Source organism: Lepisma saccharinum, chromosome 15, assembly GCF_977018435.1.
Source record: "Lepisma saccharinum chromosome 15, izLepSacc3.1, whole genome shotgun sequence".
Taxonomy (NCBI): Eukaryota; Metazoa; Arthropoda; class Insecta; order Zygentoma; family Lepismatidae; genus Lepisma; species Lepisma saccharinum.
Window position 1 is genome coordinate 59,540,240 of NC_139243.1, and position 72,089 is coordinate 59,612,328.

Consider the following 72,089-nt stretch of genomic DNA (forward strand, 5'->3'; position numbering starts at 1 on the left):
GAGGCATAGTTGAAATCTGCTTGGGTATAATTTTTTGAAGCCTGTACCTCATCACAGCATAGCTCTGTCAGAGGATAGGGATATTGAGTATAAAATCTGTAATCAATAAGTCAGTAATCAATTCTAACAAGTTTAATTTTTAATAGGATCTTCTCATCAGTGTAACAAATTTCCTGTCTTGTTTCACATGCAGTTCCAAATCCCTGCCCCATCAGTGCTGTAGAAATATGAGCCAGGCTCGGGTCTGTATGTAAGAAGAGGCAAGACATTTGTTTGAAATCTGCTTGGGTATAATTTTCTGAAGCCTGTACCTAATCACAGCACAGCTCTGTCAGAGATAAGGACATTGAGTATAAAATCTGTAATCAATATTGTCAGTAATCAATTCTAATAAGTTTAATTCTCTTCTCATCAGTGTAACAAATTTCCTGTCTTGTTTCACATGCAAATCCCTGCTTATTACTGCTGCAGCCAGGCTTGGGTCTGTATGCAGGGAGAGGCAAGATATTTGTTTGAAATCTGCTTGGGTATAATTTTCTGAAGCCTGTACCCATCGCAGCATAGCTCTGTCAAAAATAGGGACATTGAATAATAATTAATAATTATTCTTGTCAGTAATCAATTCTAACAAGTTTAATTTTTAATAGGTTCTTCTTATCAGTGTAACAAATTTCCTGTTTCATGCAGTTCCAAATGCCCATCAGTGCTGTAGAAATATCAGCCAGGCTCGGGGGGGTCTGTATGCAGGAACAGGCATAGTTGAAATCTGCTTGGGTATAATTTTCTGAAGCCTATACCCATCACAGCACAGCTGTGTCAGAGATAGGGACATTGAATAATATCTGTAATCAATAATTAATAATTATTCTTGTCAATAATCAATTCTAACAAATTTAATTTTTAATACGCTCTTCTCCTGTCTTGTTTCACAAGCAATTCCAAATCCCTGCCCATCAATGCTGTAGAAATATCTTCCAGGCTTGGATCTGTGTGTAAGAACAGGCAAGATATCTGCTTGGGCATAATTTTTTGAAGCTTGTACCCATCACAACATAGCTCTGTCAGAAATAGGGACATTGAGTATATATTATTACTACACCTGCCCCATCTAACATGTTGCTGTATTTCTTCAATACATTAATCATAATCAATAAAATATTCAGAACAAACCTCTATAAGATATGACAACCTGCAATAATTTGGATGTATGAGATGTTTTATTTTCTGTATTTTTCAGGCTCTTTTATTACAATCTTGTTTCTCTCTCCAACATTGCCATCACTATAATTCCACATGTTCTATGCTAACAACTTCAAACCTGAAAACATATCTGTAATCAATAATTAATAATTATTCTTGTCAATAATCAATTCTATTATTTAATTTTTAATAGGTTCTTCACATCAATGTCCTGTCTTGTTTCACATGCAATTCCAAATCCCTGCCCATCAGTGCTGCAACCAATTTGTAATTGAAATCTGCTTGGGTATAATTTTTTGAAACCTGTACCTCATCACAACATAGCTCTGTCAGAAATAGGGGCATTGAATATAAAATTATTACTGCACTATATTTTAAAACCTGCCCCATCTAACATTGCTGTGTTTCTTCATAATCAATAAAATATTCAGAACAAACCTCTATAAGATATGACAACCTGCAACAATCTGGATGTATGAGATGTTTTATTTTCTGTATTTTTCAGGCTCTCTTGTTACAATCTTGTTTCTCTCTTCAACATTGCCTTCACTATAATAATATCTGCCACATGTTCTATGTTAACAACTTCATAATCGATGCAAAAAAAAATAAACCTGAAAACATATCTGTAATCTAATCAATTCTAACATTTAATTTTCAATAGGCTCTTCTCCTGTCTTGTTTTACATACAGTTCCATCTCTGCTCATCAGTGCTGTAGAAATATCAGCCAGGCTCGGGGTCTGTGTGTAGGAACAGGCAAGATATTTGTTTGAAATCTGCTTGGGTATAATTTTCTGAAGCCTGTACCTAATCACAGAATCACAGCATAGCTCTGTCAGAGATAAGAACATTGAGTAATATCTGTAATCAACAATTAATAATTATTCTTGTCAGTAATCAATTCTAACAAATTTAATTTTTAATAAGCTCTTCCTGTCTTATTTTACATACAATTCCAAATGCCCATCAGAGCTGTAGAAATATCAGCCAGGCTCGGGTCTGTGTGCAGGAAGAGGCAAGATATTTGTTTGAAATCAGCTTGGGTATAATTTTTTGAAGCCTGTACCTCATCACAGCATTGCTCTATCAGAGGATAGGGACATTGTATTATTACTGCAAAACCTGCCCCATCTAACATGTTGCTGTGCTTCTTCATAAATCAATAAAATATTCAGAACAAACCTCTATAAAATATGACAACCTGCAACAATCTGGATGTATGAGATGTTTTCTTGAATTTCATGTTTCTGTATTTTTCAGGCTCTCTTGTTACAATCTTGTTTCTCTCTGAAACATTGCCATCACTATTCAAACCTGAAAACATATTTGTAATCAATAATAATTATTCTTGTCAGTAATCAATTCTAATAAAATAAATTTCCTGTCTTGTTTCACATGCACATGTTCCAAATCCCTACTGATCAGTGCTGCAGCCAGGCTCGGGTCTGTATGTAGGAAGAGGCAAGCTATTTGTTTGAAATCTGCTTGGGTTTAATTTTTTGAAGCCTGTACTTCATCACAGCATTGCTCTGTCAGAAATAAGGACATTGAATAATCAACAATTAATAATTATTCTTGTCAGTAATCAATTCTAACAAATTTAATTCTTCTCATCAGTGTAACAAATTTCCTGTCTTATGCAATTCCAAATCCCTGCCCATCAGTGCTCAGCCAGGCTCGGGTCTATATGTAAGAAGAGGCAAAATATCTGCTTGGGTATAATTTTCTGAAACCTGTACCTCATCACAGCACAGCTCTGTCAGAAATAGGGACATCTGTCTTGTTTTATATGCAATTCCAAATCCCTGCCCATCCGTGCTGTAGAAATATCAGAGCTATGCTGTGATGCTGTTATTAAGTACAGGCTTCAAAAATTATACCCAAGCAAATATCTTACCTGTTCCTGCATACAGACCAGAGCCTGGCTGATCAGAAATAGGGACATTGTATTATTACTGCAAAAACCTGTCCCATCTAACATGTTGCTGTGTTTCAATCTGGATGTATGAAATGTTTTATTGTTCTGTATTTTTCAGGCTCTCTTGTTACAATCTTGTTTCTCTCTGCAACATTGCCCTGCCACATGTTCTATGATTATATGCTCTAACAACTTCATATGAAAACATATCTATAATCAAGTAATCAATTCTAACAAATTTAATTCTTAATAGGCTCTTCTCATGCAAACCCAATTTTTAAAAATTGCATGTTGAATTTTTACATATGTTATGTCTGGAAATGCAAGTGATACTGCTTACAACCAGTCTATATATTGCTTGTACAAATTTAAACATGACTACTGTACTTATATGTTTTCAAGAAACATAAGATTTTGTATCTCCGAAACGTTTCAACGTTGTTTTCGCAGCGAGAATTGATTACTGACAAGAATAATTATTAATTGTTGATTATTCAATGTCCTTATTTCTGACAGAGCAATGCTGTGATGAGGTACAGGCTTCAAAAAATTAAACACAAGCAGATTTCAAACAAATATCTTGCCTCTTCCTACATACAGACCCGAGCCTGGCTGCAGCACTGATCAGTAGGGATTTGGAACATGTGCATGTGAAACAAGACAGGAAATTTGTTTTATTAGAATTGATTACTGACAAGAATAATTATTATTGATTACAAATATGTTTTCAGGTTTGAATAGTGATGGCAATGTTTCAGAGAGAAACAAGATTGTAACAAGAGAGCCTGAAAAATACAGAAACATGAAATTCAAGAAAACATCTCATACATCCAGATTGTTGCAGGTTGTCATATTTTATAGAGGTTTGTTCTGAATATTTTATTGATTTATGAAGAAGCACAGCAACATGTTAGATGGGGCAGGTTTTGCAGTAATAATACAATGTCCCTATCCTCTGATAGAGCAATGCTGTGATGAGGTACAGGCTTCAAAAAATTATACCCAAGCTGATTTCAAACAAATATCTTGCCTCTTCCTGCACACAGACCCGAGCCTGGCTGATATTTCTACAGCTCTGATGGGCATTTGGAATTGTATGTAAAATAAGACAGGAAGAGCTTATTAAAAATTAAATTTGTTAGAATTGATTACTGACAAGAATAATTATTAATTGTTGATTACAGATATTACTCAATGTTCTTATCTCTGACAGAGCTATGCTGTGATTCTGTGATTAGGTACAGGCTTCAGAAAATTATACCCAAGCAGATTTCAAACAAATATCTTGCCTGTTCCTACACACAGACCCCGAGCCTGGCTGATATTTCTACAGCACTGATGAGCAGAGATGGAACTGTATGTAAAACAAGACAGGAGAAGAGCCTATTGAAAATTAAATGTTAGAATTGATTAGATTACAGATATGTTTTCAGGTTTATTTTTTTTGCATCGATTATGAAGTTGTTAACATAGAACATGTGGCAGATATTATTATAGTGAAGGCAATGTTGAAGAGAGAAACAAGATTGTAACAAGAGAGCCTGAAAAATACAGAAAATAAAACATCTCATACATCCAGATTGTTGCAGGTTGTCATATCTTATAGAGGTTTGTTCTGAATATTTTATTGATTATGAAGAAACACAGCAATGTTAGATGGGGCAGGTTTTAAAATATAGTGCAGTAATAATTTTATATTCAATGCCCCTATTTCTGACAGAGCTATGTTGTGATGAGGTACAGGTTTCAAAAAATTATACCCAAGCAGATTTCAATTACAAATTGGTTGCAGCACTGATGGGCAGGGATTTGGAATTGCATGTGAAACAAGACAGGACATTGATGTGAAGAACCTATTAAAAATTAAATAATAGAATTGATTATTGACAAGAATAATTATTAATTATTGATTACAGATATGTTTTCAGGTTTGAAGTTGTTAGCATAGAACATGTGGAATTATAGTGATGGCAATGTTGGAGAGAGAAACAAGATTGTAATAAAAGAGCCTGAAAAATACAGAAAATAAAACATCTCATACATCCAAATTATTGCAGGTTGTCATATCTTATAGAGGTTTGTTCTGAATATTTTATTGATTATGATTAATGTATTGAAGAAATACAGCAACATGTTAGATGGGGCAGGTGTAGTAATAATATATACTCAATGTCCCTATTTCTGACAGAGCTATGTTGTGATGGGTACAAGCTTCAAAAAATTATGCCCAAGCAGATATCTTGCCTGTTCTTACACACAGATCCAAGCCTGGAAGATATTTCTACAGCATTGATGGGCAGGGATTTGGAATTGCTTGTGAAACAAGACAGGAGAAGAGCGTATTAAAAATTAAATTTGTTAGAATTGATTATTGACAAGAATAATTATTAATTATTGATTACAGATATTATTCAATGTCCCTATCTCTGACAGAGCTGTGCTGTGATGGGTATAGGCTTCAGAAAATTATACCCAAGCAGATTTCAACTATGCCTGTTCCTGCATACAGACCCCCCCGAGCCTGGCTGATATTTCTACAGCACTGATGGGCATTTGGAACTGCATGAAACAGGAAATTTGTTACACTGATAAGAAGAACCTATTAAAAATTAAACTTGTTAGAATTGATTACTGACAAGAATAATTATTAATTATTATTCAATGTCCCTATTTTTGACAGAGCTATGCTGTGATGGGTACAGGCTTCAGAAAATTATACCCAAGCAGATTTCAAACAAATATCTTGCCTCTTCCTGCATACAGACCCAAGCCTGGCTGCAGCAGTAATAAGCAGGGATTTGCATGTGAAACAAGACAGGAAATTTGTTACACTGATGAGAAGAGAATTAAACTTACTAGAATTGATTACTGACAATATTGATTACAGATTTTATACTCAATGTCCTTATCTCTGACAGAGCTGTGCTGTGATTAGGTACAGGCTTCAGAAAATAATACCCAAGCAGATTTCAAACAAATGTCTTGCCTCTTCTTACATACAGACCCGAGCCTGGCTCATATTTCTACAGCACTGATGGGGCAGGGATTTGGAACTGCATGTGAAACAAGACAGGAAATTTGTTACACTGATGAGAAGATCCTATTAAAAATTAAACTTGTTAGAATTGATTACTGACTTATTGATTACAGATTTTATACTCAATATCCCTATCCTCTGACAGAGCTATGCTGTGATGAGGTACAGGCTTCAAAAAATTATACCCAAGCAGATTTCAACTATGCCTCTTCCTACATACAGACCTGAGCCTGGCTACAGCACTGCTATGCAGGGATTTGGAACTGCATAAGACAGGAAATGTGTTACACTGATGAGAAGAGCCTATTGAAAATTAAACTTGTTAGAAATAATTACTGAATTATTAATTACAGATATTACTCATTGTCCCTATCTCTGACAGAGCTGTGCTGTGATTAGGTACAGGCTTCAAAACAGATTTCAAACAAATATCTTGCCTCTTCTTGCATACAGACCCGAGCCTGGCTGATATTTCTACAGCACTGATGGGGCAGGGGTTTGGAACTGCATAAAACAGGAAATGTTTTACACTGATGAGAAGAGAATTAAATTACACTTGCAGCAAATATTTATTTACCTTGATTGCTGTCTCTGCTGAAATAATCAGGGCTGCCTGCTGCTTGTTGATTCCCAACTGCCAGATTCCTGTGCCTGAAATCACACTGAGAGGCTGGACAAAACTCTCCCACAGTTGCATATGTCATGTAAATTATTCTGCCCCAGTGCCTGAACAATACAATCATAAGTGCAATCTCTAAATTTTTGCCTTATAAAATACAAGATAAGCTCATTCAAATATATATAGTTGGAATTTGATACAAACTCTGGATTGAAATCCTCACCACTGTACAAATGCCCATTATCAGTTGTAACAAATTCAATATTCTTATTTTTAGATATCCTGTTATTAATTTTATTTGAATATTTATAATGTCTCCAATTTAAACTCTGAGATGCAATCATGTGCATCCTATACTCAAAACAATTGTTATGAGCATTGTTGAGCCAATAATTGTCAAACAATTTCAACCTTAAATTATAATGGCACCTGTCTGTATAAAAATTAACAAAAAATCCAGCAATTCTCTTGTTCTTGTTGTATACACGCCTCTCAAACTCACTGATAAAATTGAGATACAGGCATTGGAATGGCCTGTTACTGGCAAGCACCCACTGCATTTCAGTCTCATTCTGCACAGCAAACAGGTCATACTCGGACAGGCCAGAGAATCTAAGCTTGAAATCATCAACAAGTGACTTGGATTTTATGTATTTTGAAATGCATCTTCTTTCAAAAAATCCTGTGTCAAGATTATCCATGCAAATTAGAAAAAATACACACTGCCTTCTATAAGTTATTTGCTTGCTGCTGCTGCTGCCTTGTATTCCTCAGAAACTGCTTATGTGCTCAGAACTTGTTGTTCCTGTTAAACAAAAATAAATATTAGAATTTTGTTATGTTTATTATATAAAATTTCTTGGGGTTCAAATCAAAATTCTATGCTTAATAAAAAAATATCAGTTGGGTTCAGCAGTGTGTTTTGTATATTTAGTGTGTGTGTGTGTGTATGTGTGTTAATATTTTTGGCTTTAGTATTTATATAAAATTTCTTGGGGTTCAAATCAAAACTCTATACTTAATAAAAAATATCAGATGGGTTCAACAATGTGCTTTGTGTGTGTGTGTGTGTGTGTGTGTGGGTGGGTGGGTGGGTGGGTGTGGGTGAGGGGGGCTTAGTTTTAGGTGTGGGCAAAAAAAAATATCAAGAAGGGCATATTTTTAACAAATTTATGGACAACAATCTCACAGAAGTGCCTTTTATAAGTGTAGGCAAATCAATCTGAGGGGGGTCATACTTTGTACACTAGGATTCAAAATTCTTAGAATTATGAACATATCACACTTGAAGAATTGGGGTATAAGGGCATCTTGGCATAATTTTAAGTGTGGGCAAATCGGGCTGTTTAATTATATAAGCTCGTACTTTGTACACTTGTAAGTGGTCCTGGTTGTATAGCCAATTACACTACTACATTCCGTCCCATACCAATGTATTTGCCAAATTTGGAACAAAAAATATTTCCCAAGAGTAAACTTGCTCATGAAGTAAATAAAATGTCTGCCTTCATGTCATAAGTACAGTCACAAAATGATGGATCACAACCTAGAATTTTGTTTCGCCTAATTTTGCCCGTATATTGCAGTTCGTTTCAAGAATTAGTGTTTTCAACTCCTTGAATCAAGCTACGTGGCATAGTTAAGCAAGAAATGTAAATAGTACTTGACAACTTTGTTATTTTCAGAACTTGGAGAACGTACATTCCTCAGTCCTTTAAAATAAGAGCACGAGATATGATTGAAGATCAACAAGAAGTTTAAAAAGATGTTCATCGACTGCGCAGTCAGATATAGGTCTACTTCATGAACAACACAGGACGAGTGTATCTGTTCTGTGTAAGGTAAAAGCATTTATACAATATTTTTTGAGTGTTTTCACTCGAATTTAAATAGTTAAGTCCACATTATGAACATTAGGAACAGGACCCAGCGTTTAAAGCGAGATCCGAACTATCGTGCAATTTGCCTCCACAGGATATCGAACCCAATATCCCCTTGATTACAAGGCGAAGAGGTCTTCACTAAGCCATCGAAGATGACCTTGTATGTTTTCTGTTAAACAACATCTATATACAATCGCGTTGCAGTTTAATCTGAGAGAGACCAAAAAACTTACGTGCTTGCTCGTGTTACTCAACGAAAGGTTATAAAAATTGGAGACCGGTCATTGCAGTCAAAAATGACATCTTGATTTTCGGGAGAGAAACAATTTATTGTTTTTGTCTTCCTCTGTTAACACCACCCCCTTTTCTCCATTCCCCTTTTCTCGTTAATGGTTTCCTTTACTCTCAGTTCTTGGAAATTTCTCGATCAAAACTTGTTTCCATCTTGCAACCTTACATTCTTCCCTGCTGGTGTACTTTTTGAAGCCACTAATATCATATAACTGTGTTCTTATATATATTTTAAGGCCGCCATGAATTTACCAGTTCAATTCAGTGCCAAAAAGCGTACTGTTGACTTCCTGGCGCCTATGCACATCAACCCCTTCTAATTTACAAATTTTGAGTTGAATTCAATTTGAGGACCACCATTAAGGCGGACGTCAACTTGGAGTACTCCAATGTGTTCCTCCTAAGCCTAACGTGTTTCTACCATTACCAACTGTACCCAGCCTAACTCCCTTACTTTTATAGGGGGTGTTAAAGAACTTTTCAATTACCCTGTAGACCCTTGTATGTGTCTTTGTCAACATGAGATGAAGAATTACACACATTCACACTTGCGTGTGTGTGGCCTCCCCGATGGCGCAGTGGTAGCGTCATCGCCTTGTAATGAAGTGGTCCCGGGTTAGATACCCGGTGGAGGCACATACTGGTTCGGATCCCACTTTAAACTGTAGCCTTACTGTCCATAAAGTGGACTTAAAAAAACAATCAACCAAGTGTGTGTGTTTGTGTGAAGGTGGGGCCTTTGGTAATATTTTGCTGGGGGGCCCAAGATTTTTAGATACGGTACTGGTTATAATACTTAACTGTTATGGAAGTTTCCCTAAGTGTGTGTTGCTTCGCTAACCAAGACCAAGTTGTCGAGCGGATTTCCTTGCTCGGACATGAGGCATCGAGATTACTTAGCGTGTGACGTCAGAACAGTTGACGTAAATGTTGCCAAGTTCGCCGTACAGCTATGAAAAGCGCAGGGCTGTGATAACCTGTATAATTTGCTTTCATAATTTGGACTGTATCCACACACACACACGAACACACACAGATGGATTGATTGATTTGGTTTATATTACGTTGCTTTTCCGCCAATTTTGGCTAGTCGCGACGACTCGGATGAATAGTAATGATGAAATGGATGAATGGACAATCACAAACATATATGGACGACACAAGACGATCCCCACAGACGATTATTATTATTTGGTTGTGAATTCAACCATAACCTCGTTAGTCTACAAAGTGCACTCTAAGTTGAAATACGCGGTGGTTAGTTTCATATTTGGGTGTCTTGCCAGGCCACTCCCTTAATCGCATAGATACAGGCATTCAATTCTTTGTATGAGAAGAAGTGTCAATCAAACAGCATAGATCTAACCAAGAAAAGAAAGTCGCTATTAACTAGCGAAGTAAAGCAGACATTTTTTTTACTTCTGTCACAGTCTATTAACAAGAAAAGGCTTTCCTTCGCATCTCTCCGAGTGTCCCTACGTTTACATGTTAATAACTTTCCTCCCTTGTGTTGTAAAACAAAAAAAAATAATTATGTTAAAAATTACGCCTATGCTTTCATTGTGTATAGTTTTCCCTTTCAAGATGCTACAAACATTTCTGGCTCAAAATGAATGAATAATGACAACATGTTTAGAATGTCGCACATTTTGGCAACGCAGGGGCAGGATTACATCACCTGCGCTCCCTCCGCTCGCTTAGAAATGATATTTCAACAGCAGAGCCAGAGAGAGGTTGTTCTCTTCTTGGCAGAGAAGTTCGTCATAATTTTCGATTTTTTTCTGAATCGCAAATTTTATTCACTCTCCTTTCAAATTGCAAATAACTCCATTGTTAAAAGTAATTAGTAGAATAGTATTTTAACAGTAATAAATAATTCAAAGTACTTCCGTTAATATTTAATTTAGTGGGGTGAAATATTTTACAGTACCAAATGGACATAAACTGTTCCACACCTCCCTCCTTCCTCAAACAGACAATTTCCGAGTTTGACTAGAATCGTGAGGACAATTGCAGAATTGTTTGAAAGCTATTGCAAATGACTATGGTTTCGAGAGTCACAAGCAGCGGCAAAGGGATTTGATGTGCTGGTCACGTGTGACTCAATGGAAAAGCTGATTGGCAGCCATTGAATATTTAATTGTTTTAGCACCACGTAGTTCTTTCAGAGGATTGGTATTAAAATTTGTAATTTCTGTTATGCTAATATTTTGATTATTCATATTTTTCCTTTACAGAGGCAAGGCTGAAAAGATGAATTAAAATAAGTAAATAACATGAATTGAAGAAACGTTGAGGTTGACTTTTCAATGTCCTTGTAACCATCTAGACTGATAGTTAGAAGCAGACCCCTTCACATATTCGTTAATTACAATTCAAGATGGAAGAAGAATCTACTGCCGAGGATATGTTGCTGAAAGACAGAGAGAAAGGTTTCGAGAATAATTTTGGATTCTTCATTACTCAAAAAGGAGGAGAATATCAAATGAAGATAGCAGAATTGTTTGTGGCTTTGGCTCTGAAGAGAGAAAACATCCGCTACAATCTATCGATTGAAGATACATCTGCGGGGAAATTCGATGACCTTGTCTTCAAAGTTCTTCACCAGGGACAATATATCTGCTGGTTTCTTCAAGCTAAGCATACGGAAAACGGTGCAAAGATTACTTTCAACGATCTTCTCTTTGAGCAGAAGGGTGACTTCTACCTGAGGAAATACTTCCAATCATTTCTATACATTAGGAAAAGGAAAATATCTACAGAAGCATCTGTGTCGACGTATATCATATACACTCCAGCACTTCTTAACTTCGACAACAATGAGATCGATGAGTATTTTTGTTACATAACTTCAAAAAGCAATTCTCTGAGATTCAGAAAGGTGACAGAAGAACACGATCTGCTGGAGGCAAGTAGATACTCCATGTTTGAATTACTTGCAGATGACTTCATAAAACGACACTTGAAGAAAACAAGTGATGCCACTGACGAGGACGTAGAGCACTTTTTTCAACATTTGCGGTTTGCTGTGGGACAGCCAACAGTTGAAAATCTCACTGATATCGTGTTGAATAAAGTTAAGGAGGCAGCTGCACATATTGATCCCCATATTTTAAGGGACAACATCTCTAGGGGTCTACGTAAATCGTTCATGGAACGGAAATCAAATTCGAAATACTTTACGGAAGTTGAAACAGCAACAATTGTGTTACACGTACTGTCAGAAACGTATAAAAAATCGATTCTGTTAGATGTTACATTTTCATCGTGTGATCTGATAGACAATATATGGCTATCTGATGAATGTACTATTCACATTACTACATGCAATGATAGGCTTTGCTGCAACAAATTAATTATGCATCCAGACGTTTGTAAAGAAACACTTATCTTGTATTTAGAGGATTTGGTAAAATCGAGAAACATTGTCTTGCCTTGTCTTCCCTTAAATAATAAACTATTAATAATAGTTGTATGCGACGTCCAAGAGAATTCGGAAGTGTGGAAGGAAACTTTGCGTTTTCTAGTGGAACGTTTTTCGGCCTCAGGATATCAATCGGATGCATCAAGCAAAGATGAACAGTCTCACGTAACCAGGCTACAAGAGGAAATTGTATCAAAATTAATTCTTGTATCAACCATCTCCTTAGATTTCTACACGGCTACAATTCCTGAATTATGCAAACATATTTTTTGTGCGGAGGACGACACATACACCTTCAAAAGTCTCTCTCGTAAAAGTCAGGATTTAATCATGGAGAAGGTAGTAACATTTCAAGGAGTTCAGGTAGCATTCAATAAACTCTGTAACAGGGATTCCATGCATGCATTTGATTCACATGACATTGAAACTCTAGTGTCGGAATCAAACATCACCATAGCTGATCATGCTATTAGTGTTGGAAATAATCTGGGGATATTTATCCCACGGAAGTTCTACGTTAAATCTATCTTGCAACAAACTTGTTTACTCCACTTAGTGGATGACATTTTTGTTATACAAATTTGGGAGGAGAAAGATAAGCTTAAATCAACATTACGTGCATTTTGTAAAGGAAACCAAAATGTCTATTCAGTGACTTTCGAGGAAGCTGATGTAAAGTTAGTGGAATTGCATCAAAAGTTTCCAGATAAGACAATTCACAAATTGATTTTCGATTATTCATGGCGTGTTGGAACAGGTTATGAATTACAATGGCTTCATACTTATGGTAGAGCAGATACTCTGTTCAGATACCTATATGAGAGTGAAACTGTAGATGTCGCAAGAATTGAACAGAAGCCAATCGCTATAGTAGCAGCCGAGCCAGCAGAAGAAGAAAATAAGAACCACAGCGACCGATGGGTTGTCAACGTGAGCCTCAAAAACGTCGCCAGCAAACTTCCCAACTTGAATCCAAGAGACAGCATTTCCAACATCGCCAAGTGCTTGAGTGAGGTTCTCTTGGAAGGAGAGAGTTCACTCTCAAAGCACTTGTTCCAACACAGCCTTGAAGTGACAGGGAACTTTATTGTTCTGTTGGATGGATACGACGAGATTGGTTCTAAAGAAGAACGGGAGAAGGTGCGTATGTTCTTACAGAAATTGAAACAAAACCCTCTTGGCCAGGTAATAATAACAACGAGGCTCCACTTCAAGGAAGAATTAGAGTTAGCAGTATCATCCATTGCTTACTGCTTGAAACCATTGGAAGCAAAACAGCAGGAAAAGCTTCTGGCAGAGACATGGATTAAAAACCTTTGTATTTCTCCCAATGAGGACAAAGCAGAAAGTGTTCACGTCTATGCACGTGAGTTTGTGAAAAAATTTTCTCATAAAGTTGATAAAAGGATAGAGAGCTTGATATGGATTCCCTTGTTGGTGACGTTGCTTGGGGAAGTGTATGAATGGAAATGTAATTTATATTGCAATAAGAAAGACCCTCAAGTTGAGTCTGTTGTCATTGGAATTGAGAATATTTTAATGCTCTATAGGAGATTTGAAGAAAAGAAGTATGAGGATTTATGTAGGAATGAGCTAAAATCAAATAGCTCGATTAAAGAGGATCTACTGAATACAATCTGTAATGATCACAGAAATATATGTATTGAAGTAGCTCTTAAAGATCTCTTCCCTTACTCTGAATTTCCATGTGATTGTTGTTTGGGGAAGAAACCGAAGAAACAGCGAATGCTACAGGAGGATCAAATTCTGAGGATTGGAATTTTGCAGAAGACCGGCGTAAGAGGATTATCCTTTATTCACAGAACATTTGCAGAGTACTTCTTCGCAATACATCATCTCCTACAAATGAAAAAATGTTGTAAGAAATTCGTGAAGGCATTAAAACAAGGATTCTATGAAAGAAGATATTTTGTGGTAAAGTTGTTTCTGGACAACGCCTTAGCTAGAAGCAGAATTCATAACGCTGCTCTCGCAAATGATCTAGAAGCGATTAAGAAAGAACTAGAAAAGGGAACTTCAGTTAACCTACGTGATGCACTGGGAAGAACGCCCTGCCATCTAGCGGCTTCCAATGGAAACATGGGGGCAGCAGAATTTCTCCTGAGAAGGGGATGTAATACACGCATAAAAGACGGTCTTCAAAATTATACACCAGCGGAAGTGGCTGTTAAGGTGGGGAATTGGGAGATATGTTCTCTGTTTCTATCAAAGCGAAGAAATATTGAATTAACAATAAAGGAGAAATGCACACTATTTATATATCTTTGTGCCAAGGGAAAGACAGAGGCTTTAGAAGAAATGCTCAATAAACTTACATTATGTCTGAACAATGTTTTTCAGTTCCAGCAGATATATCAGTCACAAGATGCAATGAAGCGTACTGGGTTGAACATCGCTTTAGAAAATGGCAATGTTGAAGTAGTAAGGATTCTTCTTGACAAATGTACGAACTATTCTGTACACAGTGTAGAAGATGAAGTAATCAAACGCCTCTTTGAGGTTTCATTTTGTGACGGGGAAAGACAGAAAGCATGTATGAAGTTACTAATTGAGAATGTGATAGCAAGTAATAACTCTCGTATCCTCACAGAGAAATTGTTTGAATATGACTTGTATCACACAAATTGGAACCCTTCAACTTATGTGCATTGTTTGTTGGAATATGACGTTACCCTAAAGGATGTGCTGTGGTACACTCTATTACATGGCACAGTCTATAAGTTGGAGAAAATTTTCATGAAGGTGCGTGAGGTACATAACGATATTGTGTCCCTCGTTTTACAACCTTTTAAATCACACGAGACCATGTTACATTTTGCTGCGGTTCATGGTACAGAGGATTCTGTTATTTCTCTAATAAGGACATTAGAAACAGAAGGAGAAAATATCCTTCATTATATTTTACCTCCAGATGTGAAACAGCTATCACTATTGCATCATGCTGTTAGGAGAAATCACGTTAGACTTTGTGATCTATACATTCAAAAAGTTAGAGAATGCCGAAGAAATGTTGGAGAATGTACATTCCAGAAAGACCATGTTGGTAGAACTCCTCTCCATTGGGCTGCTTATCATAAACATATGAAAATGGTGGCATTTCTTATTTTGAAAATGAGAGACGAACAAACACCTATTTTCGATGGAACAAGTAAGTATCCGTTAGTGAGTTGCCATGAATCAAGCGATGAGATTCAGTTCTTTGAAACTTTATATCTGAAAATTATGAAACATGGAAGGAACTTATTAGCTTACATATTGCAAACCGACTCCGCACAAATGAATATTTTTGACTTCTTAGTTGAAGATAAAGATGAGCATATTTGCTACCAAAGGCATAAAATTAATGGAGTATGCTGCGTGGAATGGATAAGGGAACATGTGAAGAATGACTTTGTTGACCTATATCAGGGAATTTCATCGACATTTAGCGTTGAGAATTTCATAAATTTCTCAATCCTTATGAGTATTGAAAAGAGGAAAACAGTGACCTACTTGATTGCTTCCGAGAATGCATGGTTAGTGAACGCTCTGTCTACAGCAGCCTCTGAAAACTATTTCGAAATATTTAAACTTCTCACAGAGGAAATGGAGAAAGAGGGAGGAGATCTTATTCACTTGATATATAACAATGATTATTATCCAGGATATCATACACTGATTGAATTGTCAGCTTACAGAGGACACATACAGATGTTTGAGTTTATTCTCCAGAAAATAAAACGTGGAGGAAAGAATATACATGATTGGAAAATATATTACACAATACGTAATAAATATATTCTCCAAACCTTTTCAGAATGCTTGATGAATAAGAAAATGTCATCCTCGCAGTTGGAGCAAGATGTCTTGATGTTACTTAGAGAAGATTCTAAACTTGACTATTTTCTCCATGGCCTTGCAAAGTTCTGCGATATAACTGTGCTGAGAGTCTATGTTGAAATAATACGCCGAAGTGAGACAAACCTTGAGTATTTGATTACACGAAGGAATTATCAGGGTAAGACTAGTATTCAGTGTGCAGCTGAGAGAGGGAGGAAGGAAGTCGTTGAATATCTTCTTGAAGAAGTGGAAGAGGAATGTGGAGACTGCAGTGACTGCTTCTATCCGAACGAGAAAGGATGGACGCTGTTGCATTAAGCTGCTGTCGGTGGAAGTTTGTGCTTAATAGAGTTCTTCCTGTACAAGATCAGGCAGTATCTTACATTCTGCAAGAAACAACTAGTGGACAGGGTGCTATTCATTGCGCTTCCTCTAATGGCCATGCAGAAGTTGTAAAGCTCTTACTTACCGTCATAGAAATGAAAAGTTCTGTTCTTCTAGATCATATTCTCTCCAAGCAAGAATATAAGAACACTCTGTTCCGTGATGCAGCATCTCATGGTGACATCGACCTTCTGGATTTTGTATTGCAGAAATGTAGAAGAAACCAACGTGAAAGATGTATACTCAAACGTGGAAGTAAAATTAAGAAGAAGAAGTTCCCAAAATATAATACCAATTTTCGAGGTATAAAGATAATGAAATGTAAAAGAACAGTGAGAACGCCAAGTAGTATTTTCTGGTATGTGTTTGGAAACTGCAAGAGGTCCCCATTTTACTACGCCATTCGCCACAACAAGGTGCAAGTAATACAATTCCTTTTTGAGAACGTTGGAAGGAGAAGGGACAAGACTACTTTCGTTAAGAATCTAGTAAGTTGCATCCTTGGTAAATATACAAGATCACCTCTCCACTATGCACATATTCATGGATCATGGAAATGTCTCTCCTACTTGATACAACTAGTGACAAATAGGGTGAAATTTTTCAAGCACTACCTCTACAGCAGAGACCAATATGGCAAAACTCTCCTGCATTATTCCATCTCAAGTGGTAACACAAAAGTGTCAACATTGTTGATGCAGACCATGAGTGAAGAAGAAGGAGAAGATATCTTCCAGTGGAGTTTGTGGAGTTCCACGACCTTGGACGAGATTTTGCAAAGTCTTTTGAAGAAAAGAAATGTTGAACTGTTTCTGTTTTTCATTCGTCTAATAAGAAAACATAAATGTAGCATTCTATCTTTACTTTCTGAACAAATGAACACAAGGAAATCAGTTACTTACTATTTGGCCAAGTACGTGGACAGAGAGGTTTTGGAATTGCTTTTGAAGGAGATAGAGAAGGAAGGTGGAAACATATTCCACTATCTATCGACACGTGATACAGAAGGGAAGAGACTTTCAGAGGAAGCTGTTGTTTATAAAAACTACGAAATAGCAGAGTATTTGATAGGTGTGATAAAAGAGGAAGGAGGAAATGTCCTTGACTATTTTTCTAGAAGGAATTTCAGAAGTAGAGTATTTGACGGGGCCACAGACGAACGTAATGACGAGGAAGACGAACTTGAAAGTGAAGAAGAAGAACCTGAAAGTGAGGATGAAGAACTTCAAAATGAGTAAGAAGAACTTCAAAATGAGGAAGAAGAACTTCAAAATGAGGAAGAAGAACTTTTAAACGATGAAGGAGAACACGAAGAACATTTTAGTGGCTTAAGATATTTGAATTATTACATTGAACATTGTCGCGCCGATGCATTGAGGAAGGATATGATTGAAGTAGCTAACCTATTCTCGCAAGTGGCAGAAAGAGTGAAACAAAACTTTCTGGTGCATTTACTTCCCTATATAAATGTAAAGGCACAAATTCACCTGGTAATTAAGACAGGGAATATTGAGATGTTGGATTTCATCCTCAGCACATTAGAAGACTTGAACATTTCAGAGTGTTTAGAGTGCCATGACTATGATAGGTATAGAACTAACGCCTTTCACGTCGCTGCAAAGTATGGTGACAAGAATGTGATGGAGTTCCTTTTTAGGAAGGTGAAACAAGAGCGTGAGGGAAGTTGCAGTCTTGTAAGGATTATGAGTGATAGAGACTTTCACGGAAACACCCCATTCTATTACGCCGTAAGAGGTGGACACATAGAACTTGTTAAATTTCTGCTTAAGACTATAAGGGAGGAAACACTTTCAAATAATCATTGCACAGAAGATCATTTGGATTGATCAGTAAAAGCTGAGGGAACCAAGTTATTTCCACATGTCTCGTTTCACACAATAGCGACAGGTCTGTGCGCACGTGGAGAATGTTTGACTATAAGACATGAGAGAATTGAAAGTGGAGGATCCTGCTATCCCTCCCCAAAAATACTAATATAACTCTTCAAGTGAAGCTTTTATCCTCCCATAACCATATATTAGTCGCATACATTCGTAAATCAAATATACCCATGAGATTTTAAGATGTGAACTTATTTCTGAAGAAATTATTTTGTCGTGCTTTCCAATGCGATCATCAATGGTAGACAACATATAATATATTTGAAATTGCAACCCAGTTCATTATCAAAAGCACGAAGCAAATTCTACATATTTTTTTCATCCAGAACAAGAGGTTTGGAGGGGAGGAGTGAGTGAGGAAGAATATCTGGGCAGGATTGTTTGTAATGTGAGCATTAGGTTGCCAATATAATGGAATGATGTATTCAAAGCTACACTACCTTTAAAACCAACATGGCGGCCACAATCAAATATGGAAGCTATCGTGACACGTAAATGTACGTTATTGCTCATATTTGCTAAACCTTGAATTGATCTCATGCTAAATCTAAGCAGCATACGTCAAATCTTTTATAGTCTGTACCGGTTTCTAAAAGTCCTCCGGATGAGGCTGCAGCGATCAGAGAATGTATTCCTCACTCAATTAGAGTTCCTCCTTTTATCGGTGTAACTCATTCTTATCTCTTTACGGATGAATGACGAACGTTGCTCACTGTATTTTCTGAATTACACTCAAGGCTGGCCCTAGGTGGGTGATCTGAGAGAATCAGAGTGTCTGTTCCATAGTCTGAAGGATAGGTGCTATTTATAATCACACTATAAACATTGTTAGAATTAATAAGCAATAAATTTATTATTTCATATTCTTACCTAAGAGCACCAAGCAGAACATGCCGAATTATGAGAAGCTTATAGGTAACACCCATAATGCATTGCAGGGGAGCAAGTATTTCAGAATCTAGGTGTACTTCTTCTATTGCCGGTGACTGTACGTACTTCTCTGGTGCAACGTTAATCATATTTATTTACCAAACCGAGTGCGTTCGATGTCAAAACACCGTTCTCCCTTCAAAAGTGGCAATTTTTAATTATATTAAATATAATTCTCTATCATATTTTTTTATTTGTTTACTTTTCATTGAATTTTCACACTGTAGTGAATTTACAGTTTTCACATACAATAATATTTCCATTTTATGATTTCATTGTATAATTAAACGAATAATGGACATTAACTATTTTTGATTAAAATATTTTAGCACGAATATTTTACGTTGTACTTCGTTCAGAATATGATTTCAGTAATTTTTCATGTTGTTAAGAATGTCACAATAATCCATGAAGTAGGGAAAATGAGACTACATATTTAATTGGGAAGCACCAGCATCTTATAATTCATAATTAAGAGTAGGGTGGTCCAGTCCCGAATAGCCTTGTGTGCATAAAGTGGATTTACAACACCAAATCAATCAATCAATCTATCGAGTTTCCCAACTGGAAATATATCAAATAAAGGCAAAAAACACAAGGGGATTGGTAAAGAGGCTTGTGTGTACCGTTTTAGCTCCAAATCAATGAAGGCAATTGGAGAAATTGCCGGTAAATCGCTTACAAGTGGAATTTATTGCGTGGTTGCATACCGATGTCTCAAAGCCGTTTGGGCGAACCTTAGAACCTACGCATCGACGTGAAATTTCAAACTTTCTTTCTCAAGAAAAAATGAAACAATTTTGTTGTTACAAGTCAAATTTCGAAAACTTTCATTTTTTAATCCACCGTAATATTATTATTTATTATTATTATTAAAGTAGGGTTACAATTAAGCTAGGAATGATTTTTCAGTGATTGGTGTTACAGCTCGTAGGTTATTTATCCGTTCTTTACAGTTTATGTATCAACCATGAATTTAGAAGTAACAACCATATTTGTTGGTGTCCGCCATTTTGCTTTTACATCATCATTGAGTTAAATGCACAAAGTTCCATTATATTGGCGATCTCTCTTAACCCCTGTTACTCTTCGTCTATTAGTTGAAGACGGTTTTATATTAGTAAATTCTATGCTAGAGGATCACAGGACATAAACGTCTACACCATTGTCACTCTAACGTCAAATATCCAGCAAAGGTTAAATTATTTTTAATATTGTTTCTATAAAAATAAACTAGAACGTGCTCTTCATGATTGGAGTTTGTGTCCTTCGTGTGTTTCCTATTGTTCCACGAATATGTATTTAGTGAAAACTGTTATGTGTTAATGATATGTGAGTCTGTAATGAAGATAATATACATACATTTGATGTTAGGAGAATATTCACATTCGAAACATATCAAATTATCTTTTGAGTGGCGTAGGAATGTTTTTCATTTGAGAGATTTAAAGTGTTTTGTATTATTAAAATCTTCTACTACCAACCTTAACTACTTAGACTTGTCAGACAACTGTTCAGGGTTGTAATATGTGGATTGATGACTTTAAGGTAAACTGTGCTCTCTTTATACTGTAATAGTTTGAGAGTGTGCTATGTACTGCTGTATACCCTGATCCTACGCCACTGTATGTATGTTTGTATATATACCTATATATGATTTTAAATGTATATATAAATATGTATGTATTATATAAGTATGTATTAATTTGTATTCTTGTTATTAAGCGTTGCTCTCCTGTTACTCTTAATCGCGACGATGAGGATGAGAGAGATTAGATCAAATTGAGAAAAGAATGAGCGTCCATGCCCTGACAGGGACTCTACTAGGTAACTTCGGTGGCGTTATGAGAGTCGGCCACTCAACTCAGTTGACTACATAGGCAGCTTATGTTTGACTATGTGTAGCCAGAGGTCTCAGGTTCGAAAACTATCAGATGGTCATCCATTTGGTAGGCATATTATTCTTTCTCGTCGTCGCGATTGAGATAGAAGGTGGAAAAGCGAAGTAATATAACAGAATTTCAAAGAATCTATGTGTTTATAATTTTAAGGTTTTGCCACGAGCACTACAAGATTACAAACAATTTGCAAGTTTCCAATAGTGGCCGCGGTGGCTCAGTCGGTAACGCGTCTGACTACCATGCTCAAGGTCCCGGGTTCGATCCCCGGCCGGTTCAAATCCGGGAACTTTTCTAACGTTGGAAGCGGTTCCGGCGCCCACCCAGCGTCGAATAACATGGGTACCTGGGGGAAACCCTGGGGGGTAAAGGCGGTCAGGGGCGTGATGCTGATCACATCACCCCCACTCATGACCGGATCAAGAAAGTGTGGGGCGTTACCCCCACACCCCCTATACGCCTTCATGGCGTGGTGCTATGCACAGGGGAGCACTTTACCTTTTTTTACCTTTTTTTTGCAAGTTTCCAATGCACAGGAGCTCCTTCCTCCATATGATTTGCATACATTATGCATTGATAGTAAGGAACTAACTTTGAAATTTATCATAAAGTGGTTATGTAATTCCCTGAAATGGGAAAATTAGTTACATTGTAACTGTACATTAGTTACGTTTATAATGTTAATGTAAATATTGTATTTTGTAATTATGAAATGTAAATGTTGTATTTTGTGATTATGTAATGTGAATATTGTAAATTTTGTAAATTTATTATTGCGCACTTTGTAGAAAGTATATTATGTCATCCTGTCAGCAAATATAATTTTTGGAATAATACAAACAACTACATTTGTGTGTATGTGTAGATATCACATGAGAGGGCATGTTATTTAGATTAATCAACTTTATACACCTGAAACAATTTGCGTTTTTTAATGCGTGTGCATAAAACATGTCCATTTTGTAAATAAAACCTGTATTACTGCAAAGTAGCACTCATTTGACAAGAAGTAGATTTAGGAGCTCTCAATTTTGCACTCTAAGGAGGGTGGAAATGTTAATACTATGTATTAATAATTTGTAATTTGTCAAAAAAATTTAAAATGTGAAAATTATAAAAAAGTAAATATGCATTACTTAAACGTATAATGCTGATGTATTTTATAGTTATGGCATGTGAATATTGCGTATAAACATAATTTTTTAATAAGCTTTTAAGGTAATGAGTTGTTTCATGTGATTGAGGAAATATATCCTTTGAGATAATGCAACACGTTTCTTCTTTGTATCTCTGTGTGTGAAGGACACATCATCCACGCTTTATTTCAATATGAATTCATCGTAATGATCCGTGTTAGTCTCACATGACACGGAACGTCTGGGAGATTCATACATTCTCAAGAGAGTTGGCAACTGTGCAGGATTTGGTAGCGTCCGCCGCCAAATAGTCTCAGGCGCTGTGAAAATGTAAAACACGCAACGAATGTCCACGTTGTTTGTTGAGCGAATGAATGAATGGCATATAGCTGTGTCAAGGGCATTATCAAACTGGCTAGATCCACGTACCATTCAACATAAGAGTCCTTGACGCTGATCCAAAGGGTCTTTGAGGACCGGATAATTTCCTAAATTTAATGAGGATCATTAAAAATGTTGGTGAATGAAGTTAAGTTTAGAAAAGCTAAATTGAAAGTAGAGCTATTGCTTGAAAATACATAGAAAGTGCTTTGGTATGGCCACCGAGAATATCTAACTTCACCCCTCGTATTCTTCCTCCGGGGCCATTTTAGGGGAAAGATGGACGCTACACACCCTCGGTCATTGGATGAATTGAAGAAGAGCATTACAGCAATATGCCCCTTCAGGAGGGGTAAGACTAGCAGCATTTAATGTAAACTCCCATATCTATGTGCTACATTTCAGATGCAATTACTTTAATGAAATGTGTCAGCTTTTTTTTAACCACCGGTGCACATATGTAATACATGTATATATATATATATATATATTACATGTACACACACACACACACACACACATAACATATGGGGGTGCGCGAGCGCGCGCGTGTGTGTGTATGTATGCATGTATGTATGTATAAGAACATCACCTGTGGATTTTTGCTTACATGGATGATTGACACGTGTTTGTCTTTCGATTCCAGTATATCTGTTTTGGAGGAACTTTATTCCCATACTAAGTGACTGTGCAAGTAGCTTCAGTGCCGGTGCACTCAAAGTAGTACTAACATCACCCAATCAACCAACAGTCTGCTTCCAGTACGGCTGAAAGATGGAAATTTGCATTACACCGTGCTGTGTGGTGTTTACGCACACAGCTGGAAATTGGAAAGTATCGTATTAATCAATAAGATTGTATTTTATTTAAACTTTCTCTGGAAGCTTCATATTGACCAGGGCATTCACTTGTTTGCACCAGTCGTCTACCCTCTGTGGTATTTCAGTATTGCACATTTAAGCTTTACGCAAATTTCCTGATGTGTTGAGGATACAGGAGTTTCATCAGGAAAATAGGCAGTCAGCTGTTTGCAATAAACAGTTAGAAAACTCTCGATTCGGCATGGAGGAAGAGCTCCATGGCCTGGGTTTTTAGAGGGTAGACAGGCTGGGTGAGGACTGACTTTGGATTTGGATTTGAGAGAGAGAGGAGGTGCAGAAAGATGAGGTGCAGAGAGAGGACTTGAGAGGAGAGGTCAGAGTGTCGCTGGTCAACAAGCAACGAAGTCCAAAGAGAGTTTAGATAAATTGTAATCTACGTCATTTTAAAATTCATCATTATCAGTCTTCAGATAGACAGGTATTTATCCAACCAACATGCATGATTCAGGTTTAAAGGTTCATAAAACCGAATGAGTGACCATTGTCTTTTCTACTTGCTTAGATATTTTATTTCAGATTTGCCTTTCGCAGCCAAGCACTTTGACTTGTCATCGTAATGACAAGTTCTCTCATCATTTATTAGAATGAATGATGAATAAGCTACATCACCCATCGATTTATTCTGGGTGTAGTAGGTTTCGATCACATCATTCAGTAGAATGATACGTGGGTAAAGATGCTTAGGGCTTTCATTCATTTTTACGGAAATGAGATGAAAATTGATTAACCAGTTTTATATTAACCCCACCCCAAACTTTTGCTAACTTGTCTAGTTTTTTTTTAGTAGGTCATTTCAACAATTATTTTGAGAATGCATAAGGTTTAAAGGTTTGTTTACTTTAACATTAATGGGGGAAGAAAATGTTTATATATGCCATGATAGATGTCGAGCTTTCACCTTGCTGACGAACTCGACTAAACTTTGAATCATTTGTTAGACATAGCTCGAGGGACTGCGAGTATTAATTTAGGTGTTAGCGGTCCAACTGCAAGTTCAACCTCCAATTTTAAACGTATCCCGATTTTAACTAGACGCCTTCAGCGACAATTATTAGAGAAACAGGAGCATGAAAAGCAATTAGAGGAAAGACAATTAGAGCAACAATTTCAGGATTTTACAGATTTAGGCTCAACACAGTTTGCAGCTATGGCTCAGCCTCAGTTTGTTCCCCCAACGATTTTAGAGGGTATCCCATTTCAAGATATCCATGTCAAGGGATAGGCGGGGAAGACGTCTCAAAATTTGTATATAAGGTAGACAGCCTTGCCATTCTAATGGCTGGAATAATACCAAAAAGCAGGAAATGTTCCCAGCTCTTTTAGCAGGGCCAGCCTTGCGATGGTTTCAAGCTTGGATAGATATACAAGAAAATCAAGACAGTTCTTATGAGAACTTAAGGCAAAAAATTAAGGATGAATTTACAGGATCCTTAGATCAACAAATCCGATATAGATTACATAATGAAACTGAACCGGTTATAAATTATGTTAGGGATAAGCAATTATTATTACTTAAAGCAGATCCTGAAATAGGAGTCCAACAACTGATTAAACAAATAATTTTGGGATTACAAGTTGATTACATGAAAGATATTTATCATAAGGAATGGGTTTCTCAAGGACTTGAAGTCCTATGAAAAGCTTCACTTTTTGATGAGGCAGCGCAAGTTGAAAGAGCTAAAGTGCGAAGATCAAAGGGACAGTTTATTCCTTCCTTTGAACAGCGTACCAACACTCTCGCAACAGCAGCAGATTTTATTACATAATAACAATCTGGCTACTGCTGAGTCTATACAGCTTTGACCGACTTCGAAAATTGATGCAAGATTTAATGCCTTGCAGAAGGAGGTCGAACAACTAAAATTGGCAACCAACACCCAAAGTAACCAGGTTCAGACCCAGGCTCAGGATACCGGTCTGGAAGCCAGATTGGCTAGTCTCACTTTTAGATTAGATAATATAGATAATCAAAAGCAAAACACTAGCACTGACTCATCCAGACAGAATCAATTTAGAGAACCTTATTATTGAGGCAATTACCAGTCAGGGAATAATTTTAGAGGTTCATACCGAGGGAACAATAGAAAACCGCAGTACAATAGGGATTATAGAAATTCACGTCCTAATAATTCAGATCGCAATAGGCGATATGGCAACGCCCAACAATGGCAAGGAAGTGGAAACTTCCGCGAGCAGAACTCGCGGGGTTCCTCATACTCAGCAGGGCGAGGACAGGAAAATAGGAATGAGCAACTAGAAAGACCACGCTGCTCTATTTGTGACTATCCCAATCATTCAGCAGCCACCTGTTTTCAGAACAAGGAGGCTTTAAACGAGCGGTAACTGCCCATGGAAGAGACGTATGTGCAGATTTTCTAGGGAAACAAATTTTAGTCTCTACATTCCCTTATGAGGAACTTATATATATATTAATACATCTATAGAGCATAATAACAGCATAATATTTCTTTAATATGTGTTCACGCCCCTATGGAAGACTCATCTGACGAAGACAAAAGTCAATTCTACGAAAATTTACAGTTGATACAAGATCAGACACCCAGACATGATATAACAATAATAATAGGAGATATGAATGCAAACGTAGGACGTGAAAATGCATACTTGTCAATAACAGGCAGCCACTCTCTACACAGTGAATGTAATAAGAATGGTGAGTTATTATGTGAATATTCAGCTAGTAATAACATGATGATAATGAGCACAAAATTTCAACATAAAAATATCCATAAACGAACCTGGATCTCACCCGATACAAAGACTTTGAACCAGATAGATCATGTGATTCTCAATTCAACTAAGAGTAGTACGTTCCAGGACGTTAAGACTAGACGTGGATTTAATTGTGATTCGGACCACTTCTTGGTCCAACTGGAAATAAAACAAAAACTAATAGCAATTAAACACCAACAGATTCAACTACAAAAATGGAACAAGAACAACCTAAGTGACTCTAAAATGCAAAACCTGTATAGACAGAGTTTGCAAAGGAAACTAAAAGGAATGGATGAGTCACAGGATACTAACATAGAATGGCAAAACATTAAGGAATCAATACTTGAAGCAGCTAATGAAATATTCCAACCCCAGACAAAGAGAAGATTCAATGAATGGTGGGACGAAGAATGTAGATTAGCTATACATGAGAAGAATAAAGCAAGAATGAAATGCTTGAACAGAAGAACAAGAGCAAATCAAGAAGACTACATAAAAAAAAGGAAAAATGCCACAAGGATCTGTAAAAGAAAAAGGAAAGAATGGATATATAATAAAATCAAAGAAATAGAAGAATCAAGTAGGAAAAATGAAACTAGAAAATTCTATAAATAAATGAAATTTTTTTACAAAGAAAAAATTTCAATGATTCCACTATGTAAAGATAAACAAGAAATATTTATTTCAGAAAAAAAACTTATATTGGAAAGGTGGAAACAATATTTCAGCGATATTTTAAACAATAAAGAAATACATGACAATACCTACCTAAGAAATGTAAATCAGATAAATTATGAAGAGATCGATGCCCCAACATATACTGAAATAAATACCATATTAAATAAGCTTAAGAATATCAAAGCTACAGGCCCAGACAATATCAAAGCAGAATTAACTAAAATGGGTGGACGAACCTTAAAGAAAAATATTTCTGACCTTATACTTAAAGTATGGAACAGTGAGCTGATCCCAGATGACTGGTTGGAAGGAATAATTTGGCCTGTATTTAAGAAAGGTGATCGTAAAGACTGTAAGAATTAAAGACCAATAACTTTGTTAAATGTAATCTATAAAATATATGCTCTTATTGTACAACAGACTAACTGAGTTTGTAGAACATCAAAATTGGTGAATACCAAATGGGCTTCAGATCTAACCGATCAACCATAGACAATATTTACATAATTCGACAGATATATGAAAAATGTCATGAATTTAATATCGAGCTACATAATGTGTTCATAGATTATACCAATGCCTTTGATTCTATTAAAAGATCACCAGTAAAACTAGTATACCTGATCCAAATTACACTGCAGGATACTAAGGCCAAAGTGAAAATTAATAGTGATCTTACTGATCAGTTTGAGGTAAAATCTGGAGTGAAACAAGGTGACCCTTTGTCAGCACTTCTATTCAGCATCGTAATGGTTTTGATAATATCCAAACTTGAAGTAAGAGGTAATATCTCTACCCGATTAAAACAGCTATCTGCCTATGCTGATGATATATTAATAATGGCAAGAACAAAGCAGGCCATGCCATACACATTCATAATGTTGAAAAATGAGGCAATAAAATATGGACTAATTGTAAATAAAAGTAAAACAAAATATACGAAATGTGGGAGGAAACCAAACAAAGAGATTAAACTAATAATAGACACAATGAGTATTGATAATGTTGAATCTTTAAATACTTAGGCTCAATTGTGAATACCAATAATTCAATAGAAGAAGAAATAAGATAAAGAATTATAGCAGGAAACAAAGCTTTTTATGGAAATAAAAAAATATTACAAAATAATATACTCTTAAAAAAATGAAAACTTAAATATATTGGACAATCATTAGAGCAGTGACAACATATGCCTGTGAAACATGGGTCCTGAAAGATAGCTTAATACAAAAATTACTAATATTTGAAAGGAGAATATTAAGAAAATTATTTGGCCCCTCCAAATTGAGCGATGGCTCTTGGAGAATAAAAACAAATGAAGAGTTAGACCAGTTGATTAAGCATAAGAATATAATTGGATTCATAAAAGCCCAAAGATTAAGCTGGTTAGGTTATATCGAACGATTGTCAAATGAGAGAACAGTCAAAAAGATATATAAATGGAAACCATTGTCAAGAGGCCAGTAGATAGACCTAAAGTTTAATGGGAAGATGATGTTAGAAACGATATTAGAATAATGAAGATCTCAAATCGGAAGAAGGATGCCCAAGATAGAATTAAATGGAAGAAAATTGTTGAGCAGGCCAAAACTCAAAGAGTTGTAGCGTCAAATAAGAAGATAGAGGGACAACGTCAGAGGTTTCTTGTGGACACCGGGAGTCAAGTATCGGTAACTAGCGATCGAGGTATCCCCTCGACTGCAAAACGTTTTAAAATTCATACGGCCATAAGGGGAGTAGCCAAGGAACAAATTGAAATTAAAGAGATTGTCCTGTTAAAATTTGCAATAAACGGCCGCAATTTTACCCACCCTTTTCGATTGATTCCAAATTTTGAAAACTGGACAATCCTGGGTAATGATTCTTTAAGAGCTCATAAAGGAACTTTGAATTTTGAACAGAATTGACTCACGTTGAGGAGATTTGGAACTCCTCCGCGGAACCAGTTATGGACGGAACACAGGAAAACCTTTGACGTATCAATAAAAGTTGCTAGTCTGATCAGGAATTTATTTGGGCCGGAATTTGTAACTCCTAGACGAATTAGAATTAAACTTAGGTCTCATTTGTGTATTCCTGTCAAATTGACAAATTCTAGGAATCAGACTAACTTATTTAGAATCAGATTTACAGTTTAAAATGGACACGGGCTTAATGGTATCCCGAGCCATTGTAAATCCTGAGTTATCTTTAATTTGGATTAGCAACCCAAATTCTTACAAAATTTTATTAGAAAAGGTGCACGCTTAGGTACTACAGAGGCACGGCAAAATCCAGTCCCAGCCTCGAATTATACTGCAGATGGGAAACGACTTAACGTTATGGTGGCCAAAAAAACCGGTACCGTAACAAAAACAGTGCACAACATTACAAAATTTGATATTAACCCGGCACTAGAACCTGATCAGAAGTTGCAACTGAAACAATTATTAGAGAGGTATATAGATGTGTTTTTATGGTCTGAACAAGACATTGGTTGCGCCACAAATTACACGCATCGTATTAAATTAAAAGACGACTCTGATTTTTACGTCCAGCCTACCCTATCCCTGTACGCCTGCGTACCGAAATAAACCAGCAAATTGACAACTTGGTAGAAGCAGGGGTCATCAGTCCTACAACCTCTCCCTACAATTCTCCTGTCTTTCTTGTCAAAAATAAATCAGGAACGTACCGAACGTGCAGGATTTTCAGTTACCCAATTGAAAATATCGGTTCCTGAATTGGGAACTTTTGTCACAGTTCCTGAGTTGGGACATCACCCTCATGAGAGAATATTTACGCAGAACCGCATTTCCTATGTGGAAGTTAAGATGCGTGAAGGCTTCTGGCTGAAGGTTCCTTGTTTTTGATCGCCCTATAACCTACATTAAGATTCATGTTATTTCACGTCTCCTATCGGCCACATTTGGCTAATCACTACGATGAGGACGAGTGATGATTAGATTAAATTGATGAAGAGACAGTTACAAGCAAGTTTCATGTGCAGGCCGCTATTCGAAACCGGCAATATCGAAAGTCGACCTCTTTACGCACTTAGCCACCGAGCAGGCAATTGCACAGAATGAAATGTAATAACTGTAAAACCTTGGTAATGCGATCATAAGTCGCTACCATAGGTTAATTCATATTGCGTAATTTATTGAAGCGTGTATGGTACACTTTATGTTCGAACTTACATTGATACCATAAGGGTAGAAGCTGTAGCCTAGAAGACCTTGATATCTGTGAAACTTGATTTGGTTTGATACCTTGCTGACAATGAAATCGAAGTAGTCATTGTAGTTCTTGCTGCTGTTGTGAAAGTTCCTGCAGAGTAACAAGTAATAAGAAAATTTTGGTGAGCGTCCAGGTTTTTAAAAACTTTTCGGGGTTATTTTATCCAGAATTCTTGTTTTTTTTTATTTCTAGTACTTTGTATACATTAGCACACATTCTACGAAGACATATTTTTACGTATTAGGACTGAGGCAATATCGAAGACGATGTATTGGTTGGAAATCATCCACCGATACCCGCCCATTCTTGTCCGGCATTTTGGTTGTACGATATTTTCGCGGAGTCTATTTATCTCCGCAAATTATATATTTGCAAATGATGTAAAATTGAAACTTTACTTTTATTTTGCACAAATTATGAATGAAAAATTGTATTTTTATTACATTGTATTGGTTAACGTCTCCGTAATGGCACAACCTTTGGATGATGTAATTATGCAAAAAAATAAAAACGTGTAAATATCGACCAAGTTCCTTTGGTATTTTGTCAACAACTTTTCCGTGTAAAAAGGGACCAAATACTGTGCTCTTCGGCATTCCTTATCCGGTTACAGTTAGGCTGGTATCATAAGTTAACCCTGTACCTCTCTGCCAGTGCCGGCGATTGGGTTCCAAAACGGGGGGGGGGGGGGCAATGACAGTTTATTTCCCTTTGTAGATGAGGTTTAGAATCGCCGCCACTGCGCTCTGCCCTTACCTTTGTGCGAATCGGTTTATTCCTTGGGCTAGTCCTCATAAATCTATGCTTTAGATCCAAGGTTCTTGCGATACTGTTGTTTAACCCTTCTCGTTAAACCTTTAATTCATCTTGGAAGGATTACCCGTTACAGATTTGCTAGCAGATCTGCATCAGTCAACTCGATTCAGGATTGTCAGTGATTAAGTTGTATTGTAATTGGGAAAAATAGGACGTCATTGGAAGACATTTCCATAACCTTCAATTTCCAACTAAAGAGAGGTATATATCCGACACCAGAGACCAGTCAGGGCCTGGTCATCTGCTATCCTGTTAGCCTAACTGAGAAGTGGGTGACCTAGCTGTGACAAGTCACTGGCCCTAGAGGACCAGTGGAGGTGTGTGCCAACCTAACAAATTTGATCATCGTATGCTGATAAGCCAACGAACGAGACGGAAAGTCACCATTGAACGAACCCAAACCAGAGAATTCTTACTTTTAACTCGTTAAAAATTATGATTCTAAAAGTTGGAATTTCAGTAGATAAATAATGACTAGAGACCGGATTTTAAAGGGAAGTATTTTTTTTTTTTTCACCCCGGTTCATGAAATAAATAGCAACAGTGTTGAATATAATTATTATCTTCCACCAATAAGATTGCATGACTTTGACTTTCCATTTTTCCCTTTTTCATCCTACATTCCTTTCCCCCCTTTTAAAAGACACCTCCCTTGGTCCCTTTATTGACAAGATAACAAATATTTTGTACGACTGTTTCTTTCCTGAACAAAACATTCAACAATTGTCTATTTGGTGCAGTTTAGTTGAAAGAAAGAACGAGCGCCATCTAACCTTACCTTCCCGCCATGAGTATTGGGAGCACGTTGCAGCGATTGTTGAAACAATGTCATCTGGGCTTACGCAGCAACAAAGCACGCCGCTTGTGTTGAAAGTGTACTTATCTGCTCGATTTAGATGTTTATTAGGAATTTTCTTAGAATAGTTTTAACTATTAACCACTCTTTATTATCTTCAATGCGATATTATCTTCTATGCAGTTTCCCGAACGGTGGAAAGTTACTGCTGTATGTCCAGTACCGAAATCCTCGGAGAACAGAAACATACAAAACCATCGTCCTATAGCTCTTTTATCTGCCCCTGCTAAAATATTTGAGCAAATCTTATATTGCCACATATATAACCATGTCAGAGAAACTTTTTCTGAATACCAGCATGGCTTTCTGCCCAACTGCTCAATAGAAACAAACCTTGGCGAGAAACTGCATTATATAAGCACGGTGCTAGATGATGGGGGGCAGGTGGATGTAATATACACTGATATTTCCAAAGCCTTTGACACTGTAAATCATGATGTACTACTAAGTAAATTGGGCACTTTCAACTTTTCCCTTCCCCTCAGGAAACTTATGGCGTCATATTTAATGAATAGAAAACAATATATTTCGTATAAAGGCCACACATCCAGCGAATTTCTAGTACGTTCCGGAGTACCTCAAGGGTCGAACATAGGACCTCTTCTCTTTCTTCTATTAATCAACGATTTACCAGAGCATTTGATTAATTCTAGAAAACTGTTATTTGCAGACGACCTGAAATTCTTTCAAAGAATAAAAAATATTGAAGACTGTGTCTGTCTACAACAAGACATAAATAGGTTGAGTGCGTGGTGCTTGTGCAACGGTCTTTCTCTTAATGCAGCAAAATGCTATTCTGTTACTTACTCTAAACAAAAAACGATCTTAAATTTTCAATATAAACTTAATAATACCAATCTAAAAAAATCTGAAACAGCAAAGGACCTAGGAATATATTTTCACTCTAAGCTGACTTTCACTCACCATATTAACAAAGTAATAGGCAACGCTCTCAAACTTATCGGGTTCATTATTAGAATGGGCAGAGACTTTCGAGACACCAAAACACTTAAGGTATTATATTACTCATTAGTGCGTTCAAAACTTGAATTCGGGTCTGTTGTATGGAACACTGACTGTATAGTACAGACTACAAAAATAGAGCGAGTACAATCAAAGATGTTACGTTATATGAAGTATAGACTTGAAGGTATTTATCCCAAATTTGATTCGTACAGTAATCTAATAGAGGAGCTCCGAATGCACAGGCTTGACGATCGAAGGACAGTGCGCGACCTGCTGCTGCTCTGGAAAATATATAATGGAAAACTTCGCTCTCCTCTTTGGATCTCACAATTTAAATTACGCGTTCCTAACAATAAGACGCGACCCAATCATCAAACCTTTTTTGTGAATAGAGCGCGAACAAACATTGTCAAGAAATCCCCTATCTGGAGAATGAGTATTCTCTACAATGCCTTGGAAAAGCGTAACAAAAATATTGATTTGTTCTCTATGCCATATATACAATTTAAAAACTGTGTAATGAAAACAATATCAAATAACAGTCACTGAAGCATGTATAAAAACCTGTATCTCTCAACTCTCTAACTGGGCGCCAGCCTGTTGAGTTCATTATTGAAAATAAATAAATTAACTGTGTGACAGTGAGTGTATTGAGTGTCATTGAAATAGCGAAGCAAGGTACAAGTGGTAGCAAGCTATGAAATGTGGTAAGCTGTTGCAAGGAAGATTTAATCGAAACGGATGGTGAGATCATTTGCTGTACTTTACCTTCAAAACAAGGAAATGAAAAATGAGTATAGTTTATTTTTGAACTCCACTAAAATTAGTATTTTAAATGAAAGCACAATATATATAATTCATATATAAAAAGGGATACATTAATACGAAATTTAATATAATTCCTTTTTTATATGAATGGTATATATTGCGCTTTCATCTAAAATATTATGTTTAGTGGACTGCAAAAGACTAAAGTCCTTTCCCTCCCTTTTTTGGCAATAACTTTCTCATTTTGTTCGGCCTGTTTAAAGGATTTTTTCCCTTTAAAATCCGGTCTCTATTAATGCGTTTCTTACGTATATAGGCAAGCTAATAATAATAACACAAGGATTCGATCGTGACAGCTGCTATAGAGTCTTCTTTTTAACAACTAAGTCCCTTTGCAGAACACTTTTCAATTTCTTGGTCCACAACGTAGCATTCAAACTCACCTTTCTTGTGAATTCAACTCTTCTTTTGCGGAGCCTTGTACAGCACGCAGAGAGACAAGCATTAAAACTATGGCTGCCACACAAAAGGATCTCATGTCTGATGTTCTGGAAGAATAAAAAAAAATGAAAAAGTACTGAAATTATACTCTGGGCAAGTAAGTACCACGCTATTCCTACTATTTCAATTTAAATTTAATTATTTTTAGAATGGAAATATCAAAATGTGTACTTGTATTCAGGGTCGTACTGGCTAAACTGCAGCGTTGCTCCTAGGGGAGGTCCAAATTCATGTCCAAAAACTTGAAATATTGCCTTCTTGTAATCAAGACACAGAGTGGTCTGTGTCCCACTTTAAACTTTGAGTCTATTCGCGATTTGTCTGTCTGTACATACCGTTTTCTCAACGTGAATTGACAATGATAGCACTGGCCGACATGCTGATTCCAAAAATGGCACCAGTTTTCCACTATCGGCTCTAGTTTTCGAGATGCAGTGCATATGCTATATGCCACTCTTCATTCTGCTCGCCCATGATAAACATATAAACAATCAGAATATTTTAATGTGGATAAGCCACACAGATCAGACCACTTTTGATTGTACAGGTAACAGTGGCACCAGACATTTTGCTTTCTTTAGAGCTCTGAAAAATCACCATGGACTTGGAGGAAGGGGAATCGACAGAGAGTACCTTTCAAACACGTTCGTCATAGAATTTTTTCGTGACCAAACAAAGAAAATGCCTCTGTGTGACTTAAAAATCCTGTGAAACCTTTAGAAATATATAAGAACCTAAAAAATGGCTTGATTTAGGCGCAAAAAACTAAAATATATTATAATAGTTTCTTTAGGCACTATAAAACTTCAGGTGTTACATTTTTTTAACGAAATTCTGACATAATTTACTATTTCTTACATACCTGTAAAGGAAAAATGTTCTGATTCACATTAATAATGGAAAACAAGCACCAAACTGTATTCTCGAAAGGTAGAAAATGCATGATAAATGCATAAATCAGAAAATATATATGCAACACGCAACACTAAATTGTGTACGTATTCAAAGTTTCTTTAGTACATACCGGCTGGTTCAAAAGTCCCGGAACGGTAACATATCGTGAGAAATACACATCGAATTGGAAAACGAAAAGATACCTGTTTAATAAGTGAAAGAAAGCTTTTCAATGATATCACACTTGATATCACCCAGGGGGCGGGGATGGGGAATCAAGTGTGATATCATTGAATAGCTTTCTTTCACTTATTAAACACGTATTCTTTCGTTTTCCAATTCGATGTGTATTTCTCACGATATGTGACCGTTCCGGGACTTTTGGACCACCCGGTATATGTACAACATATATTATTTAAATACATTACATAATCAATTCATCCACCTCGTAATAAAGCAATAAAATCGTAAATATTGAATAAATTGTCCCTCAAATTTGCACGTTCCTTTTCCTCCAAACAATTCATGCATTTAAGGACGTACAAAATGCAATTTTGTGGTAATTTTTCGATAACAGATGGCAGCACAGTTTGCCATGGCAATCGAGGGGCATGTTGCCAGATCACCGCGTAAATATAACCAAGGTAGATACATACAGGTTGGTCGATTAGGGTACTCGATGTGAGATGACGCCATATTGGTTAGAGGTGAGTTTGTGGATTAAAAAAGTAGTAGTAAATCAGCAAAATTTTAGTTATATGTTCTTCTTACAGAAATAAGTAATATATCATCAGTGGAAGGTAGTAATAGTCGAAATATTAATATAAAATCCGTTGTTTTATGTTCAGCATTTATTTTAATATTCAGAACGCAGAGAAGATTTGATTGATTGATTTATTGATTGATTGATTTAGTTTATTTTACTTCGCGTTTTGTGCCTCTTGGCTAATTTGCGAAGATGGGGATGAGTGATGAAATGCTGAAATTGATGAATGGACATTCACAAACAACCAAGCCCGACCGGGATTCGAACCCGGGACCCTTGGCGTCGCAGCGCGATTAGCTAACCACTCGGCCACAGGGTCGGGCTGAACGCAGAGAAGAAAATACAACAATAATAATAAGTGTAGTTAATTCAAACACGAAACGGACCAAGTAAGGACAGTAATTGAAATAATTGAAAACATTTTGTGAATTCGTTTGAAGCAAATGCTGCGTTGACTCAGGTACGTATCCAAGGGGGGGCTCAGGGGGCTAGATCCCCCGAAAGTTTTCAGTTTTCACAAGATAAAATGAGGCTTTTTGTTTTTTTGTGTGTGTGAAATAAAATAATGTGACGAAAATTGAAGGAGAGAAATAATTATCGAGGCAAGGTAAATTTTTTTACAACCCTGTAATTGATAATAGCACGTGTCCAAGGTGGGGATAAGCGGAAATGTTTCAGTTTACACTAGATAAAATTAGGTTTTTGGCTTCTTGAATAATGTGACGATAATTTAAGGAGAGTAATAATTATCTAGGCAAGACAGAAAATGTTCTGTAACCCTGTTATTGATAATAGCATGTATCCAAGATGGGAATCATGAGGGGCGGTCGAGCCCCTTCCAAGGGAAATCTTTCAGTTTACACTAGATAAAATTAGTTTTTTTGGTTTCTTGAACGATGCCACGATAATTTAAGTAGAGAAATAATTATCGGGGCAAAATAGAGAATGTTCCATAGCCATTTTATTGATAATGGCACGTATCCAAGGTGGAGATCAGGGGGCCAAGCCCCCGCAGGAAATCTTATCAGTTTACACTGGATAAATTAGTTTTTTGGCTTCTTGAATAATGTAACGATAATTTAAGAAGAGTAATTATCGAGCCAAGACGGAGAATGTTCCGTAACCCTTTTATTGACAATATTGCACGTAAATGTATCTTGCGCTTTCATTGTTGTTGTCGCAGCGAGAGCGATCATTGTGTAAAGATTTGTCATCATTTGGAAGCTGCACAACAAAGCGTGCCACGAGTAAGACGATTCTTTGTATTATTTATTCTTTGGAAAGCGGGAAAGGAAACGTTCTTAAATAAGAGGTGGAGTCGAACCACTGGTAATATTAACGAAACGTTTTACCTGCGGAACATTCTAGAATATAATGAAGACGTAAATACCCGGCTTCAATTTCCCGGTTGATCAGTACAACAGAATCTGTTAGTAATTCGAAAATGAAGAGGACTAGTGAGACAATTTCCCGTAAACTAGCGAAGTATACTTCTAGTTCGTGTGCAAAGTTGAAGATATGGACGTCTGTGGAACTCTAGGAGCCTCAGTGTAGTGCTAGTTCGGGGCATGAGCCGAAGAGATCGAAGGTCTAAAGTGAATATTTCAGGAGTACCGGATATTGGAGCGGTTTATTAAGACATAAATAAGTTGCACAGATCAACTGTAATTTTATTTGTGCCCGAGCCAAATTTCGTGTATGCAATCCGAGACTTTCGTGGGATAAAAATGACTTTTATTTAAGCCAACTGGGTTCGACACAAACTCAAACACTTAACCACTACAATGAGACAGCCGAAAATTATATGAATGTCGAGAAGAGAAAGCAGGAAGATGTTGCATAAGTAGATATTTTAGCGGAATTTTCAGGCTCTGCCAGGACCCGAACCAGGGTCTCTGGCATGTCGTGCCGTTGCTCTACTGGCATAACTAGGATTTTCGAAAGTGGGGGGGGGGGTTACGTATACTTTTTTTCTGTAGTCAGTCTTCATTTTGCCATCTTTATCTGCCTTTGACGTTCTTTTTTTTAGAAATACTGGGCCAAAGGAGGGTTATGAAACCCATCACGCCACTGAAGATAAATGAGTGAGCATTTTATCATATTGGAAGTCGAAACATTAGACGTGTTGGGAACGAAAGGGTTTTCACTGTGCATTAATTGTTTCTCGATCCAGCTGTGTTCGACAAGACTTCCTTTGATTCGTGCCGATATATGACAAGACTGCGGAAGCTGTGACGGACAATTTTGAACACTTGCGAGTGCTTAGGCCTGAATATGCAATTATGTGGGTTTCAGCTTTTATAAGAGCTGCATACATGGTAAGACAAGACACATTAGTGGTGTTCTGGCTCGAATCAGGGAGAACTATTCGAGAACCGTGTGCGTCCAGTTCGCAGCCCACAGTTTGAATCTCGCATCGTCGAGTGGATTGTCCATCCATTGTGTAACAGGAGGAGAAACGGACAAACACGTTGTGATAAAAATGGCAGCCTTAAACGGTGGCTACTATTTAGGGGACAGTGGCTCCCCATTTTTTTGCCTCCGCACTATGGCCTCTTAATGCTAGGCCTTGTCTACTAAGAGAGAGTGAACTTTCCTTGTCCCCCCCTCCCCGTTTTGCCACCAAAAGGGCACCACTGCCCTTAAATATATACTTGTGAAGCTCTATCTATACCCTTTAAAAATATATCGTCCCCCCCCCCCCCGAATGGAATTTCTGGATACGTGCCTACACTTCATTTTGTATGACAGTACTTTCTACCTTTGATTGGAGACTTTATACTCTGTCCCAACTATCTCTGCTGCAGCAAGGCTGCACATAGTGTCAGAGAAGGGGGGGATCGAGTGGGCAGAGCAAAGCAGTACACGATGCTGCGAAAGCTAGTAAGTACAGCCGCTTTCACGCGTTCCACGCAATCCCGTTCCCTCTCACTTGTTCATTGGTAGAGTCACTACTTGGGCAGAGACTTGCTTTCGTTCGCTTGTTCCAACGAAGGTCTTTTCTTGTGTATGGAGCGACCGTTCAAAATATTCTTGGGTAGAACGCAACACAACGCACCGTGCTTTCATTGTTGAAATGCCATTAGCAAGATATTATTTTCAGCACCCTGTATTAGTAAAATGAAATTAAAGATAAAACACATTTTCAATTTTTTAAATTATAAACGTTGTTGAAAAATGCTTAAAAGTATTAATGTTAATTTTTCCACAAGGCCGTAAATTTCAGTTTCTTAATGTATTTTTCTTGAAGAATTCCAATTGATACAAAAAAGTGTTCCATTTTCTCAGGATGACGATAAGACCAAATAATCTTTGCTTATTGTCAATTGTGAATATTCGTCTGAAGAAGACCCTGTTAGAGGGTGGAAACGTTACGTTTTTATGTATGTTTTTTTTATACTGTAAAAGCTTTCCTTCGTAAACATTTTAATGACATGGAAACAAGGCCTAAAAGTGTTACAATGGAAATTAAAGCTCAAATTACTATACTTTAAAAAAATTATTTATTTGAAAAACTTAAATTGATGTTTTTAGTCATTTTTACGCACAGAAAGGCTAATCAGGACTGGACCTACCGTTTAAAGTGGGATCCGAACCACTGTGCAATGCTCCTCCACCATGTATCGAACCTCTTGAGTAGCTACAAGGCGACGACTTTACCACTACGCCATCGGGGAGGCCTTTATTTGAAAACCGGGAATAAAGGTAAACGAGCAGCAGAGTGATAGTTTGTTCGTTTCAAAATACTTAAGTACAATTTTACACAAGTTGCCGCCGCACAATGTCCAAAGTCCTATTTCACAGTTCTTCACGAATTATACTGGTTTGTTCTGCAGCTGTCTTTGGAAGTAACAGTAACATTTTCCAGTAACATTAACTGTAAACTACTTACTTTATGAAATTAGTACCTGAAATTCAGTTATTTTTCCACCTAACTAGTAACTAAGTTCAAAGTTAGTTGTACACTCCTGTTCACATAAAGTGCCACTCTTTATAGGGTCGAACAGTTAAAGCATGTACCAATTGATCTGAACAGAAGTGTATAATTACAATTTTTTCGCATAGAAAGGAATTTTCTTCTGTTCCATTTTTACAATTTGTTGAATCATATCCTCGCCTGAAAGAATGGATGAATTAGTGATTATTGAAATCGTGAGACCAAGAGAATAATGTTATTTATTGCCAAGAACCAGAATGTATCTATTCCAAGTGTATTTTAATTAGAATAATTTCGACATAAGGCTATATAATCTCCAACAATCCTCATTGGTATACCACAGTTCAACAGTAATTCTGAATAATATATTGCTTGCTCAACAAAAATGCAATAAAATATTATTTTTTCATATTTAAGTAAAAGATGTGGATTTTATTGCCTCTGTATTTACATATAAAATATATTAACTTAGTTATAATTATATGGGTGATTGATTTAGTTTATTTTACTACGCTTTTCTGCCATTTTTGTCTAATCGCAAAGATGAGAACGAGTGACGAATGATGAAACTTATGAAGGATCACATACAAAGAATACCCATGCCGGGATTCGAACCAGAGACTCCTAGCGTCGTAACTCGCTGTTCAAACCACTCAAACACGGAGACCAGCAGTTATAATTGAAGACTAACATTGGTAAACGCTGTAAGTGCCACAATAATTCAAACACCGTTTTCCACGTTAAACGGTGAAATATGCCATGCTTTATAATGTGGTAAACGTGCAATGTGGCTGGTAGGTCTCTAAGTAGTTCAAAGGGCGTGTAAAGAGGTCACTAGTGTGAACGTTCTTACGTGCTGATGTGCGGAACGATGCGATTTCCCAACACTTTCGCTTTTGGCACTTACGTTTACCACTTTTAGTCCTGAATTATATATGAAACTTAATGTAGTAGCCTATAATTGTACGCTATCAATGAATGTGAAAATGGCATTTTAAACATACCTCTTCAGTTCTCTCTAAAACGATTACATAAACAAGCGAGAATGATCGTTAGGGTGTTCCTGATTCTTTCGTTTTCCACTTGAGTGTTGTAATTCACTGCTGTATCAATAATCTGTCGTATGTGTTATTTCAAGAAAATGGGTTCTCGTTTAAATCTAAAACGAATAGCACTTACCAAAATATATGACTTTTTTCAAAATATCCAAAAATGCTAAATAATCATAAATAAGCTAATTCTAACCGGAAATATTTTTACTTCAGTTTTTAAATTATCAGGATCTGATATAAATGAAATCACGTGGGAACAATTACATTGCTTTCCATTCATATGCACATTTGCTAGCTCCCGTCTTCTTCAGTTTCGTTCATACTACCAGTATCGTTGAATTATTTCGTTAAAACACTGAAATATTGCAGTATGTCCCTTTTCAGCTTAATCCGATATTATAGCAAAGGAAGAAACTATCGGATGCTGCTTACAGAAGGGGGAAGTTATAAGGTCACTGAGGAACAAACTACAGAAACAATAGACACTTCACAGCACACAACTGACAATGGCAAACTGTCAGCAATAGGAAGGAATTCTCCTCCTAGAAGCTCATCTTACCGCTTCTGGGAAATCCACTCCTCATCCGAGGTGTGTATATCGTTTTGGAATTGAGGTCTACGAAACGAGAGATGAAACATACGATAGACCTTGAAATTCCTGGCACCTGGCTGCAGCCTACCGACTGACCACCGCCAGGAGACAAATTTACAACTACTTTCTCTTTTCCTCTTCATCTATTGTTTGCATGGATTAATGTATCAAAGATGGGCTTTTATATCACAGCAGAAACTAAATTCCAGCTCACTTTGAGTCCTAAATCGCCAATAATTTATGACACTTACATAGCAATTTAAGTGTCTCAAAGTAACTGTAAAAGTAACTGTTAAAATGTTACTTCTATCGTAAAAAAATAACTCTGTTACAATTACAGTTACTCACTTTTAAAAGTAACTAGTTACAGTTACATTTTATCAAAAAGTAACCGTTACTTGTAACTAGTTACTTCCAAACACTGCTCATATGTAACTTTCTGATTAATTGGTTGGCATTTTCTTGCCAAATTCCGCGGACAAAGAGAATGGTCTTCAACCCTGGAAACTTGTTTGACAGTTCCAGGAATAGAGCGCTTGAGGCCACATCTGTGTTCGCCTATTAGAGCTTCCAGTTGTCTGACAGAAAATGTTACAATTGAATGGTGAAGTGGGAAAAAGTAATTAAATTACCAATAATTTCTTGTTTCCCCCCCAAATATCATTCCCTCAGGGATAAAATTTATCGAGCAGAGAGGGGGATACAAGTATCTAGAGGGGATACCTACAAATACCACACGGGTTCCAAGTAACCAACGCAGTAACCACAGTTTTCCTGTTGTTGCTGACCTTACTTCTCTGAAGCGTAGAGAGTGCACGTGGACTGAAGACAGGCGTAGATAAGATCCACAGTGCCTTGATGCTTCCTGTTGTGAACCGCACCCAAATCCAAGTTTGAAGAAAATCATGAACGTGCGAGAACTTGCACGTTACACCCATGGGCGTCGGGAGGGGGGAGGGTCGAACGGGTAAGTGGACCTCCTGGAAATTGACATCGTACATTTAAAGATACAAGGAAGCCGAAAGGTTGTTACTCTTATTGTTAAGAACAGAAATAAAGTTCATTTAGTTAGTATTCGAACAGAATAATCAAAGTAAAAATGCATTGAAAATATTGAGTTAAAAATACAGGAACAAGGTAATATTCTACCATCCCATCCAGAGAACAAATGGTTTCACAGCTTTGAAAGTTCTAATGATTACAGTTATAGGTTAGAGGTCACACAACACACTATATATAAAAAAATCCACCTAACATTTAAAGCCTTTTCTTGAACGAGATGTGCAAAAGTTAATATCAAAATACATTCAGATACTAACTGCATAAAATTCAAAATAAATAATGAAAAATAGTTGTTCTAGTATTCACTCGTTTGGTGGATCGAGTGTCCTCATTTATATAATAATAATAATTATTATTATTTCGAATAAGATTTATATTTGTTACTTTATAATGTTTATTATTGTATTTTAACATTCATAAACGTGGGAATAATACTTATTATTTATCTACTATTCAACTATTATCATTTGCCCGACCACCCCCCTGCAAAACTTTCTGGGGTTGCCCATGGTTACACCACTCAACACTGCAGTATGTTGACCTTGTGGTTGTGCTGGGTGAATGATAGAGAAGCTTACACAATTTCCACCAAATGCAATTAATTAACACAATTATAGAAAATAACACGATTTGCAGACAGTCCCGCAGCTCGATGGGGTTCTAGGCATGATTGTGGTTTAGCAACCCCCCCCCCCACCCCCTCTATCCCGGACGCACAACCAAGGACCGCCATTTCATGTGCGTTCTTAAATATTTTCTTCTTATGCCATGGTTTGTGATATTTACATCATACAAACCTTGAAATAGGGAAACAAAGAAATTTTGTTTAAAAAAAATATGTATACTGTATTTCAAGATCCGTTGTTTCCATTCCTGATTAAAAATAAAAAACTTCAGCATATTTAAGAGTATTTGAGTTCAGTTTTAGTGTCAGAAGAATATATTTAAAATCATACTAATTACATGGCCGTATTTAGAGGGGGGTTTCTAGAGTTCAACCCCCCCTCCCGAAACTTCTGACATGTTGGATTAATGGAAGTTCAGAAACCAAAATTAGTAACTCATTTTCCAAATTTTTTTTCGAAGCATCACAGAATACAAGGAGACAAGGTTGAAACTATCAAGCTAGAATTTTCATACATTTGGAATTCTGAAACTTGAGTGAAACAGGATTTATTCCCGGAATCGCAACCCGCCCGCGACCCCTCCATTTTCACTTCTGCTGTCCTCTTTCCAGTCTTGTTCCTGCTTCACAAGGAATATAGACTGAAAATTCACTTATGATTGTCCCAAAGTTCCCTTTCCAAATTTGTAATTCCCTGTTCGATAAAGTTGAAAATCCCCTTGATAGGAGTTCAAACCTAGGATCTCCAATTTCGTAGCGCATTACATTCGCGATTGAGACAATCCATGCACCCGGCTAAGTTTTTTTAAAAATAATAACTGTTCCACACTTTTCAAAATTCCAAAAATTAAGTTTTAAGATCAAACAACAAAAACATTGCGACTAAAATTTCCATCAGACTTTTAAAGCTTTTTCTTGAAGGTATCTAAAATTTAATAACAAACTATAATAATTGTGGATTTCAGTACACACTGTATGAAACGTAAAAAAAAAAACAAAAAAAAAAACAACTTGTGCTGGATATTCACTCATCTGCTAGATTGAGTAAGCCCCGTCAATGATATAACAACAACAGGGGCGGTTACAATAATAATGATAATAATAATAATAATAATAATAATAATAATTATTATTATTATTAGGCCTATTATTATTATGGAATAAAATTGTTTCATTATTATGAAATTTTAATTATTATTGTATAATTATTGTTATTATTACTATTATTCAAATTTCTCGCGACGCCCATGGAAACAATTATGGATGAACCCCCCCCCCCCCCCGAAAACATTTCCTGGTTACGGCCATGACTAATTACACATCTTTTGGAAACATAAAATTCCATAATATAAGTCTACGAGCAAGAGAAGAAAAAAAGGTTAAGAATAAAAAGTTGAGAATATCAGTAAGTAAATATAATGTACACTCACCGGCAATAATAATGGGATACCTAGATCCAGAAATACTCCTTTCCTTGCAAGGCGCTATGTGTGTTGCCTAACTCGAAAGCGATGTTTTAATAGCAAATTTTCTACCACCGCCTTAGACTTATGCAACACACATAACGCCTTGCAGGAAAGCGTGTAGTTCGGGAGCTAGTTGTCTCATTTTTATTGCCGGTGAGTGTACATAAAATGTATAGCCTATCTAAACACCGAGTAAGTCTGCAACTTCCTGTATGGAAAAGGATTTATGATAAAGATATTTTCGTGACGTGGTTGAACAAGGAACCTCATGCAGGGATGCCTACAAAGGAGGGGGGATTCATGATGCGCCTGCGTCATGTGATTTTTTTTGGGGGGACAACATTTTATACCAATTCTATATATCTTCACACAAAGGGGGAGGGAGTCGTTTCGTTTGAATGACTTGTTACTGATTTTTAGTTTTGGTTATTGTGTACAGCTTTTCTACCTACCTGTGGGTGATCGCGGCGATGGGTTCGAAATCAAACACCACCTCCTATGCCTTTAGAATCGGTTTGGAGGGGGATGGAGGACGTGGTGTTCGCATTAATACAAGGTTAGTCAAGCAGACAATCTGCTAAGAATAAGGTTCAGTACACTGACAATGGTAGTGAGCCTGAGCAGTTTTGTACCGATTTATGTTAGCAAACATGAAAGTGAGACTAAAGTACCCAGAAGCAAACATATGTTGCTTAAATATGTCCGTATAATGTTGTTCTGCAAATTTTGTGTCAAAAAAAATAATTTGAGTAAATGATTCGGCATAAAGGGGGGCGGGGGGAATGTTCTACCTTTTGGGGGGATAGGCACCCCTGACCTCATGTGCCAAATTGAATGGTGACATACATTTTCACGAGGTGACTCCCCCAAGGAAAGTATCTATAGGTCACTTCAACAATTGAAAATCTTCAATGCGAAGTTTTCCTTCTCACCGTCCGCATATTGTGACTTTGCTGTATTTTTCTTTGAATGGCGCCATAGGGTTGAGCCCCTCTAGCCTACCCTTCATGCGCGCCTGTTTCTATACGCCGAAGTGCCTATGGACGCTCTCGCTCATGAACACGTACGTACGTACAGACTAAAGTTCTCTTACGTCACACACATAACTAACATTTCACTCAGCAGCATCTGACTGCCATCTGGCGAGCAATTTTAAGTTGATTTGCAATAAAATGTATCGCGTGACACAAAGGTAGCAAGTTTACTGGAATAACAAGAGATGGCAGCACAGTAGCTCCAAAAATTGAAGGTAAAGCAGGTAAGCGAAAGTCAGATTAGAATTCGCTAATTAAAGAAATTACTGGACCAAATTAAAGTATAGTAAATATGAGCAATGAATGCAAGATAAGTGAAACTCAGTGCATATGAATATGAAACAAAAGATAAGTTAGGCGTAAGGCTAAGATGCAAGTATGTATATATATATATGTATGTATATATAAGCATTTCACAACCTGAGCAAAAGGACTATGAATGGATATGTGAAGTAGCACTATACCTAATTCGATTACAGTAAAACCTCGTTAATCCGGACTAATGGGGGATAAGTTGACCGGTTTAACCAAAGTCAGGATTAACTGAAATAATAGTAGAAGTGCATTAAAATTCCGTTTATAGCAACAACACATGTTTATTAGGGTGTATTTAAAGGGCATAGGCCTAAATACACTATACAGTACAGGGTGTCCGGAATTGGACTGACAGTTTTTAAAATTTTGTGGTTTTAATATGGATAGAATTAGATAAGAAGAAAAGCAAGCATTTTGAAGATAAACTCACCAAGCTTTATTGGTAGCAGTTACAACTCAGCACAGCTCAGTATAGCTCCACGTGAACTCCTTTTGTGAAACGGAGGATGTCCAACCTGAATTCAATTTCTCTCCACGTATTCTGTAGCATCAGAGGCGTGACAGAAGAATCGCATTCCTAATTCGGCCCTGCAGTTCTTGTAGGTTTCGTACCTTTGGGCCAGAATACACAATGTCTTTCACATAACCCCAGAGAAAAAAGTCCAGAGGGGTAACATCAGGCGAGCGTATTGGCAAGGAAATTGGAGCATGACGACCTATCCTTTCTCGTGGAGCAAACAATAACAGGAAATGTATTCCTAGATATGCTCGAAAACTTTGCAGTTCCCCAATTACCTCAATTGCAACCTACAGTGATATTCCAACTAGATGGTGCCCCACCACATTGGAGCCTACAAGTAAGGGAGTATCTTGATATGGAATTTCCTGATCGTTGGATAGGGCGTGATGGGCCAATTTCCTGGCCACCACGCTTCCCTGATGTTACCCCTCTGGACTTTTTTCTCTGGGGTTATGTGAAAGACATTGTGTATTCTGGCCCAAAGGTATGAAACCTACAAGAACTGCAGGGCCGAATTAGGAATGCGATTCTTCTGTCACGCCTCTGATGCTACAGAATACGTGGAGAGAAATTGAATTCAGGTTGGACATCCTCCGTTTCACAAAAGGAGTTCACGTGGAGCTATACTGAGCTGTGCTGGGTTGTAACTGCTACCAATAAAGCTTGGTGAGTTTATCTTCAAAATGCTTGCTTTTCTTTTTATCTACTTCTATCCATGTTAAAACCACAAACTTTTAAAAACTATCAATCCCATTCCGGACACCGTGTACAGTAAAATGTACTGTACATACAATGCAGTACGTACATACGTGATAGCCACATTTAAGACCTTGCATTCTGCTTTTTCTTCTTTTGCCTTTTGCCTGTCCGGATTAAGCAAAGCCCAGCTTATCGGGGTCCGGATTAACGAGGTTTTACTGAACTTTTCCTTAAGCACCAAAACTTCTGTTGCGTGACACAAAAAATAGGGCAATCAAACAAAATTATAGAGATAGGTATTACAGCTTGATCAGCGTCCTTGTTTCGTTGCAGTCAAATTTTCAATCGTAAGACATCTAAGGAAGAGTTGGCGATGCAGTCAGCTGCTTCCATTGTTTCTACTACATTGACAAAGTGTGCAGCAATGTCAAATGACGCGAGAAGCGAGGGGAAAAATAAACTTGTTTGTGCGCTTGATTTCGCTAGCTTGCTGAGGATATTTTTATCTTGGTTAATCTCCATAAGCTTCTAGTCCAGAACGATGAAAAATGGTAGATGCACCCCTTGCCCCATCTTGCTTTTCCTTCTACGTAACAATAAGTTAACAATCGCTAGCTCTCCATGGCAACAATCCAGAGAGAATATGAAACAATGACAAGTTCCATTTAAGCACGAAATGTATTGAGTTCGCAATCTTGTGAATACTTTCAAAAATTCAAGTGAACAGGGGCAAGGAGACAGACTGTTTGTAAACAGCAGGAAAGGTGAGCAGATATACACTATTCTACACTGTTAATAGTGCATATGTGTTACTAGATGTGCATAGCAACAGATAAAACAAAGCGCAATGGTAGCTACACTTTGCTTTGTGAATTCGTACTGGTTATATCTGTCCTATCATGAAGCAAAGTGATGTAGTGGCTATAGACGGTAACTTGAATGTGCCTACAGTTTTATGTCACAAAATTTAATTATGATGCTTGCCTGTTTTTATTAATGATTATTATTTTTGGTTATATTTTATTTATCACGAATTTTACCACTGGTTCTATGTTTTACTCTTGCCAGATCTTATAACATTTGGTACTTTTTTATCTCAGTAGTCTAGGTGGTCGGTAGGGTGTTTGACTGCCATGCGGGAGACCCAGGTTCGATTTTCGTCCTCTCATAAAACGGCTCTGAGGCCCACCCAGCCTCAAATCAGTGGATACCTTGGGGCAGCCCTGAAGGGTAAAGACAGTTGGGGCGTGGTGCTGAACACACAACCTCCAAAAATGGCCGAGATCGAGAATTTGTGGGGTCCTACTCCCACATCTTCTAAATATTCCTTCGTGGCACTGTGCTACATGCCCGGGAAACTTTACCTTTACTTTTAATATGATCGTCGGCTGGAGATAGTGTGTAGAAGTTGCCTACAAAGAGTGAATGTTCAATGAAAATATGTTTTGTTCTCTGGATTAAGAAACAGGCACAAAGCGGACATAAAACTTGTAATCAAATACGTGCAAATTTCTACATATCCTTAATAATTACATGGCCGCTTAAGAGTTATTTACTTATGCTTCGTACATTCTGTTTTGTTCTATGAGAATAAATGTTTACACTAAGTAATATAATTTTGAGTTTTGTGAGGTTGGGCTGTTTCAGGGAAAAAAAAGCCAAAATGTGTAGTGATTGTTTTCCTTTTACATGTATTTCCTTGTAACAATACATAATACGTGTGCGTGAGTCTATATATTTACAACGTAAACTATGAATTTCAAGAACGGCATGTGCCTTTGAAAATGTCAATGTCGGATATACAAATTAACAAGGGATGATTTTGGGGTCCAATAAAGGAAAGAAAAATAGTGAAAACTGAAAAAAAAATGTTTAAACAACATACTAATTTTGCATCCCTCTACCACCCCAAATTTTGCCACCATCTTTGATGAAATGGCTTCAAAATCAGTTGTTTTTTTTTTTTTTTCAAAAATATCTCGCTTGGAAAGCATTTTTTAGCCAAACATATGACAAAAATTATTCCACATAAAATTCTCTACAAAAGAGGTCGTGTGAATTTTTCTTCTGGGAGGCGCCGTTTGGGCGCTAGAGGAGTGAGCAATTTCGTTCTTTTCCAGTCCCATTTTGCGAGCGAAACTCAAGGAAATATTCTTGTGTGATAACTTGAGGTTCTTATTTCTTTTTAAAATACCTGTTCTAAACGTTCTAAGGACGTATGATTCTCGAAAATGTATTTCCATGTGGAAATATCTGTATATTGATTAAATAATTCTGTAATATTTCATGCACTATATTTTGCTACTGTTGAAAAGAAGCGGCAAGCCACACGAGCCCTTTTAGTTTAAAGCAAAACGTTCACCGCGCTTGCATGAACAACAGATCAAGGTGACATGATGCACAGTAGTAGTGGTATTTATGATAGGGACAGCGCGAGAAAGGAAGAGCACCTCCTCAAGCAGATTTGCTATACTTAAAACAAGCTCAACATGCCCATATGAGCTTTTTGCTCTAGTGTGGAACTCTTTCTAACCCAAGATTTTTGTAAAAATGCCCTCGGGAATTTTTCAGAAAGGAAGAGCTCTTCTCATGCAGATTTGCTATACTTAAAACTTGTTCAACATGTTCATATGAGTTTTTTGTTCAAGTGTAGCACCTGCCTAACCCAAGAGTTTTGTAATTGGAAAGTATCAACCCTTCTCAAGCAGATTTGCTCATATTTACAAAAATTGCATCAGCCAGATTTTTGTCTATAAACTTGTCAATTTTTGGCCACACCAGAAATTAAGCCAAAAACCCATACCCATACATACATATTTACTTCTGGTTTAAGTTTAATTGGAAACCAGATTCAATTTGCTTATCTAATATTAAAACAATGCAATATGCCCTCTAGAATTGCTCCGTGTTTGCATGTTTCCCTCTCTGGGTCAGTGTGTGGAATTCCCGAGACGGTAGTATTGATTTCTCCTCAGCGCCAGTATTTACAGAAATTCCCGAATATTGCATCAGCCAGTATTGTGAGACTGACTGAGGAGAACAGACGTGTTGATACAGTGCTTCTTATACTTACTGGTTTAAATTCATATTGAACAATATAAAATCTGATATTTGTTGTAATCCACTCATATTTAGAGTCAAGCTTATATTTGTCCCAGCCTGTTATACATAACAAGATTATTGCCATTCAAGATATGCATGTTCGTGCAGGCATTTGCGCTGGGTCAGTGTGAATGAATATTTCCACTTGTGGGCTATTGGCTTTATAACCTGTCATAAGATAAGCACAAAAATTAGATTTAAAACCCAGGAAATTTTATATAAATACCAAAGCCAAAAATATTAAGTGTATACACACATACACACATACACACACACACAAAGCACACAGCTGAACCCAACTGATATTTTTTATTCAGTATAAAGTTTTGAATTGAAACCCAGGAAATTGTATATAATAAACAACAGCAAAAATGCCGAATCAAAAATATTGTAATCAGTGCAATAAAAATATATCCAGCTCTAATTGGGCCAGACACCAAAAGATTTGTAATCCAGACAAATACAGAACTCCCACAAAAATTTGCCCCAAATGCCATAGAAAATATAACATGGAATATTTCACATATATACATAAAGATACTTGCTCTGTACAGTCATCAACATTGCCTCCACAACCATCTACATCTGGTCTGAAAAGAAAGCACGAAGCACCTGTTAATGCCAGAGCAGCAAAGCAGCCACGACATGAACCTATCCGTAGCAGTTTTAATGGCCAACTTAGGGATCACTGTTTTGTGTCAGAGCCAAGATGTGGCATTGAGAATTTCTTGAACAGTATAAATTCTGATCTCCAGGCAATTCTCAATGCACAAAATGGCTCTTATAAACTGTCCCTCAAATTGTATACACAATATAAGAAGCCAAATGGCACAAAATTTACACAGCCCCACATAACAGAAACTGTACCGGTTTATTCAAATACAAATTCAGACAAAATAATAAGCAATTTGATAGATCAATTGAATATTAAACACTCTGAATTTGCGGCAAAAGAGTCCGGATGGAGCCTATGCGGTTCATCACACAAGTTATATGTCAATATTTCTGAATTCTGCCCATTACAAGGATCTACATATGTGCCATTACCTGCTAATATCAAAAACAAAAGAGCCGTGGTCAATATAAAAAATAATGACCAGAAATGCTTTTTGTGGTGTATATTAGCTGCTTTGTATCCAGTTTCAAGCGATCCTCAGAGAATAACTTATTACAAGCAACATGAGCACGATTTTGACGATGCAATGGAGGGTTTGGAATATCCAATGTCTGTTCAGAATATTGATAAATTTGAAAAAAAGGCCAGGCACATCAATGGCAAACAATTATCTATTAATGTATTTATTTGTTCCACTGGCAATTGCCCGATAGCACCTCTCAGAATCAGTACACTTGATGATGAATCTGCTATTCCGATTGATCTGCTCTTAATTGAAGGGGATAGCACATATCATTATACTCTGATACATAATCTTGAAGCTATAGTCAGAACACAACTAGACAAATCCAATAGAATATTCAAGTTGTGCAGAAGATGCTTAACTGTATTTGATGGTCAAAAAATGGTAAATAGGGTTCCTGAATGTAATACAGAAATTGCCAAAAACAAGTTAATTGAGCATCTGAAATACTGTGGCAATCATAAACCTGTTCATATGGTGATGCCCAATCCAAGTGAAAATTGCAAATTCAAAAAGTTTGAAGCCTTGTTGGAACACCCAGTATTTATTGTCTATGATTTTGAATCGAACCTCAAACGTCTTGCATTCTGCAATCCAGATCCTGAAGATTCTTCAATTACACCATACCAACTACATGAACCTTCCAGTTTTTATTATATGGTTGTACAGGGTGGTGTAGCTAGTGAGCTGTGCTTATACATGGGACCAAATGCCGTCAAAGAATTTGCACATAGAATAGAAAATGAGTGCCGTGACATAGCATCTAACATCTTATTAAAATCAAAACCCATGTTGCCTTTAACAGAGGAACAGATTGAGGATTTCAACAATGCAGAAAAATGCCCGGTATGTGATTCTGAATTTTCAGATACAAATATCAAGGTGAAACACCATTCTCATACAGATGGTAAATTCTTAATGGCCCTGTGTAAAAGCTGCAATATTCAGATCAAGAGACCAAGATTTATCCCCATATTTTGCCATGGAGCATCCAATTATGATTTCCATCATCTGATCAGGTACGAGGGGTTTGACAAGCAGAATTTAAATATTTTAGCTGAAAATGATGAAAAATATATATCTATTAGCAAGATAATTAAAGTTGATGGTGTTCCTATTCACATAAGATTTCTTGATTCTTACAGATTTTTATCTGCTAGCCTGCCTACACTGGCCACTCAATTATCTGATGATCAATTGAAAATCACACGTGCCTCGTTTCCAAATCAGGACCTGAAATTAATTAGGCGGAAGGGTGTATATCCATATGACTATGTTACAGATTTTTCTAAATTTGATGAGTGTTCCCTGCCACCACAAGAAGAGTTTTACAGCAAAATCAGAGGATGTGGAATCACTGATGAAGACTATCACCATGCTCAGTTGAAGTGGAACAATTTAAAATGCAAGACATTTCGTGATTATCACAAGGCATATTTAAAACTTGATGTCACCCTCTTAGCTGATATAATACAGGCATTCAGAAAATCTTCCATACAAAATTATAAACTGGACCCAGTGTATTTTTTCAGTGCCCCGGGCCTAGCATGGGCCGCAATGTTTTTGAACACCAACATGCAATTGGATCTGATCCACGATCAAGATACGTATCTGTTTATGGAGAAAGGTATAAGAGGGGGGATGGTGCAATGTTCTCAGAGATATGCCAGAGCAAGTAACAAGCATATTATGCTGCCTGATTATGATCCAGCACGGCCATCAAATTATATACTGTACGTAGATGCAAACAGCCTCTATGGTCATGCCATGATGCAAAAACTGCCATATGCAGAGCTTGAATGGGTTGAAAATTTCAATATTGAGAATCTTAAGGATTTTGATGACAGTGATTATGGCCTCTTCTTAGAGGTTGATCTGACAATTCCTGAAGATTTGCACAATAAATTTTCTGATCTGCCCCCAATTCCCGAGGTTCAGTGCTCACCTGGCTCTAAACAGAAGAAGCTCATGATGACTCTGGAGCCAAAACAGGGATATGTCACATATTACAAAAACCTCCAGTTCCTGATGAGTCATGGTGTTCAAGTGACCAAAGTTAGAAAAGTCTTAAGGTTCAGGCACTCAGAATGGTTGAAACCATACATTGATACAAACACGGAGCTTCGAACATCTGCAAAGAGCCAATTTGATAAGACCTTGTTTAAATTGATGGTGAATTCTGTGTATGGCAAAACTATTGAAAATGTCAGAAAACATACCAATGTTAAAATAATTACTGACCCCAGCCTGAGCAAAAAATTGGTTGCAAAACCCAACTTCAATTACAGAAGAATTTATGATGAGCACATGGCACTTTTCAACATGAAGAAAACAAAGATCAAATTTGATAAACCTATTTATGTAGGGGCTGTGATATTGGAAAGGTCCAAATTACATATGTTAACATTGTATTATGATGTGTTGAAACCTTTTTATGGTGATCGTGTAAAACTGATGTACATGGACACGGATAGTTTTATTCTTGATATTCAAACAGAAGATGTTTATCAAGATATGTCACAGCCTGAATTGTTTAAATATTTTGATACCAGTGAACATACAAGAATTCAACCCCACAACAAAAAGGTGCCTGGCAAGTTAAAAGATGAGACGCTTGGTGATGTTATTGTGAAATTTGCTGGGTTAAGTGCCAAGATGTACACTTTTAAAACATGTAGTGCTGTTGTCAAAAAAGCCAAGGGCATTGGCAGAGTGACTGTTGACAAAGAGCTTAAATTTGAAGATTATGAAAATTGCATCAAATCCCAGAGTTCAATCAAAACATCAGAATGCAGAATTCAGAGTGTGGATCACTTGTTGACTTCAAATATTGTAAGAAAAGTGGCTCTGGACCCACATGATGACAAGAGATGCATTTTATCATGTGGCATACATACTTTACCTTGGGGGCATTGTGATTTGAAAAGTGGCAAACAATGCCCAAACACAGAGCATGATTTGAAATAAATAAACATGCCTATGAACTTATTTGGGTTCAAAAAACAGGCTATTATGGAGCTGCCAACACCACAACCCTCTTCTGATATGATATCTAAACTGAGTGGCTTGTTAATTATTCACCTGAACAGCATACTTACAGAAGTTGATGATGAAACAGGCAAAACATTGTACATATTTAACAATAATTTAAATCATTACCAATTACCTGTAGGTGGGCAATTGCAATTTATTACAACCCCTGAGGGCGATGTCAAGATTTCAGTAGGGAGAAATATTTATAGAATTAAGCACTCAAACATGATTTCTGGCACTGTATATACTGTTTCTGCTGGTGACTGCTTATATATTGAGGTCCCTGGGTCATATGACAAGCTTATACCCTTTTTTATAGAATTAAGAATCAGATACTCTATAATAAATAACCACTAAAACAAAAATGCCTAATGATATATTTGGCCATACAAGGCATGAAGATCACAGTGATGAGATTTTGATGCTTGATGTCAGAGTCAAGAAATTAAGAAGTGATTTACAAGCTTTACAAACCACACTCAATGCCAGTCTTCAATTAGAAATTACAAATCTGCAATCACAATGCATGGACCCTCTTCTTAAAATTGATTCTGAACTCAAATTATTGCTTCAGAAATATACTGACCTGGCCACATTGGATAATTTTCAAAGTTTAGAAGAAGCTGTAGCAGCTCTTCAAGCCAAATTTAAGACCCAGGCCACCAACTCTGAGCAATTGAAACAGCAATTGGAAGAGCAAATAAATAATGTCCAGGCACAGCTCCAAACAATTGTCAAAAGCATAAAGTCACAAGAAGATTTTGATCTAGTGATTTCCACTCTAAAAGAACAGATTCAATCACTCCAAATACCTAATCTGGACCCCTTGAACAATGCCAATGCCGAGGTTAAAGAAAAAATTGAGACAATTGAAAATTTTATGAACAACTTGCCATCTTCTGATGCTTTGAATGCAATAACTCGGAGTGTTGCAAATATCAAGCTGCAACTTGAGACATATGAAGATTTTGGAAAAATTCAAAGTTCCATAACCCATCTTGAAGGTACAATAGCAGCAGTGCAAAGTGATTTGGCAAATGTACTAGAATCCAGATTGCCCGGTATTGTAGACACACTTGTCAGTGTCCAGCACCAAATCACAAAGCTTGAAAACCTCAACACTGAATCTGAGCTATCTTATTTTCATCACTTGATAGATGATATCCAAACAAAGCTTGAAATTTTACAACAATCAACACCCTCTCAGGCAGATATAGCCCTGCTCCAAAATGCTATGCAAAATGTGGCTGATGCTTCTGAATTAAACAATGTGAAATTGGCACTTGAATTTTTGCAGAATACTGTTTCAAATCTTCCTACATCACAGGAACTTAAAAATATTAAGAGAGCAGTGAATAGGATATTGAAATCAGAAGATGTCAAGAATATCCAGGCAGAGATCAAACATCTCACTCAGACAGTGGCCACTCTTCCAACCAATCAACATATTAATGAACTGCATGCCCTGTTTGAGGATATCAGAAGACAGGTCCATGATCTTACTGCTCAAAATTCAAAATTGGCAATTGTTGAAAATTTGCAACAAATTGTAGCTAATATCAAGCAACAGCTAGGAACCATGGAATCCAATCAAGCAAATGCTCTGTCTGTTTTTGCCACCCAGCTTCAAGAAATTGTGCAACAATACAAGAAACTTGTCGTGGACATAAAGATCAAGCCAGGCCACGATGATGTTGTTAGGACCATCAATGAGCACCTTGAATCTGTAACAAGCAGATTGCTTACAGCAGAAAAAGAAATAACAGGCATAATCGAGAATCCAAAACATACAGTAATTCTTGAATTGTACAGCATCCCCAACAAAGAATATGATTCACCATTTACACCAGGTGGCAAAATATATATGCTGTCCCCTGCACAATTTTATTACCAGTTTTTTGTTGGGGGCACATTGAGACCAATCAAGATCAAATATTGGCTTCAACCACAGGCACACCACTACCCTACTTTATCAATAACAAATGCTGAGAACAAAGTAAAAATCACCAGTGTAGAGTTGGAGGATTTTACAGACCCCAATACATTAGAAACAGCCTATGCTGAAGATGATGGCACTTTGGAATTTCATATACAAATAGGAGACAAATTATATTTAGAAAATCCTGTAGTATCAGCTGCTGAACACCCTATAGTTGCAATATTCTTGTTTACATATTATGTCTAGACAAATTATTGTTGATGAATTACACAGACAAGCCAGACATAATTATAAGAGACTGCCAGTAGTCACAAAAGGCATAGATGATTTATGGCAGAGCGACTTGATTGAATTGGCAAGTGGACAGCTGAAGAACTTAGACAAAATCAACAAGGGCTACAAGTATCTACTCTCTGTGATAGACACATTTTCAAAATTTGCCTGGGCTCTGCCACTCAAATCCAAAACTGGAACATGTGTTACAGAAGCCTTCAGGACAATCATCAATCAGAGTGGAAGATCACCGCGCTATTTGCAAACAGATAATGGCAAAGAATTTTATAATTCTGTGTTCCAACAATTTATTAAAAGCCAGGCAATAAAACATTACTCGAGTTACAGTGATCTCAAAGCCTCAATTGTAGAGAGATTTAACAGAACCTTAAAAAATCTTATGTATAAACAATTTACACTTCAAGGTAATTATAAATGGCTTAATATTCTTCCAGAACTTCTACATAAATATAACAACTCGGTCCATTCCACAATCAACTTGAAACCCTCTGAAGTAACTTCATCTGATGAGCAAAAATTGATCAGTACTGTTTATTATCCTAGATATCAGCCAACAAGAAGAAGGGCCAAATACAGGGTGGGTGATCAAGTAAGAATCAGTAAATATAAGGACTTATTCAAGAGAGGCTTTACGAGAAACTGGAGCACTGAATTGTTTACAGTGGTTCAAGTTAAACCCGGGACCCTTAACACATATATAATAAAAGATCATCGAGGAGAAATTCTCAAAGGCAGGTTCTATGAACAAGAGCTCAGCAAAACTAAACAGCCTGACACATATCTCATAGAAAAAATCATCCGCAGGAAAGGCAACAAGTTATTTGTCAAATGGCTGGGTCATCCGGAAAACAGCTGGATCGATGCAGACAAAATAATAATATGAGCACCTGGGATGTTATAAAAAGGCTGCCAGAACCTGAACAGCAGAATAAGAGAAATGGCAACTTGCTGCCTGATAATATTAGATGTCTTATTGTTGGGCCATCTGCTTGTGGTAAAACTACACTAATGGTTGATAATTTTTTATTGGCACCCAACTGGTTAGACTGGAAAAACAGGCACTTGTATGTCTTCTCTAAGAGCTTGGAACAATTAAAATATCAGCAGCTGCTGAAGCTATATGATGGATTGGATATTGAAACTTTTGAACCAGATGTTAAGCCACTCCATGAATGTCTCGATAATTCTGTTGTTGTGTTTGATGACATTATACTGGATAATCAAAACATGGTTAGAAATTTCTTTACACAGGGGCGGCACAAAAACATTGATTGTTTCTACCTGGCACAGACTTTTTCAAAAATACCGAAGCAGCTGATCCGAGACAACAGCAATTTTATATGTGTGTTTCATCAAGATCATACCAACCTCAAACACATACATGATGAATATGTAGGTGGGGACTTAAGCTACAATGATTTTTCCAAGTTTTGCAGCAGGTGCTGGAGCCAGGACAGTTATGGGTTTGTCACAATTGATATGACAAGAACACCTAATACTGGAAAATACAGAAATAAAATCAACGATTTTCTAGACGTAGAGACGTATATAAACAACCATGAAAAGGCCAATTATTGATGATCTTAAGTTAAGAGATTATCTTGTAAAAAGATTTAAGGGATGGAAATCAGAGAACCGGGGAATTTATGAAAAACACAAACCAACAGAACAGCCTGTAATTGATGCTATTAATAATTTAGGTAAGAATATCAAAACTGTTACAGAGCAAAATCAAAATTTGATCACAGAGCTTGTACCTGTAGCTGCAAGGAACATATTAGATTATCCATTCACCCCACTTTCCAGTATTCATACACCTAGTCCTGTTGCTCCTAGAAGAATTGAAGCTACTCAGGATCCTATTGAATTGGGTCTTCTTGCTCAAAAATATTTAACCACACCTAAAGACAACAAAGATGAGGTCTTTGGCTTATATGCTGACACAGAGCTTGATGGGAGCATCATTCATAGAATTGGCAATTTCAGAGTAACATTTATGGGAGATGATCTGATTGTATATTCAGAATCTCGTCTCGGAGAAAAAGGTGCTTTTGTTAAGTACCCCGGAACACCTGGGTTGTGGGAACTGATGACTAGGAAAAGGCCTGGCAGCTATACAGATCAAGATTATGAGTATTACAAAGAAATATTAATAAAATCAGATGCTCTATACCAGAACAATGATCCCACACAAAAAAGAGTCAAGTCTAGCAGTGGAGCAAAATACAATAATTTAATCAAGCCCATATGGTCACAGGTCAAGACTGGTAGTGGAATCAAACAATACAACACCCTGCCTAAAGAATTTGTGTGGGTTGATGATGTCAGGAAACTTGTAGATAGGTTATTGGTGATAGCTGGGGAGGAAAATGCTGGGAACCACAATTTTTACAATGAAAAAGTTGGAATTATGGACATGATAAGCACCAAATTGTCTAATTTTATAGTGAATGACACTAAGGGGATTGGATATCTCATAAAAATTATTAATACTCTACCACCTAAATTTTGGAATGTTTCTGAGGGCCGGGGCCTGGTTAATGACATTATAAACAAGCTGCCATTTGAACTACACATTCCAGGCTATCAGTATTGTGGTCCCGGTACAAAATTGGATCATAGATTAAACAGAGGTGATCCCGGTGTTAATCCCCTAGATGCTGCTTGTAGAGACCATGACATAGCATACAACACACATTCTGATCTTGACAAGAGACATGTTGCAGACAAGAAATTAGAAGAGGCTGCATTTGGTAGATTTGTAAGCAAAGATGCTTCTTTGAGTGAAAAAATATCAGCATTGGGAACCACCATAGCTATGAGCACCAAACAAAAACTGGGGTGGGGGCTGTGAATATGTATATAATAAACCTACAATGAAGGCCAAGGGTGTTATGTATCAAATACCTTATGCAGGTCTCAAATCTCTTAAAACTATTGATAGTCTCTTGACCAAAAAGCAGCGCAAGAAAAAAAGCTCTTGTATTGCCAAGGGACATGGTATGAAATTGTTGCTTAGTACCCCCCAATTAAAAAAATTACAGCAATCCAGAAAAAAATCACATGTGGGGGGATTCATATTTACTATCCCTGCCATCTTAGCTGCTCTCGGGGCTGTTGGGAGCTTGGCTGGGGGATCAGCCGCCATAGCAAAAACAGTAATAGATGCCAAGAAAAATAGGGCAGAATTAGATGAGCAGAGGCGCCATAACCTGGCCATGGAGAAAAAAGGCAAAGGTGTTAAGAGAGCCATGAGTAAGTTTAAAAAAAACAAGAGCCGCTTACAAACCAAGATATTGAAGCTTTAATCAAGCCACTGGGCATCAAAAATTTTAGGGGTGTGTACATGTCTGATTCTTTACCAGAACAACCACTCAACAAAGAGTGTGGCATTGTTAATTTGGATGAGTATAAAAATCAGGGCACTCACTGGATTTGTTATCTTAAATATTTAAACAATGAGGCATTTGTGTTTGATTCATTTGGAGGTGTTCCACCTGAAAATTTAGTAAAATATCTAAAATCAGCTAATCTTTATTACAATAATGCCCGTGTTCAAAACTTCAAAGATGTTAATTGCGGACATTTGTGTTTATCAGTTCTCAGATATATGTCTCAAATAAATAAACCATCAATTGAAAATTTTCAAAAAGCCTTGTGCTATTTAAAACATCATGGGGGTATTCCATCTCACCAGCCAAAATTCAATATTGAAACTCAAATTGCATGATGATATAGTGTATCCCAAAACAATAGCTCTCAGAGCATTTTACGGCATGTACTTGATCCCTAATATTACACACCACAACAACAAAATTGCAGTAGGGGATCAAAAAATTGTCATCACTCCAGGGCAATATAATCTGTCCACTCTAAATGCTCAATTACCCAGAGGTGTAGTTTTAAGTCAAAATTCTGTCACTCACAGAGTAGAAATTGTGTCTGCTACAGAAAAAGTAGATCTGGGTACTATAGGAGAGTTATTGGGATTCGAGAACAACACAAAACTTGAACCGGCCATCAAACACACTGCTATGAATATACCTAAATTCCTAGCCATAGAAACTCTAAATATTCACTGTAATGTGGCTGAGGGTATGATCACCAAATCAAATGGCATAGGCACTCACAAACAAACTGGCATCATTGCAACATTCAAACCTAATTCCGAATTTATGGAGCCCATCATCTACAATCCATCCCCAACATTATATTTTCCTGTGTGTCATAATAGAATAGATTACATTGAATTGATGGTCACTAATGAAAAAGAAGAATTAGTTGATTTTGCTGGAGCCACAACAACTGCAATCATAGAGATTAATATTTAAATAAAAATACATACAATGGAAAATATTGAGAGTTATGAGCTACAATCATTCCCTCCAAACAGGAGGACATTTGCAAATTTAAATCAACCCAACACAGAGATTGAGGTTGATCTTGATGTAGGGGATGGCTTTATACACCCCCACAGAGCAGATCTATACATCAAATTTGATGTTGTAAAGCTCGATGGAACAGATTATCCGGCAAATTCAAATATAAGATTGGTGGACAATTTTGTGCCGCATCTGTTCTCTGAAATTGAGATCAGAAAGCATGGTGTTGTTATAAACAGAGTGGATTATCCCGGCATTACCTCCACAGCTTTGGCCACACTAAAATTATCCAAAACCGAGGCATCATACTACAAAATAGGTGGATTTGAGGCTGGTGATAAGATATTATCTAAGAACCACACAGTGCTGTTTCCCATGCGCCTGTTGCCAGGATTCTTCTCGGATTACAAAGATATTATGTGGAAGGGCGGGTTAAGAATCACATTTAGAAGAGCTGCAAATGATAATAATGCTTTGATGAGGTACAGCACATTAAACTCTACAGGAGAAGCTCTGCCTAATACCCTACCTGATGCAGGCAGATGCATTATTCAGACTATGGAGCTAAGAATCCCAGTTGTTGAATATGAGGCCAGTTATGCTCTTAAATACAAAGCTGATATAATAAAAAATCCACAGATTCCTCTGCAATTTTATACATATCAATGCGTACAGAAGGTTGCCACTGGTTCTTATTATGAATTTGATGCTACAAATTCATTCTCCAGTATACAATATGACATGCCTGATTTTGTGGTGGTACTGTTTCAGACTGGGAGACACAACAATCAGGAAAAAAATTCAAGTAAATTTGATAACTGCAACATCAAGAACATATATCTTAAAAATGGCAGAAATGAGGTCTTTCCTAGAGAAAATTACAATTTAGACATGTCCAAGGATGATTTTCTCAAATTATATGAGGCTTTTTCGGCTTTCAAGAGGGTCACTACAGGCAATACTGACATGTATTACACACCAGATGAATTCAAAGCACGGAGACCCATGTTTGTAATTAACACTTCAAAAAGAAAACAGGTTGTGGTAAATGACAGGACAAACATTAAAATTATCTGTGAATTCCACGAGGCATTACCCGACGACACCATATGTAGTGTCATTCTCATAGGTGAAAAATCATATGTTTATGATGTAAGAAATGAGCGGGTCACAGAGCAGTTCTAGAGATCCGTTTCAAACACAGAGGCCCTTTGATTATAAAACAATAATACCAACACTTTGCTGTCAGGGAGGCCTAGGGGCCTCTTAATTTTAAAACATATAAGCCATGGAACTATGTACACAGCACTTCTGCATATTGCAGGAAAGCTCATATCAAACAGCACTTCTGCTAGTAGCAGGAAAGCTTTTATATATATTACTTACCCAAATTTAACAGCACATCTGCTCGTGGCAGGAAAGCTCATATAAAACAGCACTTCTGCATATTGCAGGAAAGCTAAAAAACACAGCACATCTGCTCGTGGCAGGAAAGCTTTTATATATATTACTTACCCAAATTTAACAGCACATCTGCTCGTGGCAGGAAAGCTCATATAAAACAGCACTTCTGCATATTGCAGGAAAGCTAAAAAACACAGCACATCTGCTCGTGGCAGGAAAGCTCATATAAAACAGCACTTCTGCATATTGCAGGAAAGCTAAAAAACACAGCACATCTGCTCGTGGCAGGAAAGCTCATATAAAACAGCACTTCTGCATATTGCAGGAAAGCTAAAAAACACAGCACATCTGCTCGTGGCAGGAATATAGAAATATGCAATGAATATTTCTGTAAGTTACACACAGACTCGGGGCTTATATTATTGCGACAAGACCAAACCTAAATGCAATTCAGTTTGCATGACAATATCCAAGAAGCCAATATAATTATTACTAGGAATTTCCTCAATATGATGGATAGCAAGTAATTTTCCCTGAAAGGGTGCACAGTGTAGATAAGAAATTTCTCTTTGAGTCCCATGATAAATGACATGTAATTTCCCTCTGAAAAAGCATAGTGCAGGTTATGCCAACAGATAAAATCTCCCAGGCATACAGAAAGAAGCCATTACTAATTTCTCTTTGATGATGGATAATATGTTATTTTTCTCTGAAAAGACACAGTGTAGATTTTATCTGCTGGCATTAATTCCCCGGGCAAGAATGATTTATTGTTGGCCGAAACATGGGACTGATCAAAAGATTATAAAAACATGGAAGCATGTTTTGTTCGGTCGGGTAATTGTTTACGCACAACTCAGGAAGCAAAAATCAATACATAACAAGGTTATGGCTAGACTAGAGGGGAACCTGGTATCCAATTAAACTTAAACCTGAAGTAAATATGTATAGGTGGGTATGGATACAAGTTTATAGACAAAAATCTGGCTGATGCAATTTTTGTAAATATGAGCAAATCTGCTTGAGAAGGGTTGATACTTTCCGATTACAAAACTCTTAGGTTAGGCAGGTGCTACACTTGAACAAAAAACTCATATGGACATGTTGAGCAAGTTTTAAGTATAGCAAATCTGCATGAGAAGAGCTCTTCCTTTCTGAAAAATTCCCGAGGGCATTTTTACAAAAATCTTGGGTTAGAAAGAGTTCCACACTAGAGCAAAAAGCTCATATGGGCATGTTGAGCTTGTTTTAAGTATAGCAAATCTGCTTGAGGAGGTGTTCTTCCTTTCTCGCGCTGTCCCTATCATAAATACCACTACTCACAGTATTAACAAACGACCCAGTCCGAGCACAAATCTAACATTTATTCACATGTTGCTAAAATAAAGGTATATTATTAACCTGATTGAAATAATTAATTGGCTAGTAGAACTTGCGCGCGGGAATGATCCCTGTGGATCTGCATAAAAATGACAGTTGGAGAGGGTTATCTTTTATAGGACTTCACATTATAATTCAATGTACATTTATGAACATGAGAAATAAATGGCATAATTACATTTTTCTATTCTCCAGAATATTTATATGCCACGCTCTAAATAATTATTTTGATCATTGATTTGGTGTTTTAAGTGCACTTTATGCACAGTTAGGCTAATTAGGACTGGACCTACAGTTTGAAGTGGGGTCTGAACCACTATATGACTCCACCGGGTATCGAACCTTGGATCCCTTGATTACAAGGCGACAACGCTAGTACACACTGCGCCATCAGGAAGACTGAAGTACCCATGGAATATATCACCGTTACACCGTAAAAGCAGGTCTAAATTGTATATTACTGTGATATTTGTTATTGTTATTGCTAATAATAATAATATTGTGCATTTGCCTTCTCTCGAATAAAGAGTAGTTTCCTGTTAAAACCTCATTGTGTAATCCAAAGTAAAATGTTTAATTCGAACATTGATTAAACGTGCAATATTTCAATAAGGAAATCATGATGATTGGGATTTGATATATTGACATGTTGTATGCTGACATATCACACATGTAGGTCAAATCGTCTCTGTATCACAAAGCACAACGTGACAATATAATTGTTGTAAATTGTACTCATATTTATGACGAAAACACAAGAGTCATATTCAATATTTAATTTACAATAAAATAATATATTAATTAACTTCCAATTGCTCTGTAACAAAACGACATTAAGAGTATTAACAGTAAGATCAACATAATAAGTATTAAAGTTTCAATATCCTCAGGTTTCTGAATTTTGCACACATTTTATTCTATATCTCTACAGATACATACAATGGTGGTTCTTCCCCTATGTTTAATTTATTCATCATCAGTAATTATCATAGTTTAGCAAGGAAGCGAAAAAGCCATCGTAAATAGTCAAATTACAATTGTAAAACATTAATCAGAAACAAATGCCTACTATCGGCCTCCGTGAAGCAGTGGCCAGTGAAACTCTACTCTATCCCGGGAATCTCTGGAGCAAGGCCGTGCATAAATATAGAGCAAGGAAGAAAGAGAGTGAGTGGAGCGAAGAAGTACACTTCTGCACAGGCTGGTTTTCTTCTCCACGCAATCCTGTTCCCTCCCACGTGTTCATTGGTCGAGCCCTCTCGAGTCACTACTGGCGCAGAGGACTTGCTTTCGTTCGCTTGCTCCAGAGATTCCCGGGACAGAGTATAGATGTTCCTGGAGGCCTGGACAGTCATAGATAGTAACCATTCACTGTTCATCACTATCATGAAGATTAAATAAGAAGGAAGAACAGAACTACATTTTTCATTTATCTTTATTTCCGATTTAATTTTATTTTTTTAGCAAAAGCAGACTATTGTATAATAACCTGAGAAGAACTTAGCCAGAAAGACATTTAAAATGTATCTCACCCTCTGCGTATGAGAATGAGAGCATACACGTAGAGTGGATTCAGGAATTACAATTTTGTCAATATTTTTTTCAAAGGAAATGGTGTGTTCATGATCAGGCTCCGATTGTCTCCAATACACCCTCCTTCAACCATCTGATAAGAAACGCTAAGTCGAACTCAGACCAGATTATGATGCAAAATACTACAGAGAGAACGTCGTTCTCTGTTGGCAAATATTTTATGAAGAAGGTTTAAATTCATATGTAATTCACAAAGACGTAAGTCCCAACTTCATGAATTACACGCAAATTCATTACAATTGATAATATTGCCTATGGGTATTTCAACAAGCAGTCCTATTTTACTCAATTCCCTTACCATTAATAAAAATACATTGAAAAGCTGATCATATTTAAGGATATTCTAAGATATAACGTAAGGAAAATAACACGCTCCAATAAGAATGATTTTTCATATTCTTTAGGAAAAAGTCGATTCTACCGTACGGTTAGAGGAAATATCAACAAGTGACCTCTAGGAACACACAAACAAAAAAAGGAACAACATTCCACAATTTTAATTAATATATGTTTCATTGTCACAGATGATGAAAATTCCCAGGGATGGAATAGGATTCGCTTAATGAAACAGGGAGAGAACATTTACAGGAATGGAATAGGCCTCTTCAAGAAACAAGGAAAGAATATTCCATGCAATGGAATAGGCCTCGCTTTAAGAAACAGGTAAAGAATATTCCATGAAATGGAATATGCCTCGCTTCAATGAACAGGGAGAGAAGATTCCCAGCAATAGAATAGGCCCCTCTTCAAGGAACAGGGAGAGAAAATTCCCTTAAGAATGTGTGTTTTAATTGTAATATTTTTTTATCCTTTTTTGTTATCAATCAATATTGATATGTAAATTGTTTCTTAGTTTCTTCTTATCTGAACTACAAAGGTTTATGTATTTGATTGTGGGGTTCCAGACTGTCTTACGTATGTTTCTTACATAAAGGAGTCTATCGTATAGATTAAGTAATATACGAGGATAGATTTCATGTTCATAACAGGTCATTTCAAAATTTTCAACCCGACCATCTAAGATTTTCATGAAATTTGGTAGGATGATAGAGGACATGAATTAATTTCCATGTGTTAAATTCTAGCTTTCATTGATACATTGTGTTGATACAGCAGGGTTGCCTACATTATAAAAAATTTAAAATTTATGCTTGCAAAGTCAACACAACAAATCATAATTTATTTTCTAATTATGGCATAACTTCCATCTTGGGCTTCTTTGTAGACTAAGAAAGCATAGTTTTTATAAAAAGAGCCTTGTATTAAAATATTGAAAATTTAATTTAAGATCACATGATGTGATCTTTGATCTTGAATACCTAAAAAAGAATCTCTAAATGACGGCTAACCTACAGGTCAGAGAGAAATAAACTCTTTAGAATTGGATTCGACACAATTTTGTTTACAGTAGAGGCAGTTGATTTAATTTCTGTTGCAATTAGTTCCCCAGACGACATTATTTTAACTAGACTGTAAGGTGTTTCACTGAATGTAGCATTTACTACTATCAGATTTATTTTATTCCTGTTCTCAAAGTGAACCTTACATGAAACAGATATTACATTTAACAGTATAGCATACCTAATTTCCACCAAAAATTGAAGTTGCACTTTTTTTAGGTATTCAAGATCAAAGATCACAAATATTTCAATATGTTTATACAATACTATTTTTTTGCCAAAACTATGCACCCTTAGCTTTAAAACCAGCTAAAGAAGAAAGGTATGCCATAATTATAAGAAAAGTTATGATGATTTCCTTGTTGAACCTTGCAAGCATAAATTTGACGATTTTTATAAAGTTGCAACCCTGCTAACACACTGTATGAATGAGGGCTAAAATTTTACATGTGTAAATTACTTCATGCCCTCTACCATCCTACCAAATTTCATGGATATCTGCAATGGGAGCTGTGATGATTTGGCATGGAATGACCCAATAATTTCCTGTCGAGTTAGAAACATCTGGCAATTTTCTCACTCTGTCAGCCGAATCGTGTTTTCCGCATATCACTGAAGGACGTCCTTGGGCTTTTAAGATGCCATCGATGGTATTGAAGTGATGTCGTCGTAGAGTATCTTGTAGCTTCCGAAACAAGAAGTCATATCCAGACTATGGGGTGTTTTATTAGCACTCCCCAACCCCACCGCTCAAGCAGTTGTTCCACTTTGCAATGTAGTGACTTGAGTTTTGTGCAGCACAATCAGATGTCTCGCCAGAAGAGTTCGCCGTTTCCGACGGATAGCTGGACGAAAGTAAATCTCCAGGAAGTTGATTTAATACTCAGTGTTCACGGTAACTACATTCGGTACTGTATAACAAAGGAGAACGACTTGGTACTCGTAGGTAACAAACAACATCATTTTATGTTGCTGGGTGTTTGTTGGAACTTTCGTGGTTTTGGCAAATCAGTATGGCGAACCACTTGACCACTGTTGGATATTGAAGTGCCTCATCACCACAAGCTTGCACAAGTCCTCTGTGACACTTAGCAGCATTTCTTTCACGTGCGACTTGTATTTTCATGAACGCAATTCATTTCTTTCTTGTGAATGTTGTTTCATAACGCACTTCTCAATATGTGTACTGTCAGTGCTGCAGCCACACGTCAATCTGTGAAAGTACGACATGTCACGTGTAGAGGGGGATGACATTGTCTGAATCCACGATTAATTGTTGCTACAAATGACAAACAGTGCACATACTGTTGAGAATCACTTCTTTAAGAAATGATCCTCCCTCCTATTTACTAATCCGAGGAAGAATTAGGTTTTAGTAAATATTTGTTTTGGATAATTACACATTGTGAGTAACGTAAGTTATTAAATCAACACCAAAATTAATTGTGATGAAAATGTAGATATTAAATGTTAAACCAGTAATATTAAAATGTTCAATGCAATGTCCACGCTTAGATTAAGAAACCGTTTGATACTATAAACCTTTTTCGAGCAGGCCTCATCTCCAGGGAGCTATCAACTCGAGGCAAGCCCAGGAACCTAACGACCTATTGGGCGAGATGGGTCAAGGCAAGGATACAATAAACCTTTTCCTGCTCCCTCAAAAATAGGCAATAGGTAGACTGGATAGTTCGATGAACTAACCGATCTCTAACTATTAAACCTTTAGATTAGGAAATTGTTTGTCAAAGGATTAACGTGTATCTTACTTATATGAGATCACATTTCTGCTCTCGGGGGTTTGCTTTTTACGTAAAATTATACCAAAATAGTAACATATATGGTTATGTGTGTTCGAAATTTATTACCTTTTATTCTGTTCTTTTACATTCTCTAACCTGTTTTTTGTCGTGATAAAATCCTCTGTTACAAATCTATAAAATAATAATGAAAAATTAAGCTACCATCTAATGGTGAAATTGGAATCTAAAGAATGTGTATGGCATTTTACAGAGAATTTGATATCTATGTTCTTCTTACACGTAATATCAGTTTTATAACTAAGCAATTGAACACTCTATCGTTTGTGATCAGGCATCACAATTCAACTAGAATTTTAACAAAATATTTTCTTTTTTCATGAGTTTACAAATTTTGCCAATAGATGTCTTAAATTATCATCAATTTCCAGTTTCTTATTTAATGCAAATATCTGCTGTAAGAACTGTTGCTAAATAGTTTGTTTCAAATTTGTATAACAGGATTTACTACTCTGAATTTCTTTTTTCTTATTTTTCTGGCTGTGTCTCCAACAATTGCTTATCATTATTTATCAATTTTCAGATAAACTTGCGATGTCGAGAAAATTATCATTTTTCTCTCTGCGTCATTGTTTCAATCAGGATGTGGCCGTTTTGCAGCTGCTAAAGTTTCTGGTGTTTATTTTAATTGGCATAATAATACATTGTTATGTCTTTTTCAAATTCATTGTGCTTACGTTTAGACCACTATTACTCTTAATGTTATGTTTTCTGAATTGCATATTTCAATTCATTTTATTATCATGAAAACATAAGACCATACGAAGGACCATTTTATACCATCTCTAGTCTAAAATCAACTACTTTAAAATAAATTGTAAGAAAGCTCAGTAATAAAAGGTCCCACCAGATACAATAATCTAATACGCAAATTATTCCTTTCCTATGACCAGAACATGCATAATTGTGTTTCCGAGGCCATTTTGCCAGGTAAGCACGCTGAAACCGGGCCAATTTTTAGCAAAATGCAGAGTTTCATTTAGATGACTGTAGTTCGGAGGCTAATTGCCCTAGGCGGACGAATGAAGTACCGTTATACGCGGAATAAACCATAGAATCGGACTATATAAAATTTATGCACATTGAGTTTATAATATGGATGCGGGGGGGGGGAGGTACCGGAAATATCCAACATTTCTGAAGAAAAATGCCCCTTCCCACTATCCGCCCCTGGACAACAAAGTACAGGACATTGTCAACATACACGTGGAAATGATCACAGCAAACTATTTTCAAATTGAGGTTCAACTGCACTATTGGCACTATTGTAGTGGAACAAAAATTCCGGTCTTTGTTGGGCACAATGTTTTTTCCTTCAGAGGAAGCCGCCACAAAGAAAGCCGCCATTTTCCTGCCTTTTTATGGAAGAATAAGACTTGCAAGAGTCCTTACGGTGCAATATATGTGTTAACAATAATATATAAAAAACAAATCGTAACTCCAAATAGAAATATCGACATTATGACGCAAAAACTACGACCTTGTCGAGGTATCTATATATAGATAGCTGGTAAACAAGGAGTATACCTAGAGATATTTATTTATAGATAGCTGGTAAACAAAAGGTTAGCATTGCGTTTCTTAAAGCCCCTCCTGATAATTTGTAATCATAAAATTATTATAATTATTATTATTACTAGTTCAAGAATAACTCACATAAAACTGAAACATTATAAACAAACAAATGAAATGTGATCTCTCGTTATCATAAAAATAATATAAGTTCAGTATGGTTAACATTTGATGTTAGGCCTACGCTGGACTGCGGTGGATGTAACATACTTTTAACCGCTTTCAGAAGGACGTAATAGCTCAAGTGGTTCACTTAAAATCTGCATCCATTTATCCCACAAATAAACTTTATTTTCTTTCCGGTGTTTTTGGAGTTGTGTCGCGATTTCTCTTACAAATTGCCACTGATCGAACAGCTTTGTTTCGTCTGTTGAACTAGAAAATACGAGGGCGTGCTGAAAAGTAATGTCTCCTATTTTTTTATTTTTTTTTTGTGACGGTGTAAAGACATTTTGAATTTTCATCAACCATGCTTTGTAGTCTTCAGACTTTCGCCCTTCTCCATTCCAAGTTTCAAACTTCTATCACCAGGGGTTGCTGAACTAGAGCGAGGAAAATGGCAGCATGTAACCATACTATGTCGCTTAACTCTCAAGAAGTTCTTTGTCACACACGTTGAGAGTTCCTCGGCAGGGGTTTTCATTGTGAGCATGAACATCCCAACATTATACAGTACTGACGTTACACATTCATTGCCATAAAGAGCCTTCATTCTCTGATGAATGTCAATTGGGGGACACATCTTCTGCAGTTAGAAACTCGGTCACCACAAGCAGTCTCCGGTGCACCGACATAGTATGGTTACATGCTGCCATTTTCCTCGCTCTAGTTCAGCAACCCCTGGTGATAGAAGTTTGAAACTTGGAATGGAGAAGCGGGAAAGTCTGAAGAGTACAATGCATGGTTGCTCAAAATCCAAAATGTCTTTACACCGTCACAAAAAAATAGGAGGCATTAATTTTCAGCACGCCCTCGTGCATTAGCTTTCACAAGTTTATTAGGATTTGTCTTTGGAGTTTGTGTCAAGACTCAGGAATTTAAATTCTTGTTTCAGACGCCCATTGAAACTACATGTACGATTCTTGGTGATACTTATTCACTGCTCTGGAAATAGAGAAACCCACATGAAACAATAAAAGACGCTACGTGAGCTAAATTAAAACAGTAAACGGCTGTCTGCTCGAATCTTCTCAACGACTTGTAGCATTTTGATTGTGATAAAGTAGCTACTTGAAACAGCATTGCCATGATGCTAGTTTAAACATTCTATCGATATTTTACTTAGAATGAAATCTCTCAAATTTTGATTTCGTTTTCAAGGTAACTTGTAGACTTTTATAAAACGGTACATTTGTATGATTTTTGGAATATAGACGGAATGAGCCGGACACGTTTCGGAAACGAGACTGTCCCAATCAAAAAGGGACGTAATTGGCACCCTTTTAAGGCTCGACTCTTTCCGAATTTTCCTTTTCTTTTGAAAGGACGCAGTGGTGTTCCAAAATGTGAACAATTACATCAGCTTACAATTCCATATAGAGCATTCATGTGAATCTTTATCTGGTTTGCTTTTGTTGTTCTCTGGATATTAAACGTAGTTTAATAGACATACGTAGCCATGAAACTATTGATAATATCTAGACAACACTTAAAGCAAACCACATGAACATTCATGTCAATTCTCTTGGAGAAATTCTAACCTGATGTAATTTCTCACATTTTGGAATAAATGAGAGAAAAAATCGGAAAAAGCTTCCCTGGTGTCGGTCAAAGGTTCAGCCGAGTCTTAAATACAACTTCTGTC